This window comes from Electrona antarctica (assembly GCF_951216825.1).
Source record: "Electrona antarctica genome assembly, chromosome: 4".
In the NCBI taxonomy this organism is placed as follows: domain Eukaryota; kingdom Metazoa; phylum Chordata; class Actinopteri; order Myctophiformes; family Myctophidae; genus Electrona; species Electrona antarctica.
This window is the reverse complement of record NC_136809.1, coordinates 5,761,348-5,833,436: the sequence shown is the minus strand read 5'-3', so window position 1 is coordinate 5,833,436 and position 72,089 is coordinate 5,761,348.

The window sequence follows — 72,089 nt, the reverse complement described above, 5'->3', positions numbered from 1 at the left end:
GGTGAATAATAACGTTGGATTCCATGTTCATGTGTGTATTTTCAGACATTTAAACCACTCGATACTTAGTAAGCCTGACCTTTAGCTTTTTCTTTTATACTTTGTCTGTTCTTCTGTTCCTTTTACATAAAACCTCCTTTGCCAAAATCTGCTATTTTCTACAAATCCTCCCCCAGAATAGGGATGCCAGAGGCTAATGTAGAAATCGAAAAGAAAAAAAGTAAAAGAAAAAAAAAAAAATCAATTATGTAGATGTGCGTGTGTGCGTGCGTGCGTGCGTGCGTGCGTGCGTGCGTGTGTGCGTGCGTGTGTGCGTGCGTGCGTGCGTGCGTGCGTGCGTGCGAGCGTGCGTGCGTGCATGTTTTCGGCCTCCCTCTTCCCACAGTCCCCTTTTTTTCGTTCTAGTAAAATCACTATTACTGAATATGAGGGGCAATTTGTAGAGTGTAGATACTGGCAGATAAAGTGGCACCGACACGCAGAGAGACAAGGTTAACCCATTCTGAACGCACTGACACGCACACGCAGATAGACAAGGTTAACCCATTCTGAACGGGAACCCCTTTTGGTGTTTTAAGCATTATGTTATACTTTAGCTTTTGAAAAATAGCAGATCTACAAGCTCATAGCGCGGCACCGAGTGCCGCGCTACGAGCTTGTAGGTCTGCTATTTTTGAAAAATCGCTAAAAAGTGGCGCAAACCTATTAATATATTCTTTCTGAACGAAAATTTTTAACTCAAATCTTTGCTTCTGGAAGGTCCCGGAACAACATATTTTCAGATGGGGGTCGGCGGCATATTACATATCATTTTTGGGGTCCTTGACATGAAAATGTATAAGAACCACTGACATAGAAACATAGGTTTTTCTGAAAACGTCCTCAGGTCAAAATGGCTTAAGAGATACAAATGCACCATCCAAATGCATCTCCCACCATCCATGTCTGACTCTTTCACTGCGAACCCTCACACATCACTCTCCATGCAGCAGGCTCTACAGCCACAGTCAAACCCTGTGATATTCCTCCATTTGTGTGCAGCAAGTGGGATGAAATGCACCGCTAAAGGACCCATTTGGCTCCATTAGAACACTCTCCGACTGAAATTATTACAACTTCACTTGCCACGGTTTCAGTCACAGTAGGCACGGTATAGTATGTTTTACAAAACAATACAGTTAGTTTCAACCTTACTCGCAGAACTGTAGGTTTACACTCTATAACATACGACTCCATCATGGCCCGTAGCACTTGCCCCTAGCCCCTTAGATAGCACTTTATGTAGACTTAGATAGCATTTTATACACTTATAGCATGTTACGTAGACAGCACTAGAATTGCATTTTATGTAGTCATAGCACTTTATAGTATATATGTATAGTATAGTATAGTACAGTATTAGTTTATATGTTTATATTTTATGATATAGATATTCCACTACGTTCTTAGCTTACGCATGTTTCATGATAACTAGTTTTTATGTATGTGATGTATTGCCATGCTTTTTGTTCTTGCTTATTGTAAATCGCTCTGGATTAAATTGTAAATGTGGCTCAGGGGTAGAGTGGCTGGATGGTATACTGAAAGGTTGCCAGTTCGAACCCTGTGGGCTCCCCCAGAGTTAGTGTTGAAGTGTCCTTGAGCAAGACTCTGAACCCCTAATTGCTCCTGATGTGCTGGTTGGTTTCCGCCGCCATCGCTGTGTGAATGTGTGTGTGAATGGGTGAATGTAATACACAATCTATGTAAAGCGCCTTGGATAAAGGCCCTATATAAATGCACCATTTACCCAATTAGAATGTTGGCTATCTGCTCTAAAAAGTTAATTTAGAAAAAAAATAATAATAATAATCTCACCGAATGCCAATATCATATTTTATATTAAATTTGACTGTTAAAATGTGATCATTACCACCAGGGCATAAAAACACAATTTAAATCAAATTAAAAGCCAGTAATTATTAGTAAATAAATTGGCCTTGCGGCTACAGACAGTCACCATGCAGGCCAAGATAGCTCTACAACCAGGGTGATCATATGAGGGGTCCCAGCCCCTATATTCAGCTATAGTCAGTGGCGTGCACAGATAGACACTAGGGGGTGCTAGAGCACCCCCTGCCCTTTTGGCAATGTGCCCTTTTGAAAAGGGCGCTATGAGCTTGTAGATCTGCTATTTTTCAATAGCTAAAGCATAACATAATGCTAACACCAAAAGGGGTTCCCGCCCAAAATGGGTTAAGGCAACCGGCCGGTTCCACGCGCTGCACAAGGTGCCCTTTTTTCACTTGAGCACCTGCCCCTCTAAATGTCTGTGCACGCCACTGGCTATAGTGTAGATTTTCGTCTTACACAATCATTAAATTCCTATTGACAATGAATGGAGAATGTACGTCTTATGTATGTAGACGAGCACATCGGCATTGTTTTGTCCTACACAGAGATTCAATTCCCATTTACAATGAATGGATGATGCACCAACAGTACGATGAGAAGAGCGCCCCTCACAGCGGTGGCCTAAGGGTTAGAGGAGCGCCCTTGTTGCCGAAAGGTTGCCGGTTCGATTCCCCGGACGGGCAGGATAAATCTGGGTGGGGAAGTGATTGTCATCACTCTCCCAACACTGCTGAAGTGCCCTTGAGCAAGGCACTGAACCCCCAACTGCTCCAGTGGAGCTGCTTAGTGGCCGACAGTATCAGACTGTGGTTGTACTGGTGGTCAGCTCCCAGGTTTTAATGTTTGTGATTGATTGATTGAAATATTTATTAACTGTTTGCAGAATTACAGTACAGTACATTTCAAGCACAAACTCAATACAAAGACTGTTAACTGTGAGTGGACAACCCAATTAAGCATTACACTTGTTTACAAGAGGGTCCACCTTGTTCAATTCATCAAAGTGTGTGTGTCTGTGTGTTTCTATGTGCAGGGTGTTGCTGAAAATGAGCCCTTGTGCTCTACTAGTACCTTGGGTAAATAAAGGATAAAAAATAAAAATAAAACACGGGTGTGATTCGTATTTCTTTTTCAGCACAAACTACCTTTAAGCAGCCTGTGATACAAAACATTACGTGATTTGGAAATCAATATCACTCACGTCGCACAACAACTGTCTCTGTGTGGGTGTGTGGGTGTGTGCGTGCAGACAAGCATCATGTTTGTGCGATTGCGTGCGTGCGTATGAGTGTGTGTGCGCGCGCACGTGCACCGTTGGTGAGGGTTTATTATTGATTATATGTGGTGATACATTTTAAGACTTGGAAAATAGTTATACAGCAGCTCTTGGAAAACAGCAGCTCGCTGCGTGGCACGGACCCAACTCCACTCGTTACTGCTGGCCGCAGAGATTAATGCATTCTGGGCGGGAACCCCTTTTGGTGTTTTGAAGCATTATGTTATACTCTAGCTATTGAAAAATAGCAGATCTACAAGCTCGTAGCGCGGCACCGAGTGCCGCGCTACGAGCTTGTAGGTCTGCTATTTTTGAAAAATCGTGAAAATGTGGCGCAGATCTTATATAGAGGGTATCATTTTCATTTAATTTATTTATTTATAAACAAGAAAAGACAAAGTAAAGATTAAAAACAAAAAAAGAAGCGTCCACAAATAATAATAGTGATCTTTCATAATCCTTAACTTATATTTATGTTCGAAAAAGGAGTAGGAAGAAGTTTATTGAAAACTTATCAAGTCCTACCCCTTCGGGTATGCGCGTGACATCATCATCAAACCTGGAAGTTATGCAGGAACGCCTACTGAGTGGCAAAATCTACTTTCTGGCCTTGACAACCCATACATCCGAACAGAAAAGTCCTATTTGATTGCATTAAATGATGTTAAATGACATTAAACTCACTCTGTCACTAATTTTGCCACTCGATTTGCCATTCACTTTATGCTTGTGCATACCCTTTATTCTTTTAGAGCGAATGTTTTTAACTCAAATCTTTGCTTCTGGTAAAGTCCTTGGAACAACATATTTTCAGATGGGGGTCGGTGGCCAAATACAGATAATTCTGGGGCAGCTTGACATGAAATAGTTTGAGAACCACTGACATATAGAAACATAGGGTTTTTCAGAAGTAGAATCTGTTCTCAGGTATAAACGGGTTAAACGCAGCACGGCATTTGGAATTCACTCTCCCTCCTCCTCCTCGGAGCTCCTCGGAGCTGCGTGGAGGATGTTTTGCCCTGGATGGAGAGTGTAGTCCGTAGTGGAAAAGGTTCTACATTGATTTACTTCAAGATTCTACAAAATGTCTTCTATAAATCCTGACAGTTTTCTGAAAAAAATCCATGTTTCTATATGTCAGTCGTTCTCAAACTATTTCATGTCAAGGATCCCAGAAATTATATGAAATTGGCTGCCGACCCCCATCTGAAAATATGTTGTTCCCAGGGACACCCCGCCAGAAGCAAAGATTTGAGTTAAAAAACGTTCGCTCTGAAAGAATATATATTCAAAGATGTGTACTACATTTTCACGATGTTTTTCAAAAATAGCAGACCTACAAGAACAGCTCAGTGGCCTTGTGGTTAGAGTGTCCGCCCTGAGACTGGGAGGTCGGGGTTCAATCCCTGGCCGGGTCATACCAAAGACTCTAAAAATGGGACCCAGTGCCTCCCTGCTTGACACTCAGCATCAAGGGTTGGATTGGGGGTAAGTACCTGCGACATACTAGCGTCATGTCCAGGGGGTGTACTTGTACATCAAGCTGCCTCACGCTACAGAAACAGGAGATAGGCTCCTGCCCTGCTATGGGCCTCATGGCTCGGCAAGGCTACTTACTTACTTTACTACTACAAGTTCATAGCGCGGCACCGAGTGCTTGAAGATCGGCTATTTTTCAATAGTTAAAGTATAACATATTGCTTAAAACACCAAAAGGGGTTCCCACCCAAAATTATTTGCATGTCTGAAGTAAAATCAGACAGAAGTAGCATGTGCTTAAATTCATATTTAGAAAATGTTGTCAAATGTCAAAACATTCTGAGATGATAGAACGGTGATGGATGATGATGGTCATGGAAGGGGAACGTTCTGATAGCTTCATGGGTAAAGATAATTAACTTCAAAATCTAAAAAAGAAAACGGTCAAAATGACCTCTCAGACATGCTAGTGTTAAAGGACCACTTCACCACTTTTCAACCTATCTTCATATAATAGGTCCTCACTAATAATAATGAAAAAATGGCGCAATTTTTTTCTACTCTGTCTGTGTCTCATAGGAGGGCTGTGGGCAGTTCAGAAACCGTCTTCCAGTGGTTTCTAAACTAGAAAGTAGTAGAAAGTAGTAGAAAAGAGTAGAAAAAAATCATGCCATTTTATCATGATAGTGAGGACCTATTATATGAAGATAGGTTGAAAAGTGGTGAAGTGGTCCTTTAAGTGTAAGCATCAATACTAGCCTGGTTTCCAGCCCATAGACCCCGCCCACTCGACTGAGCGGAGGCTCAGAGTCTGACAATCAGGCTACATCAATACTGCAATGTAGAACTACTCTGTTATACTGCAATGTAGAACTACTCTGTTGTACTGCAATGTAGAACTACTCTGTTGTACTGCAATGTAGAACTACTCTGTTATACTGCAATGTAGAACTACTCTGTTGCAAGTAAAAGTCCGGCGTTCAAAACACTCTCAGAGTTAAGGGGGTCTTCTTTGCAAATAAAACATTTTAGAACCACTAGTTCTAAGTTGTTGGACTCCTAATGTACCCTAGTGTCAAAGTAAATCATTTGTCATACATATTCTGAAGAAACCCTGGAGACTTGACATTCAGTAAGTGGGTGTTGTGTATGTGCATACGGCCATGCACACACACACACACGCACACGTGCACACACACTCACACTCACACATCATGTAGTGGCTATTCATTCATCAAACTTACAGTAAGCGGGAGAGAGAGAGAGAGAGAGAGAGAGAGAGAGAGAGATGAAACAATGGTAAACAATTTCATGCAAATACAGTATATGAACAATAGCTAGGCTCATCCCCCCCCCCCCCCCCCCCCCCTCTCTCTCTCTGGAGCCAGCTAGGGCACACAGCTCCCCCCCCCCCCCCAGCTAGGGCACACAGCTCTTCGACAGGGATAAAGCAGTGGAGAAAAGGGCTTTTTTTTTAGCTGACTATTGAAAGCGCTTTGAAGCATTCCCAAAAGGTTGCTCCTATTCAGAGAAAGGTTTCCTATTTCTCTGATGCTTTTCAATAATTCATAGTCCCTTCTTTTCTCTCTCTCTCTCTCTCTCTCTCTCTCTCCACGGTTTGGTCTCTTTCAGAGGAAGGATTTTCTCAACCTGGCTGCATATGAATAATACTGTCATTGTAATATCCTCCGCACCCCAGAGCAGAGAGAGAGAGAGAGAGAGAGAGAGAGAGAGAGAGAGAGAGAGAGAAAGCCCTGGTTGCTGCGGGTATTTGAGATAAACTCTGAGGCACACGGAGAGGTTAGCCATGGCCTCTATTATCTATACATGTCTTCTTCCTCCACACACAGACGGTTAAGTTGGTTAACGGTGCGGATATATATACAAATGGAAATTCAATCGCTATCAAATGTGCAGCAGCGAAGAGTTCGTGGGTTCTTTTATTTCTTCGTGACCAGATAGTTCACCTACATGTCAAAAAGTTCAACGCGAGCACGCGGCATGTTATAAGCCCACGCACGAGAGGACACGTCTCCACGTATGAGTTCAAGTGTGTATATAATACTCACGACGCCAACATCTATTCATGTAACAGTTCGAGCAGAAAGTCTTTGACCTACGAGTTCGGCTTTTCAAATAGCACAGGTCACGGAAAAAGTTATGGTCATTGAATCAGACACCATGTTTTTTTCTATCTTTTCTTTTTTACTGTGTAACTGAATCAGGATCTTCCCCATCATCACAGGGCAAGATGAAACGCCATTGTCTGTGTCTGAGGCCGTCTGTTTTTATGTGCTTGTTTGTGTCCTTGGGAGAAAAAAATATATAGCAGTTTTATGGTATGGCATTCTGCATTAAAACCTAAGCATTGCAAGACATGAGCAAAGTTCAAGGACTAAGAGCTTATTCCCTCTGTGTTTGAAGCTGAGAACATGGACACACACACACACACACACACACACACACACACACACACACACACACACACACACACACACACACACACACACACACACACACACACACACACACACACACACACACACACACACACACACACACACACACACACACACACACACACACACACACCTCCCTCCGCTCCGACAGTCATGGAACTAAAAGGATTATAAGCCTCCTCTCTTTGAAAACTCAAGCAAAAGATCTTACCTCTGCTTTATGGAGTTGGAACAACAGATGTTCAGGAGGTTCGGAGGAACACACACCTTGACCCCTGCTCTTTCACGCCACTCCTCCCGCCCTCCACGCCAATCTATACTTGACCCTATTTATACCCGACCCTAAAGGCACTTTCCTACAGGCTTCTTGCCTCCCACCTCCACCCATTCAGCCTTCATAGTAGCTCCGTTCCCTGCTCCCCTCAAAGGAGCCTCACCTCCATAGTAGCTCCGTTCCCTGCTCCCCTCAAAGGAGCCTAGCCTCCATAGTAGCTCCGTTCCCTGCTCCCCTCAAAGGAGCCTAGCCTCCATAGTAGCTCCGTTCCCTGCTCCCCTCAAAGGAGCCTCACCTCCATAGTAGCTCCGTTCCCTGCTCCCCTCAAAGGAGCCTAGCCTCCATAGTAGCTCCGTTCCCTGCTCCCCTCAAAGGAGCCTCACCAGCCTCCATAGTAGCTCCGTTCCCTGCTCCCCTCAAAGGAGCCTCACCAGCCTCCATAGTAGCTCCGTTCCCTGCTCCCCTCAAAGGAGCCTAGCCTCCATAGTAGCTCCGTTCCCTGCTCCCCTCAAAGGAGCCTAGCCTCCATAGTAGCTCCGTTCCCTGCTCCCCTCAAAGGAGCCTAGCCTCCATAGTAGCTCCGTTCCCTGCTCCCCTCAAAGGAGCCTAGCCTCCATAGTAGCTCCGTTCCCTGCTCCCCTCAAAGGAGCCTCACCAGCCTCCATAGTAGCTCCGTTCCCTGCTCCCCTCAAAGGAGCCTCACCTCCATAGTAGCTCCGTTCCCTGCTCCCCTCAAAGGAGCCTCACCTCCATAGTAGCTCCGTTCCCTGCTCCCCTCAAAGGAGCCTCACCAGCCTCCATAGTAGCTCCGTTCCCTGCTCCCCTCAAAGGAGCCTCACCAGCCTCCATAGTAGCTCCGTTCCCTGCTCCCCTCAAAGGAGCCTCACCAGCCTCCATAGTAGCTCCGTTCCCTGCTCCCCTCAAAGGAGCCTCCATAGTAGCACCGTTCCCTGCTCCCCTCAAAGGAGCCTCACCAGCCTCCATAGTAGCTCCGTTCCCTGCTCCCCTCAAAGGAGCCTCACCAGCCTCCATAGTAGCTCCGTTCCCTGCTCCCCTCAAAGGAGCCTCACCAGCCTCCATAGTAGCTCCGTTCCCTGCTCCCCTCAAAGGAGCCTCACCAGCCTCCATAGTAGCTCCGTTCCCTGCTCCCCTCAAAGGAGCCTAGCCTCCATAGTAGCTCCGTTCCCTGCTCCCCTCAAAGGAGCCTCACCAGCCTCCATAGTAGCTCCGTTCCCTGCTCCCCTCAAAGGAGCCTCACCTCCATAGTAGCTCCGTTCCCTGCTCCCCTCAAAGGAGCCTCACCTCCATAGTAGCTCCGTTCCCTGCTCCCCTCAAAGGAGCCTCACCTCCATAGTAGCTCCGTTCCCTGCTCCCCTCAAAGGAGCCTCACCAGCCTTCATAGTAGCTCCGTTCCCTGCTCCCCTCAAAGGAGCCTAGCCTCCATAGTAGCTCCGTTCCCTGCTCCCCTCAAAGGAGCCTCACCAGCCTTCATAGTAGCTCCGTTCCCTGCTCCCCTCAAAGGAGCCTCACCTCCATAGTAGCTCCGTTCCCTGCTCCCCTCAAAGGAGCCTCACCTCCATAGTAGCTCCGTTCCCTGCTCCCCTCAAAGGAGCCTAGCCTCCATAGTAGCTCCGTTCCCTGCTCCCCTCAAAGGAGCCTCACCTCCATAGTAGCTCCGTTCCCTGCTCCCCTCAAAGGAGCCTAGCCTCCATAGTAGCTCCGTTCCCTGCTCCCCTCAAAGGAGCCTCACCAGCCTCCATAGTAGCTCCGTTCCCTGCTCCCCTCAAAGGAGCCTCACCTCCATAGTAGCTCCGTTCCCTGCTCCCCTCAAAGGAGCCTCACCAGCCTCCATAGTAGCTCCGTTCCCTGCTCCCCTCAAAGGAGCCTCACCTCCATAGTAGCTCCGTTCCCTGCTCCCCTCAAAGGAGCCTCACCAGCCTCCATAGTAGCTCCGTTCCCTGCTCCCCTCAAAGGAGCCTCACCAGCCTCCATAGTAGCTCCGTTCCCTGCTCCCCTCAAAGGAGCCTCACCAGCCTCCATAGTAGCTCCGTTCCCTGCTCCCCTCAAAGGAGCCTCCATAGTAGCACCGTTCCCTGCTCCCCTCAAAGGAGCCTCACCAGCCTCCATAGTAGCTCCGTTCCCTGCTCCCCTCAAAGGAGCCTCACCAGCCTCCATAGTAGCTCCGTTCCATGCTCCCCTCAAAGGAGCCTCACCAGCCTCCATAGTAGCTCCGTTCCATGCTCCCCTCAAAGGAGCCTCACCAGCCTCCATAGTAGCTCCGTTCCCTGCTCCCCTCAAAGGAGCCTCACCAGCCTCCATAGTAGCTCCGTTCCCTGCTCCCCTCAAAGGAGCCTCACCAGCCTCCATAGTAGCTCCGTTCCCTGCTCCCCTCAAAGGAGCCTCACCTCCATAGTAGCTCCGTTCCCTGCTCCCCTCAAAGGAGCCTAGCCTCCATAGTAGCTCCGTTCCCTGCTCCCCTCAAAGGAGCCTAGCCTCCATAGTAGCTCCGTTCCCTGCTCCCCTCAAAGGAGCCTCACCTCCATAGTAGCTCCGTTCCCTGCTCCCCTCAAAGGAGCCTAGCCTCCATAGTAGCTCCGTTCCCTGCTCCCCTCAAAGGAGCCTCACCTCCATAGTAGCTCCGTTCCCTGCTCCCCTCAAAGGAGCCTCACCAGCCTTCATAGTAGCTCCGTTCCCTGCTCCCCTCAAAGGAGCCTAGCCTCCATAGTAGCTCCGTTCCCTGCTCCCCTCAAAGGAGCCTCACCTCCATAGTAGCTCCGTTCCCTGCTCCCCTCAAAGGAGCCTCACCTCCATAGTAGCTCCGTTCCCTGCTCCCCTCAAAGGAGCCTCACCTCCATAGTAGCTCCGTTCCCTGCTCCCCTCAAAGGAGCCTCACCTCCATAGTAGCTCCGTTCCCTGCTCCCCTCAAAGGAGCCTCACCTCCATAGTAGCTCCGTTCCCTGCTCCCCTCAAAGGAGCCTCACCTCCATAGTAGCTCCGTTCCCTGCTCCCCTCAAAGGAGCCTCACCTCCATAGTAGCTCCGTTCCCTGCTCCCCTCAAAGGAGCCTCACCAGCCTCCATAGTAGCTCCGTTCCCTGCTCCCCTCAAAGGAGCCTCACCTCCATAGTAGCTCCGTTCCCTGCTCCCCTCAAAGGAGCCTCACCAGCCTCCATAGTAGCTCCGTTCCCTGCTCCCCTCAAAGGAGCCTCACCTCCATAGTAGCTCCGTTCCCTGCTCCCCTCAAAGGAGCCTAGCCTCCATAGTAGCTCCGTTCCCTGCTCCCCTCAAAGGAGCCTAGCCTCCATAGTAGCTCCGTTCCCTGCTCCCCTCAAAGGAGCCTCACCAGCCTCCATAGTAGCTCCGTTCCCTGCTCCCCTCAAAGGAGCCTAGCCTCCATAGTAGCTCCGTTCCCTGCTCCCCTCAAAGGAGCCTCACCAGCCTCCATAGTAGCTCCGTTCCCTGCTCCCCTCAAAGGAGCCTAGCCTCCATAGTAGCTCCGTTCCCTGCTCCCCTCAAAGGAGCCTCACCTCCATAGTAGCTCCGTTCCCTGCTCCCCTCAAAGGAGCCTCACCTCCATAGTAGCTCCGTTCCCTGCTCCCCTCAAAGGAGCCTCACCAGCCTCCATAGTAGCTCCGTTCCCTGCTCCCCTCAAAGGAGCCTAGCCTCCATAGTAGCTCCGTTCCCTGCTCCCCTCAAAGGAGCCTCACCAGCCTCCATAGTAGCTCCGTTCCCTGCTCCCCTCAAAGGAGCCTCACCAGCTTTCCATAGTAGCTCCGTTCCCTGCTCCCCTCAAAGGAGCCTCACCTCCATAGTAGCTCCGTTCCCTGCTCCCCTCAAAGGAGCCTCACCTCCATAGTAGCTCCGTTCCCTGCTCCCCTCAAAGGAGCCTCACCAGCCTCCATAGTAGCTCCGTTCCCTGCTCCCCTCAAAGGAGCCTCACCAGCTTTCCATAGTAGCTCCGTTCCCTGCTCCCCTCAAAGGAGCCTCACCAGCCTCCATAGTAGCTCCGTTCCCTGCTCCCCTCAAAGGAGCCTAGCCTCCATAGTAGCTCCGTTCCCTGCTCCCCTCAAAGGAGCCTCACCAGCCTCCATAGTAGCTCCGTTCCCTGCTCCCCTCAAAGGAGACTCACCTCCATAGTAGCTCCGTTCCCTGCTCCCCTCAAAGGAGCCTAGCCTCCATAGTAGCTCCGTTCCCTGCTCCCCTCAAAGGAGACTCACCTCCATAGTAGCTCCGTTCCCTGCTCCCCTCAAAGGAGCCTAGCCTCCATAGTAGCTCCGTTCCCTGCTCCCCTCAAAGGAGCCTCACCAGCTTTCCATAGTAGCTCCGTTCCCTGCTCCCCTCAAAGGAGCCTCACCTCCATAGTAGCTCCGTTCCCTGCTCCCCTCAAAGGAGCCTCACCTCCATAGTAGCTCCGTTCCCTGCTCCCCTCAAAGGAGCCTAGCCTCCATAGTAGCTCCGTTCCCTGCTCCCCTCAAAGGAGCCTCACCAGCTCTCCATAGTAGCTCCGTTCCCTGCTCCCCTCAAAGGAGCCTCACCAGCTCTAGAAAACCTACATCCACGTCGCTAAAGTGGAACAAACAATTAAAACACTCTCTCACTACTCTCATCTCCTACTCCCATCTCTCAGGTTCCTGCCGGGGGTTATCGTCCATGTGCGCCGCCATACGACCTCCTCCCCAAAGACTCCAGGGTCGACGACCCCCACCCGGAACCCCCACCATTTCATAATGTCATCCATTCATGTCAATAAAAGCCTTAAACTTTCCCAATGGTGTGTTTCATCTGACTAGTGAATTGTGCATTGAAAAGAAAAAGTTAATTCAGAAATGTTTTTGATGTGCGTTAGATATGGCATTTTCTGTTATATTGTCCCCCCCCTCCCTGTGAGCAGTGGCATTCCACAAGGAACCATACTAGGACATTAACTGTTCCTAATATATGTACACGACGTAACATGAGCTTGTGACTGTGCAATTTGTTCCTGTTCGCAGATGACTCGGCACTGCTGGTCTCATGCAGACAGGGACAGATTGCAGGTTGAAAAGGCCCTCAGCTCTGAAATCGGTAGAATCTGCACCTGGCTCTCTGATAATAAGCCATCATTACACCTGGGAAAAACTGAATCCATTCTCTATGGATCAAATAGTAATCTCAGCAAGGCCGACGGCTTTTCAGTTAAAGTGGGTGACAATATTATCACAAGAAAAGATGAAATTACCTACCTATAGGTTCCATCCTGGAGGCAAATCGTTCCTGGGATAAAATGGCCACCAACGTAATCAGAAAAGTCAACCAAAGAACAAGATTATCAAGTACTCTCTGTACACATGGAATTTGGTTCCATTTGTACACTCTAAGAGTTAAATTAGGTTTCATTTTACAATATGTATTGGGGTCCCAGAGATAGAAAAGCCATTAAATAGGGGGCCTAATTCAGCTCAAACCAGGGGCCCTAGAGCTGTAAAGATCTTCTCATATGGGGGTCCCTGGCATATCTTTTCAAATGGGGGGTCTGCGCCTCCGCAGGCTAATCAGTAGCATTCATGGGGGTCCTTGACATGAAAGAGTTTGGGAACCAGTGCACTAGAACAGGGGTTCTCAACCCGTGGGTCGCGACCCCTCGGGGGGTCGCCAAATTATTTTAGGGGGTCCCCAAATTATTTAAAAAAAAAAAAATAATAATAATAATAATAATATTTTCACGATTTTTCAAAAATAGCAGACCTACAAGCTCGTAGCGCGCTATGAGCTTGTAGATCTGCTATTTTTCAATAGCTAAATTATAACAATGCTTAAAACACCAAAAAGGGGTTCCCGCCTAAAATGGTTTAAGGTTATTGTAGCAGTCAATTTATATTGGGGGTCGGGAGGGGGCGGGGCGGGGGTCCCGAGACATTGCCAAAGCATTTCCGGGGGTCCCCGGCCAAAAACGTTGAGAACCCCTGCACTAGAAGACTTTGAAAATACTTTAAAAATAATCATCCCCTCAAACTTTATCTGCAGATAAAAAAAAAGTGTCATTCCTGTTGATTGCGCTCTCACATCTACCACTAAAACACTTTGCAAAGAACTGGAAGTTCTTTAAAAGCCTAATGTGACACAAATTACACTGTTTTAATCAGACTGTAAGCTTTAGCACAGAGCAGATTATTTTGGGGAGGAAATATAAATGGTTGCATGTTTTAAAATCAGTCATGAGGTAGTTGGTGAGGTGAGGGGGGTGAGTTTAGCACGCACGCACGCACACGCACACGCACACACACACACACACACACACACACACACACACACACACACACACACACACACACACACACACACACACACACACACAATACGACATGGGCACGGAAAGAGTTCATACAGTGAAGAGGAGGGGCCCCAGCACTGAGCCCTGGGGCGCACCCATGATAATGATAATGAACTTTATTTATAGCACCTTTCAAAACAAGGTTCCAAAGTGCTGAACAGTACAAGGTTAAAAAAACCCAACAGCAGGTCACAGTCAAAAGCAATTTTAAATCGAGAAACACAAAAGGAAAATAAGACAAATAGCAGCAGTTGGATATGTACAAATCTATAGAAGGATATGTACAAATCTATAGAAGGGGTAAAGAAAACATTCGGTGTAAAGGTGAGTTTTTAGAAGTGACTTAAACACAGGAACAGATGTTGCTGCTAACCTTACATGCACCGGTAGATAGTATAGTACCAAAAACATTGGCTAGGCAGATTACAGACGGACCATTTATTTGATTTAGTTGTATTTATTCAATTTGTGTTTAACATTCACGATTACATTAATTAACTTTTTTTTCCTGCTTCGCCCCCAATTCCACAAATGTCAAGTGGCGTGTAATTGGGAACAGAAAGTAAGTGTTTGTAAAAAATAAAAATAAAATGAACACAACAAATGCCTCTAGCTGTAGAAATGCAGTCACTGCACTTAACTGAAGTGTTGTATAAATCATGTTTTTTTGTGGGGTTGAAGTGTTTTGATTGATTATTAACTTATCCCTGAAAAGCTCTGGCAGCTTCTTGCACTCTCTGTATCTCTAAAGCATTAACCCATTTAGGCCTGACGTCGGAATTTAAAAAAAGTCCTGACAGTTTTCTGAAATTCCTCGTGTTTCTGTATCGGTGGTGCTCAATATTTCATGTCAAGGACATCATTCAAAAGTTCAGTTGGGGCTGGATCAGAAATGATTGGGTTCAGGCACACAGTCGTGTCAAAAAACATGATTGCCATTCGTTTCACTGTTGTCCGTCAAACAATTGCATAACAAGCTTTTTTCAACGGACCACAAGTTACTAAAAAAAATACATTGCATGGATCCACCTGGGACGTATCCTCAGTGATGTGTCCTGAGGTCAACAGGACATGGATGCACCTGGGACGTATCCTCAGTGAGGTATCCTGAGGTCATGGATGCACCTGGGACGTATCCTCAGTGAGGTATCCTGAGGTCATGGATGCACCTGGGACGTATCCTCAGTGATGTATCCTGAGGTCATGGATCCACCTGGGACGTATCCTCAGTGATGTATCCTGAGGTCATGGATGCACCTGGGACGTATCCTCAGTGATGTATCCTGAGGTCATGGATCCACCTGGGACGTATCCTCAGTGATGTATCCTGAGGTCATGGATGCACCTGGGACGTATCCTCAGTGATGTATCCTGAGGTCATGGATGCACCTGGGACGTATCCTCAGTGATGTGTCCTGAGGTCATGGATGCACCTGGGACGTATCCTCAGTGATGTATCCTGAGGTCATGGATGCACCTGGGACGTATCCTCAGGGACGTATCCTCAGGGACGTATCCTCAGTGATGTTTCCTGAGGTCATGGATGCACCTGGGACGTATCCTCAGGGACGTATCCTCAGTGATGTTTCCTGAGGTCATCACCTGGGACGTATCCTCAGTGATGTGTCCTGAGGTCATGGATGCACCTGGGACGTATCCTCAGTGATGTTTCCTGAGGTCATGGATCCACCTGGGACGTATCCTCAGTGATGTGTCCTGAGGTCATGGATCCACCTGGGACGTATCCTCAGTGATGTATCCTGAGGTCATCACCTGGGACGTATCCTCAGTGATGTTTCCTGAGGTCATGGATCCACCTGGGACGTATCCTCAGTGATGTGTCCTGAGGTCATGGATCCACCTGGGACGTATCCTCAGTGATGTATCCTGAGGTCATCACCTGGGACGTATCCTCAGTGATGTTTCCTGAGGTCATGGATGCACCTGGGACGTATCCTCAGTGATGTATCCTGAGGTCATGGATCCACCTGGGACGTATCCTCAGTGATGTATCCTGAGGTCATGGATGCACCTGGGACGTATCCTCAGTGATGTTTCCTGAGGTCATGGATGCACCTGTGGGACGTATCCTCAGTGATGTTTCCTGAGGTCATGGATGCACCTGGGACGTTTCCTCAGTGATGTATCCTGAGGTCATCACCTGGGACGTATCCTCAGTGATGTTTCCTGAGGTCATGGATGCACCTGGGACGTATCCTCAGTGATGTTTCCTGAGGTCATGGATGCACCTGGGACGTATCCTCAGTGATGTATCCTGAGGTCAACAGGGTTTCGGGTCTAAATTCTTTTCGCTCCTATGCCACCAAAATGTGGAACGCCCTACCAACAGTCAATAAGACATGAGAATCCCTTGACTCCTTCAAAACCACTCTCAAAGGGCACCTACGGATGGCTGCAATTCGAAACTGCCCCCCGTAAAAATCTGAATTCCCCCACCGCCAATTGAATACAAATTTAACTTTATCTATGTGTGGCATAGAATGACGAAGTGGAACATTCATTACGAAAACAAAATTAAGTTAAAATACAGAAAAAAGTGGTTTCTGCCCGACAGCATTATGGCAATGTGATGGACCTCTGGAGTGAGTGTGGAAATATATAGCAGTGGCCCTTAAATTTCTATCATCAAAGTTGCCCACCCCTGGTGTACACGAGCTTGGCTGGAGTGACCCGGCCAGCCTCCGACAGCAGGGCCTGGCTATGAGAACGCTGCCAGGAAGGATTTGCATGTTTGTCAGATGTCAGTTGGGTTCAAGGAGCCCTCCTGAGACGATCCATCGAGTTGAGCCAGTTTTCAGTGAGTGCTCATCTGAAAAAAACCATTGGTTCTAACGCATTCAGTACGGGAACCCCCTTTTGGTGTTTTAAGCATTATGTTATACACTTTAGCTATTGGAAAATAGCAGATCTACAAGCTCATAGCGCGGCACTCAGTGCCGCGCTATGAACTTGTAGGTCTGCTATTTTTGAAAAATTGTGAAAATGTAGTGCAAATCTTTGAATATATATTATTATTATTTAACGTTTTTAACTCAAATCTTTGCTTTTGGGGAAGTCCCTGGAACAACATATTTTCAGATGGGGGTCGGCCGCCAATTTCATATCATTTTTGGGGGTCCTTGACATGAAATAGTTTGAGCATCCACTGACATAGAAACATACAGGTTTTTCAGAAAACTGTCAGGATTTAGAAGACATTTTGTAGAATGGAGCTCAGGCCTAAATGGACTAATCCATGGGGTGAGTCAGTGTCAGAGAGAGAATGTCAGAATCGATAGAAAAACAACATGATGCCTCTGGCTATAAAGCCATCTGAACTGCAGTGTTCCAACATGGCAACAAGTAAAGATATGTTTACTAAAAATGCAATGAAAATAGGAAGGATTACTCATAGAACCACCATCGCTCTGCAATCATGACAAATCTGGCAACACCTGTGGTGTGTGAGGAGGAGTCATACATGGAGGTGTTTGCACTTTGCAGACAGAGGTGCTGAGTTTAACTGTATGTGACAGTTCAGTCACTCATAGAGTCCTGTTCCCAATGGGAACAGGTTCAGTTATTTTTGGTTCTCAGTCCATGATAACCTGACTCCGCCAGATGGGGCAGCAGAGAGTACACTGGGTTCCCCCCTCCTGCTCCCATCTGGGAACTCTCAGGCAGACTTGATGCCCGGCCACAAAACGGCCTGGCCAATCAGCAGCAGCTTCTAGCAGCTTCTAGCAGCAGCTTCTAGCTTCTAGCTGCTGCTGATTGGCCAGGCCGTTTTGTGGCCGGGCATCAAGTCTGCCTGAGAGTTCCCAGATGGGAGCAGGAGGGGGGAACCCAGTGTACTCTCTGCTGCCCCATCTGGCGGAGTCAGGTTAAGTCCATGAGCCAGAGCTCCAAAATTGGAACATTAATTATGAATTGAGTGGGCAAAACCATACCTATATTAAATTGTTTATAGGATCAATATAACTAAATTAATATATGAAAACCCTTCAACAGTAGTAGCTTTTTTCACATTTTCTATTTTTTGCATATTTTCCTATATAATGACTCATTTGCATATTTAAAAATGTAAAAATTGTAATACAATAAATCAATTAATCAACTGGGGAAGTTTCATGGTGATAACAATCTAATATGGTTTGGGCTCATGGACTAAGAACCAAAAATAACTAAACCGTGGCGCGGCGGTGGCTCAGGGGTAGAGTGGCCGGATGGTAACCGCAAGGTTGCCAGTTCGATCCCTGTGGGCTCCCCCAGAGTTGGTGTCAAAGTGTCCTTGTGTCCATTTTTATTTTCACGATTTTTCAAAAATAGCAGACCTACAAGCTCGTAGTGCGCCACTCGGTGGCGCGCTATGAGCTTGTAGATATGCTATTTTTCAATAGCTAAATTATAACAATGCTTAAAACACCAAAAGGGGTTCCCGCCCAAAATGGTTTAAGGTTATTGTAGCAGTCAATTTATATTGGGGGTCGGGAGGGGGCGGGGCGGGGGTCCCGAGACGTTGCCAAAGCATTTCCGGGGGTCCCCGGCCAAAAACGTTGAGAACCCCTGCAGTACAGTACAGTACAGTACAGTACAGTACAGTACAGTACAGTACAGTACAGTACAGTACAGTACAGCACAGCACAGCACAGCACAGTGCAACATGTCTCCATCGATGTAACACCAGCAGAGCAGACAACGCTGCATGCAGACATACCATACACTAGTGGTTCCCAAACTTTTTCACGTCAAGGACCCCCAAATTAACACTTATCATGCCTGCAGACCCCCATTTGAAAAGACATGCCAGGGACACCCCCATAAGAGAAGATTTTTTACGGCTCTTGCAGTGATTCTCAACCATTGTAATGGACTGAGGACGCTCCGTTTGACATGCAATATTCTACGGACCCCCATTTAATGGCATTTCTATCTCTGAGACCCCGATTTATATTGTAAAATCAATGTTAATTTAACCCTGAGAGTGAACAAATGGAACCAAATGGACCCGTTAGGGTCCATTCGGTTCCATTTGTACACTCTCAGAGTTAACCCATTTTGGGCGGGAACCCCTTTTGGTGTTAGCATTATGTTATGCTTTAGCTATTGAAAAATAGCAGATCTACAAGCTCGTAGCGCGCCACTAGCTTGTAGGTCTGCTATTTTTGAAAAATCGAAGAACGACTGACATAGAAACATAGCTTTTTCAGAAAACTGTCAGGATGTAGAAGACATTTTTAGAATCTGATCTCAGGTCAAAATTGGTTGGCCAATAAGGGCTCATTTGGTTACAAACTATCATTTAGCTGGGGACCCCCTGGAACTGCGGCAGGGACCCCTGGGGGTCCCAGGACCCCACTTTGGGAACCACTGCCGTACACTATACTGTAAATTTGGAGATTAATGCCATGAAAATAACTTTGCCACACTACTATACCACCTATATATAAGGATGCATTCCCAGAGGCACTCAAAGGCACTTGTGCTTCCAAAGCATGCCGTCTTGAGACTATAATTGTCTGAACAGAGGCAAGACGTTGGCATTCTGATGCAAAAGCAATGCAAGAGTTATTTGGAAATATCAAAGCAAGCGAAATACTACTAAAAACAAAACAATGCAACCTCAAAATGGATCCCTGTGGCTGTACGAAAAAACACTGTGATTAAGAGCATAAAACTATGAAATAAATAAATGCTTAACCCATTTTGGGCGGGAACCCCTTTTGGTGTTATAACTAAGCATTATGTTATACTTTAGCTATTGAAAAATAGCAGATCTACAAGCTCATAGCGCGCCACCGAGTGCCGCGCTATGAACTTGTAGGTCTGCTATTTTTGAAAAATCGTGAAAATGTGCCTCAAATCTTTGAATATATATTCTTACAGAGTGAACATTTTAACTAAAATCTTTGTTTCTTGGGGGGGGGGGGGGGGTCCTTGGAACAACATATTTTCAGATGGGGGTCGGCGGCCAAATACATATATTTTTGGGGGTCCTTGACATCATGAAAATGTTTGAGAACAACCGACATAGAAACTGTCAGGATTTAGAAGGCATTTGTAGAATCGTTCCCAGGTCAAAATGGATTAAGAGCATAAAACTATGAAATAAATAAATGCTTAAGTGCATCTGCCAGCACAAAAGTGCATACATGTAAGCACAATAACTACTGACACAAGGGAAGACACAATTATAACCTCCCGTCTCAGCACATGTTGGACCATCTGGTGTTGCTTTTTTTTTTTGCTCAACTGCAGTCTTCTCTCACACATGGAAACGAGGGACGGAGATGAATGAATAACATGTAAATATACGAAAGGATTCCTCGTATATTCGCGGCTCGTGCTGACGACAGTGTGTTGGTGTTGTTGCCTTCATGCTCCACAAGCAAGTAAACAAACAAGGTCCCAGATCACAGTACTCTGCGATTGATCATGAATATGCACCCAACAACATTACGGCGTGGATAGTGCGTGCATCGTCGTGTTCCATTGGAAAGTTCAAAAGGGCCAAATGCCAACGGGACGGTGGAGTCTGTAAACAGTAAACACCACCACTGGATAACAAGTTATGCAGGCTGGGTTTACACCACCATCTGGAGCCCCTCGCCACTTCGCCGAGTGCCAACGCCTAAGTACCCCAGAGAAAGGAGGGGGGGTGGTGGGGGGGGGGGGAAGAGGGGGGGGGGGGGGGGGGGGTCACAGAAAACATGTCTCATTTAACCAATTTAGACCTGAGGACGAAATTTTAATAAATGTCTTCTAAATCCTGACAGTTTTCTGAAAAACCTCATGGTTCTATGTCACTATTTCATGTCAAGGACCCCAAAATGTAATTGGTCGCCGACCACCATCTGAAAATATGTTGTTCCAGGAACTCCCCCCCCCCCCCCCCCCCCCCCCCCCCCAGAAGCAAAGATTTGAGTTAAAAACGTTGAATATATATTCAAAGACTTGTGCCGCATTTTCACGATTTTTCAAAAATAGCAGACCTACAAGCTCGTAGCGCGGCACTCAGTGCCGCGCTATGAGCTTGTAGATCTGCTATTTTTCAACCGCTAAAGCATAACATAATGCTTTAAAACACCAAAAAGGGGTTCCCGCCCAAACTGTGTAAACTCATTGGCCGTCAAGGATGCGTTTTGGACGGCTGTCAAGCCAAAGCCCATTCACACCACCAAGGACGTGCTTTTCGACTTCTTCTTCCGTGTATATCATCCTCAAAATGTCCAACTCAGTATGGAGTTTGGAGTTAAGTATATCAGTATGTGTTCGGCAGACTGACTGCTCAGGCTCGCCACACTCGGTCGGCATGGTGCTGCACACTGTCTGTCAAGCCCCACTTCCTCTTCATAGCTGATTTGAAGCAGCCGTGACTCCAGTGCTGCGCAGATGGTTCAGTATAGGGTTCATTGCCTGTTATGTGTTAAAGAAAAGACAGTGAAATGCCTTTATGTCAGCTTTCCATGTTCATCTTCATTTTTTGGCCATCATGCTATTTTCAACGGCCTCTAACTATGAAACAGATGGTCTCACTTGGCCCTTATTCTTTATAGTTTCCTTGTGGGAAGCACAGAGAAAACATCTGTTTATCAACGACCGGGGGATGCATCGCACTGGACACAACTATATTCTGTGACTATACTTTAAGGAAAAACAAAACAAAATTGATAATGGTTTTCTAAATCCTAATAATAATAGCTCAAATTGATATAGCGCTTTTCTAAATACCCAAAGCGCTTTACATAAGAACACTAGGAACAGACTTCATTAGGAAAAAAACCCAAAGCAAAAACAACAGTACAAGGTTAAAAAGATAAAAGGATAAACGAGGGAAGGGGGGGGGGGGGGGGGGGACATCCTAACCAGACCTCAGAAGCTATCCTGAAGAGGTGGGTTTTGAGTGACAGTTTTCTGAAAAAAATAAGTTTAAATTTCAGTGGTTCTCAAATTATTTCATGTCAAGGACCCCCAAAGGACCCCCAAAGGACCCCCAAACATGATCTGTGTGTTTGTTAGTTGTGTTTGTTTCCGCGGACCTCCATCGAACAACATGTCGTTCCGGGGACCCCAAGGGGCCAGTGAGGCTTTCCAACATTGAAGCACTGGGCCCTAGCGGTAAGAGGAGGGACTGCAGGCGGCCAGTGAGGCTTTCCAACATTGAAGCACTGGGCCCTAGCGGTAAGAGGAGGGACTGCAGGCGGCCAGTGAGGCTTTCCAACATTGAAGCACTGGGCCCTAGCGGTAAGAGGAGGGACTGCAGGCGGCCAGTGAGGCTTTCCAACATTGAAGCACTGGGCCCTAGCGGTAAGAGGAGGGACTGCAGGCGGACCCGTGGAAGTATGACGAGGAAACCCAGTGCAGCTGGGCTTTAACGTTGAGCGCGTTTGCACTTCCACATTTTAAAATAGGCGGAAGTAGACGGCTCTTCCAGGTGCTTCAAAACGCCACTGAGCAACTTCTGAATAGCGGAGGGGGCGGAGCTTCGCGCCAGATCAGTCTCTATCCTTTTATATACTCTATGGGGACCCCCCCAGATGGAAAGATCTACAAGCTCAGATCTGCTGTTTTTCAATAGCTAAACAAAAAAACTAGACTATAAAGGGACTAGTGGACAAGAGATCCAGTATACAGTAAGTCATTTTACACTTGGTTGCATGCTGAAAATAGCAGATCTACAAGCCCACAACATGTTGCAGCGTGACACGTTGTGAGCTTGTAGATCTGCTATTTTCAGCAAGTGTATAAAAATCTGCCATTACGACATCGTCAAGGCCTACCTAAATACATTTTAGTCGACTAAATCAACTGTAAATTTTGTCAACTAAAATCTTATGTTATTTAGTCGACTAAAACTAGACTAACATTACACCTTTCTGGTTGACTAAAATGTGACTAAAACTAAACGAAAACTATTCAAAAGACTGACTAAAAACTAAAATCTAAATGTGCTGTCAAAATCAACACTGGTAGTTGGGGCGTCATTTCTCAGCGCAGGGTGTGAATTAATTTAATATGCACACGTTTTTTTCATTGGACTCATTCATTTTCTGACAAGGTAATAATAGCAGGTACAGTATCTTCTGATCTCACACGAGATCCGATCTATTATATTCTACTCCGTCTATCCGTCCGTCTGTCCGTCCGCCCACCTCAGAATGTCTCTCTCTGCCAAAGAGGGTGGACATAAAAGTTAGCACATTGTGATTCATTAATCCTTTCTGGACGGGAACCCCTTTTGGTGTTTCAAGCATTCTGTTATACTTAGCAGATCTACTTAGCAGATCTACAAGTTCATAGCGCGGCACTCGGTGCCGCGCTATGAACTTGTAGGTCTGCTATTTTTGAAAAAATGTGAAAATGTGGCACAAATCTTTGAATATATTTTCATAGTTTCAGTTTTTAACTCAAATCTTTGCTTCTGGCGAGGCCCCTGGAACAACATATTTTCAGATGGGGGTCGGCGGCCAAATACATATAATTTTTGGGGTCCTTGACATGAAATATTGAGAACCACTGATACAGAAACATGAGGTTTTTCAGAAAAAAATACATATTTTAAATTTCGACCTCAGGTCTAAATGTGTTAAACATCCTCCATCATGGCACACTGTAATGACAGGCGGACGTAGTATTATTATTATTCACAATTTACCAATTATCCTTGTGACCCGCACACTCTGATCCACATTCACAGCGTTGCACCGGGTCCATTTGTTACGAGGTCAGACGCAATTGCTTTGGCCCGACGGGCCCGTCTGCCTTTCTAAATGGTAATGATACAAATTATTCCCCATTTCTTTCCCCCGTTTTCATTGCTCGTTCAACCTGTCTTCTTTGTTTAGCTCTGATTCCTTCTGCTTTTTTTATATTTCATCTTTTCTCTTCCTTTCTTAGCCCATTTAGGCCCGACGTCGAAATTTAAAAAAAAATCTTCTAAATCCTGACAGTTTTCTGAAATACCTATGTTTCTATATCAGTTCTGCTCAATATTTCATGTCAAGGACCCCAAACATGTATGTAATTGGCCGCCGACCCCCATCAGAAAATATGATAAACACAACACGAGATATATTCAAAAGGGATATAGCACCACCACTCCTCGCGGTCTTGTTTTCCTATGCAATCAATTCATAGACATGATGACATGAAGAACAGCTACAAAAGTCAATATCATCCAACTACAAAGTATATGTCTAACAAACTGCTTGAACGTTGAACAAACTCAATGTTGTAATTGGCCGCCGACCCCCATCAGAAAATATGTTATTTCAGGAACCTCTCAGAAGCAAAGATTTGAGTTAAAAACTTTGGCTCGAATATATATTCAAAGTTTTGCGCCACATTTTCACGATTTTTCAAAAATAGCAGACCTACAAGCTCGTAGCGCGCTAAGCGCGGCACCCGTAGCTATTTTTCAATAGCTAAAGTATAACATAATGCTTAAAACACCAAAAGGGGTTCCCGTTCAGAATGGATTAAGTCTCTCATTCTATATGTCGCTCTCTGTCCTTCATACTCGGGTCCTTGTTAGACGTTGACAATGTGCTGCTTCTCTGAAGATGCGTTTTTTAAAATAAAGCTCACGATCACAAAGCCAACCGAGCATGATCATTTCTAAATTGAACGTTTGTTGTTGGTATTTCTGACTGATGACTTCTGCAAACTGGAATTAGTTTTGCCTGTGTGTGTGTGTGTCTGTGTGTCTGTGTGTGTGTGTGTGTGTGTGTGTGTGTGTCTGTGTGTGTGTGTGTGTCTGTGTCTGTGTCTGTGTCTGTGTCTGTGTGTGTGTGTGTGTGTGTGTGTGTGTGTGTGTGTGTCTGTGTGTCTGTCTGTGTGTGTGTGTGTGTGTGTGTGTGTGTGTGTGTGTGTGTGTGTGTGCGCGCGATGGCATCTAAATGTGCATGTGTTTCTCACTGCGCAAAAAGCATGGAATACGGATGTGTATATTACAGGAAACTCCCGTTAAACTTTCCAACAAACTCCGGTAGACTCCCGAATTGTACCATCACCTGTATATTACTGTATATGCTGCTAAACTTGAGGTTTACGGGCAAATCTAGCGCCCATAATTGCCCGTTAACTCCTCTTTATGTCTGATATTCCATTGTTACATTCTTAGCTTACGTATGATTCATGATAATTGTAAATGGTATGATGCATGCAGCATCAATGGGTGCATACGTGTGTTTGCTCCGATGTGTACCAACAGTCCTACAGTCATGAGTCCGACACCCTACCCTCCGATGTGTACCAACAGTCCTACAGTCATGAGTCTGATGTGTACTAACAGTCCTACAGTCATGAGTCCGACACCCTACCCTCCGATGTGTACGAACAGTCCTACAGTCATGAGTCCGACACCCTACCCTCCGATGTGTACCAACAGTCCTACAGTCATGAGTCCGACACCCTACCCTCCGATGTGTACCAACAGTCCTACAGTCATGAGTCCGACACCCTACCCTCCGATGTGTACTAACAGTCCTACAGTCATGAGTCCGACACCCTACCCTCCGATGTGTACCAACAGTCCTACAGTCATGAGTCCGACACCCTACCCTCCGATGTGTACCAACAGTCCTACAGTCATGAGTCCGACACCCTACCCTCCGATGTGTACCAACAGTCCTACAGTCATGAGTCCGACACCCTACCCTACGATGTGTACCAACAGTCCTACAGTCATGAGTCCGACACCCTACCCTCCGATGTGTACTAACAGTCCTACAGTCATGAGTCCGACACCCTCCCCTACGATGTGTACTAACAGTCCTACAGTCATGAGTCCGACACCCTCCCCTACGATGTGTACTAACAGTCCTACAGTCATGAGTCTGATGTGTACTAACAGTCCTACAGTCATGAGTCTGATGTGTACTAACAGTCCTACAGTCATGAGTCTGATGTGTACTAACAGTCCTACAGTCATGAGTCCGACACCCTACCCTACGATGTGTACTAACAGTCCTACAGTCATGAGTCCGACACCCTACCCTCCGATGTGTACTAACAGTCCTACAGTCATGAGTCCGACACCCTACCCTCCGATGTGTACTAACAGTCCTACAGTCATGAGTCCGACACCCTCCCCTACGATGTGTACTAACAGTCCTACAGTCATGAGTCCTACAGCCATGTGTTTGCTCCGATGTGTACTAACAGTCCTACAGTCATGAGTCCGACACCCTACCCTCCGATGTGTACTAACAGTCCTACAGTCATGAGTCTGATGTGTACTAACAGTCCTACAGTCATGAGTCTGATGTGTACTAACAGTCCTACAGTCATGAGTCTGATGTGTACTAACAGTCCTACAGTCATGAGTCCGACACCCTACCCTCCGATGTGTACTAACAGTCCTACAGTCATGAGTCCGACACCCTACCCTCCGATGTGTACTAACAGTCCTACAGTCATGAGTCCTACAGTCCTACAGTCATCAGTCCTACAGTCATGAGTCCTACAGTCCTACAGTCATGAGTCCGACACCCTACCCTCCGATGTGTACTAACAGTCCTACAGTCATGAGTCCGACACCCTACCCTCCGATGTGTACTAACAGTCCTACAGTCATGAGTCCGACACCCTAACCCTACGATGTGTACTAACAGTCCTACAGTCATGAGTCCGACACCCTACCCTCCGATGTGTACGAACAGTCCTACAGTCATGAGTCCGACACCCTACCCTCCGATGTGTACGAACAGTCCTACAGTCATGAGTCCGACACCCTAACCTCCGATGTGTACGAACAGTCCTACAGTCATGAGTCCGACACCCTACCCTACGATGTGTACTAACAGTCCTACAGTCATGAGTCTGATGTGTACTAACAGTCCTACAGTCATGAGTCTGATGTGTACTAACAGTCCTACAGTCATGAGTCTGATGTGTACTAACAGTCCTACAGTCATGAGTCCGACACCCTACCCTCCGATGTGCACGAACAGTCCTACAGTCATGAGTCCGACACCCTACCCTCCGATGTGTACGAACAGTCCTACAGTCATGAGTCCGACACCCTACCCTCCGATGTGTACCAACAGTCCTACAGTCATGAGTCCGACACCCTAACCCTACGATGTGTACCAACAGTCCTACAGTCATGAGTCCGACACCCTACCCTCCGATGTGTACTAACAGTCCTACAGTCATGAGTCCGACACCCTAACCCTACGATGTGTACCAACAGTCCTACAGTCATGAGTCCGACACCCTACCCTCCGATGTGTACTAACAGTCCTACAGTCATGAGTCCGACACCCTAACCCTACGATGTGTACCAACAGTCCTACAGTCATGAGTCCGACACCCTACCCTCCGATGTGTACCAACAGTCCTACAGTCATGAGTCCGACACCCTACCCTCCGATGTGTACCAACAGTCCTACAGTCATGAGTCCGACACCCTACCCTCCGATGTGTACGAACAGTCCTACAGTCATGAGTCCGACACCCTACCCTACGATGTGTACGAACAGTCCTACAGTCATGAGTCCGACACCCTACCCTCCGATGTGTACTAACAGTCCTACAGTCATGAGTCATGATGTGTACTAACAGTCCTACAGTCATGAGTCCGACACCCTACCCTCCGATGTGTACGAACAGTCCTACAGTCATGAGTCATGATGTGTACTAACAGTCCTACAGTCATGAGTCCGACACCCTAACCTCCGATGTGTACTAACAGTCCTACAGTCATGAGTCCGACACCCTAACCCAAAACTAGGGATGTCCCCATACACTTTTTTCGTTCCCGATCCGATCCCGATACCACCGTTTCTGTGTTAGACGATACCGACACCGAATACCGATACCAGTGTTGTGATCTGGTGTTGTGTTTATAGCTATCTAGCTATATATCTCGTGTTGTGTTTATAGCAGACTCCTCACTCATATGTGCACTTGCAGTTTGTGCAACTCCAAAGCAAACTCCACATGCCCCAACATTATATTTACTTGCCATAGTGTCGACCCCTTATTACCCCTGTGTCGGATCTGTGGTTAGACTGGCCGATACTGGCCCGATACCGGTATGAACCAATATGACCAAAAAGGGCCGATGCCGATACTTTTCCGATACCGATACAGTATCTGGACATCTCTACCCAACCCTTAAACCTAACATCACAGGAAGCCACGGGTTAGTTGTATCCACACTCAGTTCAAAAGGGATATAGCACCACCACTCCTCGCGGTCTTGTTTTCCTATGCAATCAATTCATAGACATGATGACATGAAGAACAGCAACAAAAGTCAATATCATCCAACTACAAAGTATATGTCTAACAAACTGCTTGAACGTTGAACAAACTCACACAGTGCCGAAGACTAAATAATGCATGTCAGGTATCAGCCTTTAATCCTCTGAAGTCAGCTGATTCATGCATTATTTGCACTGTAATAGAATCTCCCCTAAGGTGAGCATCAATCACAAGCCCTGATGGTTCACTTTTTATGATCTAAGGCCAGAGGCCCTCAGGAGATGGCAGGCTGTTTATGCACCACAAACGCCAAAACAACAACACAGAGCAGATCGATTAGATTCGTTTGACCGCTGGTTATATGTGTTCTTATAAGCAGCTTTCACTTAAGTCTGTGTCAATCAACAAATCCCTCACTTGTTAACTTCACACGTCCAAACAGACAGACACGTCGTGCGTGCGATAAATCATGTTAAACTCTGCCATCTTTGATGTATATGGCGGGTAAAAAAGGTCACATACTCTCACCCGAGACAGGTTGAGAGACAGACACACACACACACACACACACACACACAGAGAGTGCTTGAATCCAAACAAGCCCTAAATGTACAGAATATAGACAACACATGGATATGAACTTATTCACAGCTAACATTGGTGCACACACACACACACACACACACACACACACACACACACACACACACACACACACACACACACACACACACACACACACACACACACACACACACACACACACACACACACACACACACAAAAAGGAAACAATGCTTGAGAGTTTGACACGGGCCACACGGGTCACTTCCTTTTTTACCCAGAAGCCCTAGGAAAGGTTGCCCCCCAGTCAGATACTAATATCTTTAGTGGAGTCTCAAGAGGAAGGAGTTGCTCCCATTTTGAGAAGTGGTGAAGTCAGAGTCTCCGAAGGTCAAACTCTCTAGATGGGGGGGGGGACGGGGGGGACGGGAGGGACGGGATGGGGGACGGGGGGGGGACGGGAGGGACGGGGGGGGGGATGGGGGGGGGGGGGGGGCAGGCAGCGGAGCATAGGGCCGGAACAACACAATGTGCCGACTAGAGTGTTTCCCAAGGTTGCATATTCACTCTGCAGGCTCTGTCTGAGCCTCCCCCCACACCCCCCCACCCCCCCCCCCCCCCTTTTCAAAGCAGATGACTCTCAACACTGTCTGTTCAACTTGATCTCTTGCATACAGCAGGGGTTCTCAACGTTTTTGGCCGGGGACCCCCGGAAATGCTTTGGCAACGTCTCGGGACCCCTGCCCCGCCCCCCTCCCGACCCCCAATATAAATTGACTGCTACAATAACCTTAAACCATTTTGGGCGGGAACCCCTTTGTGTTTTAAGCATTGTTATAATTTAGCTATTTAAAAATAGCAGATCTACAAGCTCATAGCGCGCCACCGAGTGGCGCGCTACGAGCTTGTAGGTCTGCTATTTTTGAAAAATCGTGAAAATAAAAATTTAAAAAAGAATCTTTTTTTTTTTTTTTTTTTTTAATAATTTGGGGACCCCCTAAAATAATTTGGCGACCCCCCGAGGGGTCGCGACCCACGGGTTGAGAACCCCTGGCATACTGTATGCTGCTCACAGATCCTTCGTTTCCTAAATGCAAAGAGGACGATTCATTTGGTCTCTGTGTGTCTGACTGAAGCACTGCTGCAGTCTCTCTCGATGTGGCTGTGTTCTATCTCTCTGTGCCTCATGCTCAAAATACAATGTATGGATGGATGAGATGAATTTAACCCATTCTGAACGGGAACCCCCTTTTGGTGTTTCAAGCATTACGTTATACTTTTGCTATTGAAAAGAAAAACAGATTTACAAGCTCGTATCGCGGCACCGAGTGCCGCGATACGAGCTTGTAGATCTGCTATTTTTGAGTGGTGCAACCACTCCAAGGAACAGCTTTGTCCCTATGTCCCAACCTATGTGACTATGTGACTATGTCCCTATGTCCCGATGTTTAGAGTACCAATAGGGGGTGCTGTTGCACCACTCGCTTCAGACTGGTCGGATTTTTTTTTAAATCGTGAAAATGTGGTGCAAATCTTTTAATATATATTCTTTCAGATCGAACGTTTTTAACTCAAATCTTTGCTTCTGGGGTGGGTATCCCTGGAACAACATATTTTCAGATGGGGGTCGGCGGCCAATTACAGGTACAAATAGTTTTTGGGGTCCTTGTCTTGACATGAAAAACTTTTTTTCTTTTTTCAGAAAACCGTCATGATTTATAGAAGACCTTTGTATAAATGTCAGGTCTAAACGGGTTAATCAAGACAACATAAGGAGGACAACCTCCTCCGGTTGTGTTTTGATAAAATGACAGACGGAGAACTGAGAGAAAGCATGAATTCATTATAAATATTTCCTTTTTTTCCTTCTTTTTAAATACAAAACAATTGAGAGATTAAACCTCAAGGTTGTTCAATCTAATTTTTTGACTCACATTCTTTCTTCAGAGAGAAACAGCATTTGGGGCCGATTTGGGCTTGGATTTACCATGAATTACCACGGCTCAGATCCTGTTAGCGCCGATAAAGCCCCATAACCCATTCTGGACCGGAACCTGCTTTTGGTGTTGTAGAGCATTATGTTATACTTGAAAAATAGCAGATCTACAAGCTCGTAGCGCGGCACCGAGTGCCGCGCTACGAGCTTGTAGATCTGCTTTTTTTATTTTTTATCGTGAAAATGTGGCGGTAATCTTTTGAATATATATTCTTTCTGAGCGAACGTTTTTTTAACTCATATCTTTTCTTCTGGGAGAGGGTCCCTGGAACTACATCGTTTCAGATGGGCGGTCGGCGGCCAATTACATATATTTTTTGGGATCATTGACATGAAAAATGTTTGAGAACGGCTGACATATATAGAAACATAGGGTTTTTCAGAAAACAGGATGTAGCAGACATTTTGTAGAATCGTCCTCAGGTATAGATGGGATAAACATCCCAGTTGCATCCTTATCCTCCTCTATGAATATTCAAACAACTTGCTCTCAGTCTCTCTCTCTCTCAGTCTCTCTCTCTCTCTCTCTCTCTCTCTCCTCATTGTTTTCTCATTTATACTGCTGTATCTGTCAGTGCTGCTGCCACGGGATAATGCGTAGCAGGAGGATCTGGCGATGGGAAGTGGCATTGATATATGATCTGAGATATAGGGGCCCTCCATCTGAGATATAGGGGCCCCCATCTGAGATATAGGGGCCCTCCATCTGCGACAAGCCTGACGGTCTCAGAGAAGCCTCATCGCTGAGCACAATCAGAAACATGTTTGAACTTCATTAAAGTTAAACGGTGCTGATCTTGGAAGCGTTTGTGTCGGGAGAGAGAGTTGTTGTGTGAAGTAATATCAGCTTAGAAACATGAAGGTTGAGGGTTTAAAAGGCTTAAACAGTTGTCACACTGTCGTATCTGAAGACGTCTGCATTCTGTCTGCATTCCAAATGTGCAGACTTTGTGTTTTATTATATGCACAATGTAATTAACTCTTTGAGCGTTTCAAGGATTTCTATATAGTAGGTAGACTTCTCTATGGCCAGAATGGCGTTTTTGAATGATTTATTGAAAATTCTCTGTTGTGAATGTGTGACAACGAAAGTCCTTCAGAGAAAGCTTGACTTGTCTGCTTCCAGGAAAAAAATGAACTGAGTTGATAAAATGTTTAGTTCTTGTGTTGGAAGCCATTTAAAAGAGCCTGCATTTACACTGTTTCTGTTTCTAGGACAACCAAAAAAAGTTATGCCCGGTTGAAGTTTTATTTTCTAAATAACTTTTTTTCTGCTGGGCATACATAGCCATGCAATATCTCATTTTAAAGGGTGAGTTGTCTAGTTCAATTAAAATAAAATAAAAAGTTTCTCACATGTACCACTGTAGATATTTTGCCATCTATAAATAGCATGGTCAGTCATGATCAATCTGACCTATCCAGCTAAAAGTCCCCATAGCTCTGAAATTGGAACATCATATAAACTCAATTCTTTTTTGGGGTAAAATTAGACATTCTAACGCACATTTTGATATATACCATGTTTACATAGTCTTACCAGTACCTTGTCTATTCATGCATGTATCTCAAAAACCTGTTATGAAGAAACACAGTTTTGATAAAAAACACATCCAAGGACATTGTTTTGATATGACTTGGTGCCCATGATATGTATCAAAATATAGACTTGAATGTATACTGTATTATAAAAAAGAAATTGAGTTATTACCATCTACCGTTACAGAGTAAATCACAGTTGAAACTTGCTTAGTCATATACAATAAACCTCACAATAGTGAACAAAATAGTCATGACAGGTCTAACTCATTGTAAAAGCGTCTTTTATTTTTTACGACTACTAACATAATAAAATGATAAATATTACAGAAAATAAATAGGCCTACATACAAAACAGTTACTCCTCCCCTAGCTCTGATCCATAGCTCTAAATGCGCATTTAGAGCTATGGATCAGAGCTACTCCTCCCAAATGTCCCCAAACCCAGTCCTTGACGGTGTGTGTGTGTGTGAGTTAACCTGACTCCGCAGGTTATGTGTGAGTAGGCTAAATAAAAAAAACACCCAAAAACTGCCCCCCCCTGAAATGAATGAATGAATGAATCCGGTTCAGTGTCGGAGAACGCCATCGCAGTCTTGACTCTTCATCCTCCTCCTCCTCCTCCTCATCTGATGCCAGTTCTAAATATATAAAAAGAAATAAACATTTTAGCTGTAGTCAGTGCACGCTACTATTACATGGCGTTTTACCCGGCTGCTGGCGATCAATGATTTTATTGTGCAGTGTCTTTGTGGGCCGAGTCGTGGCATGACAAATACAAATAGATGCTTGTATAAGTAGTATCACGATAAAATAATATGGCAACGTTAGAATGAAACACCAATGAGTGATCGGTGGTAATGTAGCTAGCTGCCCAGGGTATATCCAGCACCATTGCGTCGCAATCATCCAGCAACATTGGTACTGGCTATTGCCCGGGCTTGTGGCCCGGCCAATAGCCAGTACCATTTGTGCAGTGTTTGTTAGCAACTACTACTAGCCAACAGCCAGTGGAATGTGGTGACGTGATGGTGCTGGATATACGCTGGGCAGCTACATTACACGCGATCACTCATTGGTGGTGTCATTCTAACGTCGCCATATTATTTTATCGTGATACTAATTATACAAACATCTATTTGTATGCCACGATGCCACCAGGCCTGGAATTTCATCCTTTTAGGGGCAAGGCCACTTGGCCTTTAGTGTGGTCAACTTTTTGAGGGCACAAGGCCAAGTGCCAGGGCATGAAGGCCATCAATTAAAACAATGATTTTAAGTCCCCGGTCATCATTATTTTAGCTTAAAGGTTAAGGATGATTACATTTTTTTTAATTTAAAGGCGAACATTGGTTCAGAATAGTTCTTCTTAAATAGCCTACATTCATTGTTATAGCCCTATGTTTCTGTTCTGCCTTGTTTGTTTTTCTTCTGCTATAGTCACAACTGTGTGATATGTTCCTTGTTTTTAATTTTCTTCTATTGTTTATACTGTGCAAATTGTTCAGCACCTTCTAACTTTGTTTCAAAAGGTGCTTTATAAATAACATTTACTTAATTACTTACATAACTTTTGAATGAGGGCTTGGTTTAGAAAAGCCTATATTTTGTGCTAAAGTAATATATTGAATAACATATAAATGTAGATTTTAAGGCTAGACTGGCATATGGCATTGTGGGGCTGCAGGACTGAGGACTCTGGAGATAAGTCAAGTGTAAAAAGCATTTTGTACAATTGTGTGCTTATGAACATTTACCACGTTATGTCCGCATTGATACAGAAATGAATGATTATTAAGCGAGCGACGCGTGGTGTACAGTGAGCGCGCTCTGGTGCTTGGCTACTAGCGTTTGGCTAGCGATATTAGCCGTGTAGTGGCCAGCGTTGGCTGTTTAAACAATTTACTCTGTCAACTAACGTAGCAGACGATAGCGTGGTAAATGATGGAGGAGTCCTGCAGTCTATGCTGTTGCGTGGTGTTGTTTTGTGAGTTTATATGTCCATGAAGACGAGTCACGTTGGTCTTAACACACGGGCTCTGTGTGATAATAATCCTGAAGCGCTGAGTGTCAGTGTGAGTGAGAGCTGTCAGTGCGTGTATGCGTGCATGGAGCGGAGGAGGAGGAGGGAGGAGGCAAAGTAACGCGAAAGAATCAAACCACTTGGCAAATGGCAACACAACTACAATAGCCTACAGACAATACAAGTCTGCGCGAGACGTTTGGGGAAGGTTACCGTAATGACTGGAAAATTGCGCAGAGGACAAACGGTAAAATGAACTGCTGTGGGCGCCGGTCGGGGCACATGGGCACCGCGGCCACTGTGGCCGTCTGGGCATATACTTTTTCGAGGGGCACAAGGCCAAAGAGAGGGGCAACGACGGCCATGGCCGCCGTGGCCGCCGTGAAATTCCTGCCCTGGATGCCACGATTCGGCCCACAAAGACACAGTACAATACATTCATTTGATCAGATGTTTTTGTTAGCTACGTCGATCACCTATAGTACCGACCCTTGTTATATATTCTCCGACTATGCATGTCACGATGACTAAACCAGTTAGATCTATCCATATATGGTTCTACCACATCTATCTGATATCAGCACTAGGTCGGCTCGGGCCAAATATAGGGATCGTCTTACTAGACATGTCATATTAGGGCATTTTCGAATACAATAAAATTACCTTTTAGCGAAGGCATCAGCCTTGGTGGTAACTCCGGTGGGGAGAAGAAAAAACATTGCACACGTGTAATCCGCGAGGGTGGATGTTGCAGCCCGGCCAACGGTCTGGGACTGGAGAATGCCACTGGACACGGATGGATCATTTTTCAGATTGTTTTTTTTGCGGCGACTGCAAACCTGGCTGAAAAACTCTTCCTCCAGTGCCCACCTCGGAGGAGTCAACCAACCCCCCTGTTCACTGGGGGCTGGGCGTCAGTTTCCAATAGGAAAGCATACACGTGTGTCACGTGACACGGGAATTCTGGGAAATGTAGTTGATATTTATGCTCAATACTATATACAGAGGTGCGGACCGAATTAATATATTGGTATTAATAAAAAAAGAGAACTACGGAAAATCACATACAGGGCAGAAAAGACTAATGCAAAACTCCACGTGTTTTCCAGTAGTAATCTGTCTAAGGGTTAAAGATGGAGTGCCGTGATTTTGCACTTTTTTCCAGTTTTTCTTTTTTTATTATTTTTATCCCACGATTTTGTAACCCATTTTTCACCCCTATGTCAATTATCTAATGTGATCCTGGGCTCTACACACCCTGGGGAGAGCAACAGACTTGAACTCATGCTTTCTTCATGCCTGAGTGTCCAAGTTGCTCCTTTACACCTGATAGGGGGGAGTTTCCCTGGTTGGACGTAGCGTGTGGAAGGAACACGTTATTCCAACCAGTTCCTTTCCCCTCCATCAGGCACCCCGGCTGGCCAGGGGGAGGCAGTTTAGAGACTTTTTCCAGTTTTCCATGTGTTTATGAGGTGACATTAGACCCCTTGGTGTGCAGTGATGTCTTCCCTTTGCATTTAGGGTTTCTTTCGGAGTCACGTGCCAATGAAAAATCACACCCATGTGAACTGAGTGGTGCAAATCCCCCCCCCCCCCCTCTCTCTCTGTTAGGGGACAGGACTGTAGTGACACAAGTGATCACAATATCATCCCCAACACTAACTCCGACCACCTTTACCATATACAACCACAGCTGTGGGTAAGGCTTACATTTCTTCCTCCTTATTTAATAAAAAATATTATTACCTGATGATCATGTTTTAGGTTGGGGAAAAAAATCTTGCAATTTAATGTTGTTGCTTGACTTGATATCACATTTTCTGTGTAAATCTGTGTATATGTTTTGTGCGCGTGTGTGTGTGTGTATGCGTGTGTGTGTATGCGTGTGTGTACTGAAGCAGGACAGTACCATATTAGTGTGCGAGAGCAGAAAGGATACATCTGTCACTCCACATTTTCTCACACACGCTTTGACAAGAAGGCCCACGAGCGACACGCACACGCACACACACACACACACACACACACACACACACGCACACGCACACACACACACACACACACCTCACGCCTCATATAGCAATGATAGAGTGAGCGAGGGTTCATGAACTGTTCAAGGGTGTGTCTGTGTGGTACAAATATAGAAACAAAAATATGAAACAAAGGCAAGAAATAGAGAAAATGAGCTGTGTGTGTGTGCGTGTGTGTGTGTGTGCGTGTGTGTGTGTGTGTGTGTGTGTGCGTGCGTGTGTGTGTGTGTGTGTGTGTGTGTGTGTGTGTGTGTGTGTGTGTGTGCACATGCTTACGGATGCTCCTTGCTCAGCGCTCAGCCTGGCATATAAAATGACAGTGAAGCATTTCTCCTGCCAACTTTGGCACAATTCCTCTTTTTTTTCACCCCTCATCCATTTCCCCCCCCACTGCCAGCCAGCCACCCACCCTCGCCAACCCCCCCCCCCCCCCCCACCCTAACCCCCCCCCCCCCCCCCCCCCCCACTGCCACTGGCCATATGCTACGCCCTAAAGCCAGACCCCCCTAGACCAGAGGAAGTGAGACCATGCATGAGTGTGGTGGTGGTGGTCGTGTGTATAAAAAGATAGTCCGGCGGATGGGGGGGGGGGGGGGGGGGGGCTGGGTGGGGGGGGCACGGTTCGCAGAGGATAAACTGGGGTATGAAATGAAAAAGAAAATTCTCAGTTAATCGTATCCCTAAAGAACACTAAACAGGGGTGATTTGATTTTCACCCGGACAATTATATAATTATTTTGTAATTTTCATAATGTTGCTGATGTCTGAGGTGGGGGGGGGTCTTTCAGTACCTTTTGTGATGCTCAATCGAATCAAATCAAATCACATTTATTTATAAAGCACATTTATAAACAATGTCCATTGTACCAAAGTGCTGTACAGACATGTCATCAACACGACAGATAGTGAGAAAACAGCAAGAAGAAAATTACAGACAATAAAAGCACAATATTATAAGCAAACTAAGGTTAGCATTAAAAAAAATCAAACGATATACTGGTTTAAAAACAAGGTCACGGGCAATCAAATGCTTGGGAGTAAAACAATGACATCATAGAAGGTTTGTTTCCCTGACAACATCCCTGGTTTCTCTACAGGCTGCAGGTGTCCGGGTGGATTTCACCCGTGTTTAGTAATAAAAGAATAAAAGAATGGACTTTTCTTTTCTTTTTTTTCCATCACTGGATCATTCTCACGTGTTCCATGCAAGAATCGGTACATACAGTATATTATATACATTTGAATTACTGATATATGCACACAAATACAGAGTGACACAGTATGCAGACACACAACACCGTGTGTGTATATGGTTTGTCTATGGCAGTGGTTCCCAGAGTAGGGTCCGGGGACCCCCAGGGGTCCTTGAGGGAGTTCCAGGGGGTCCCATGCTAAATGATAGTTTGGAACCAAATGGACCCTTATGGGTCTGTGACTCTGAGAGTGTACAAAAGGAACCATTTCCATTTGTACACTCTGAGTTATAAATCAACATTGATTTTACAATATAAAGTGGGGGTCCCAGTGATAGAAATGCCATTAAATGGGGTCCGTAGAATGATGCTTGTCAAACTGGGGGTCCTTGAAATTAAACGGGTTGAGAATCACTGCTAGAGCCGTAAAAATCTTCTCTCATGGGGGTCCCTGGCATATCTTTTCAAATGGGGGTCTGCGGGGCTAATTAGTGTCAATTTGGGGGTCCTTGACATGAAAAGGTTTGAGAACCACTGCTCTATGGAAGTGCTGCTGCTCCCCAGTTGTTCCATACTGGTTCACTCATCCTTATTAGGACTTATATCGTTCTCTCCCCCTACGGAAGAGGATGGCCTAGTTGTAAGAAAGATTCCATAACCTTGTTCATCGGTCGATCCCCACGAGAGCCATTATATCTATCAACAGTACTGTGTCCTGTTCCTGCTGAAGCATTCCTTAGTGTTCCTGTTGAAGCATTACTTAGTGTTCCTGTTGAAGCATGCCTTAGTGTTGCTGTTGAAGCATTCCTTAGTGTTCCTGTTGAAGCATGCCTTAGTGTTGCTGTTGAAGCATTCCTTAGTGTTCCTGTTGAAGCATGCCTTAGTGTTGCTGTTGAAGCATTCCTTAGTGTTCCTGTTGAAGCATGCCTTAGTGTTCCTGTTGAAGCATTCCTTAGTGTTCCTGTTGAAGCATTCCTTAGTGTTCCTGTTGAAGCATGCCTTAGTGTTCCTGTTGAAGCATGCCTTAGTGTTCCTGTTGAAGCATGCCTTAGTGTTCCTGTTGAAGCATTCCTTAGTGTTCCTGTTGAAGCATTCCTTAGTGTTGCTGTTGAAGCATTCCTTAGTGTTCCTGTTGAAGCATTCCTTAGTGTTCCTGTTGAAGCATGCCTTAGTGTTCCTGTTGAAGCATTCCTTAGTGTTGCTGTTGAAGCATGCCTTAGTGTTGCTGTTGAAGCATTCCTTAGTGTTCCTGTTGAAGCATTCCTTAGTGTTCCTGCTGAAGCATTCCTTAGTGTTCCTGTTGAAGCATGCCTTAGTGTTGCTGTTGAAGCATTCCTTAGTGTTCCTGTTGAAGCATGCCTTAGTGTTCCTGTTGAAGCATTCCTTAGTGTTCCTGTTGAAGCATGCCTTAGTGTTCCTGTTGAAGCATTCCTTAGTGTTTCTGTTGAAGCATTCCTTAGTGTTGCTGTTGAAGCATGCCTTAGTGTTCCTGTTGAAGCATTCCTTAGTGTTCCTGTTGAAGCATGCCTTAGTGTTCCTGTTGAAGCATTCCTTAGTGTTCCTGTTGAAGCATTCCTTAGTGTTCCTGTTGAAGCATTCCTTAGTGTTCCTGTTGAAGCATGCCTTAGTGTTCCTGTTGAAGCATGCCTTAGTGTTCCTGCTGAAGCATGCCTTAGTGTTCCTGTTGAAGCATTCCTTAGTGTTCCTGTTGAAGCATGCCTTAGTGTTGCTGTTGAAGCATTCCTTAGTGTTCCTGTTGAAGCATGCCTTAGTGTTCCTGTTGAAGCATGCCTTAGTGTTCCTGCTGAAGCATGCCTTAGTGTTCCTGCTGAAGCATGCCTTAGTGTTCCTGTTGAAGCATGCCTTAGTGTTCCTGTTGAAGCATTCCTTAGTGTTGCTGTTGAAGCATTCCTTAGTGTTCCTGTTGAAGCATGCCTTAGTGTTCCTGTTGAAGCATTCCTTAGTGTTCCTGTTGAAGCATTCCTTAGTGTTCCTGTTGAAGCATTCCTTAGTGTTCCTGTTGAAGCATTCCTTAGTGTTCCTGTTGAAGCATTCCTTAGTGTTCCTGTTGAAGCATTCCTTAGTGTTCCTGTTGAAGCATTCCTTAGTGTTCCTGTTGAAGCATGCCTTAGTGTTCCTGTTGAAGCATTCCTTAGTGTTCCTGTTGAAGCATTCCTTAGTGTTCCTGTTGAAGCATGCCTTAGTGTTGCTGTTGAAGCATGCCTTAGTGTTCCTGTTGAAGCATTCCTTAGTGTTCCTGTTGAAGCATTCCTTAGTGTTCCTGTTGAAGCATGCCTTAGTGTTCCTGTTGAAGCATTCCTTAGTGTTCCTGTTGAAGCATTCCTTAGTGTTCCTGTTGAAGCATGCCTTAGTGTTCCTGTTGAAGCATTCCTTAGTGTTCCTGTTGAAGCATTCCTTAGTGTTCCTGTTGAAGCGTTCCTTAGTGTTCCTGTTGAAGCATTCCTTAGTGTTCCTGTTGAAGCGTTCCTTAGTGTTCCTGTTGAAGCATGCCTTAGTGTTCCTGTTGAAGCATTCCTTAGTGTTCCTGTTGAAGCATGCCTTAGTGTTCCTGTTGAAGCATTCCTTAGTGTTCCTGTTGAAGCATTCCTTAGTGTTCCTGTTGAAGCGTTCCTTAGTGTTCCTGTTGAAGCATTCCTTAGTGTTCCTGTTGAAGCGTTCCTTAGTGTTCCTGTTGAAGCATGCCTTAGTGGGACACGAAACACCCATAACAATCGGCACCAAGGACAAGTTGCTCTCGATAAGAATGGATGCAATAAACGGCGAAACAACAGAGTCGCTTAACGCATTCTGGACGGGAACACCCTTTTGTTGTTTTAAAGATTATGTTATACTTTAGCTATTGTAAAATAGCAGATCTACAAGCTCATAGCGCGGCACCAAGTGCCATAAAGAATGTAAATCACGAAAAATTGTGGCAAATGTGGCACACATCTTTGAATATATATTCTTTCATAGCGAACGCTTTTAACTAAAATCTTTGTTTCTGGGGGGGGGGTGTCAGAAAAATATTTTCAGACGGGTGTCGGCGGGCCAATTACATGTAATTTTGGGGGTCCTTGACATGAAAATGTTTGAGAACCACTCCCACAGAATCATAGGGTTTTTTAAGAGAACTGTCAGGATTTAGAAGGCGTTTGTATAAAACCGTCCTCAGGTTCAAAATGGGTTAACCCATTTTGGGCGGCAACCCCTTTTGGTGTTAGCATTATGTTATGCTTTAGCTATTGAAAAATAGCAGATCTACAAGCTCATAGCGCACCACCGAGTGGCGCGCTACGAGCTTGTAGTTCTGCTATTTTTGAAAAATCGAAGAACCACTGACATAGAAACATAGCTTTTTCAGAAAACTGTCAGGATGTAGAAGACATTTTTAGAATCTAATCTCAGGTCAAAATGGGTTAAATGGGTGATGGCGTGGCGTCCATTCTGTGTGACACACATCATGTGCCATGGACACACACACGGTGAAGCAGTGAACAGATCAGTCAGCCCATCACTCTAATTAACTGTCAACTCTTTCAAAGAAATGTTTTCCAGTGATGTGGGCTACATATGGGAAGGCGTACGTCGTCCCGAGCGCCCACGCACATCACCACAAGTCAACATGTTTAATGTGTGCAAATTGGTCCGGGTGAGAAGTCTATGTGAATGGGCATCGGGAAGCAGTGGAGGATGTCACAGTGGTGGTGTGCGTGTGTGCATGTGTGTGCGTGTGAGTGCGTGCGCGTGTGCGTGTGTGTGTGTGTGTGTGTGTGCGTGCGTGCGCACATGTGTGCGTGCACACATGTGTGCGTGCGTGCAAGATGTGAGCGTGCCTGGGTGTGTGTGATGCATGAATAACGTTTACTCATGCGATTGATGGAAGGTTGAGTTTGGTTGTCAAGGTATTAATTCTTTTGAACAAGTTCCAGGAACGCGTGCGTGCCGTGCCTTGTATGCAATAATTAATGCGCCACAGAACTAATACAAACCAGAGTCTGTTTGAACAGAGATATTACATGTGTAGTGTGTACAGTTCACATACAGTACAGCAGCCCTACAGTACTGAATGCGTCGATAGATGTTCCCATCAAGACTATAGTGTGTTTCTGTACACAAGGGGCTCTATTGTATTGTAGTAAAAAGAAGTTTAGGGATAAAGGGTTTAGCATGGATGAAAATAGAGCCCATAGGGCTCCATCTTGCGCCACTCTTATCCCTAAACGTATTTACAATTTTCTACTATTGTGAAAAACATTTTAAAATAGTTCAACTAGCTGATCTACATCGAGACATTGTGAGCTTGTAGATCGGCTATTTGAACTATTTTATAAGGTTTTTTTAAAATAGTAAAAAATGGCAAATTAGTTTAGGGATAAGGGTTACGGGGTGGTGCAAGATATAGCCCATATAGGGCTCCATTAATGGGCTCCATTTGTCACCGCTAAACCCCTTATCCCTAAACTTCTTTGCCTTTTTTTTTACCATTTTGCAAAACATTTTTGAATAGTTAAAATGGCCAGTCTACAAGCTCACAACGTGTCAATGTAGATTGGCTAGTTGAACTATTCAAAAATGTTTTTCAAAATAGTAAAAAAGGAAAAGAAGTTTAGGGATAAGGGGTTTAGCGGTGACGGAAATGGAGCCCATAGACTCCAAGCCCTAAATGTGTGTATGAACAAACACCATTTACCAACGGTAAACAGAAATGCACTATTATGTGTTGTTGTCTCCACCAGTAAATCGGTATATCATCGGTACAGCATCATCATCTCTATAGTCATGCGGTCAAGACGGAATGGTCCGAATTTTCATATTCAATTCTGATTGGCTGGTATTGCCTTCCAAAGTATGCAAGAGTAAACCTGTTTTAAAACGAAAACAGGCCACAAAAACGCACCGTCAGATTACCGTGAAACATTCCAACCATTTCCTACAAGGCCAAGGCAGAAATGCCACCGACATTTTTTCTTATCATTATCATGGTACGGCCATGACAGCAATAGTAGGAAAAAATATATATAATATTAATCATATTCGGTATTCGGTTTTCGGCCAACTGTTTCCAATATTCGGCATTCGGTTTCGGCCAAGAATTTCCCTTTCGGTGCATCCCTAGTAGTGCTGTGTAACTCATATGGATCCTGGTGGATCTCTACGGTGACACGGGGGTGGGTTTGGTTTAGGGTATCTGACTTTTGTTTTGTGAATCTGTTAATGTTAATGTAATGAGTATTATATGAATCATGTTCTGTTGTAAGTAGGATAGGCATTTATAAGCTTTTAGCTTCTGCCTATTCCTTTGATCATCTTCATGTTTTGTTTGGTTTTTGTAACAGCTTCCGTTCATTGTCTGTAAATATTGTATTTGAAACTGAAGGACGATCAAATAAACTAAACTAAACAATATTCAGATGGCGTGATAATGCCTGTAGAACACAATGGAAATGCTCACTTAACATACTTGCTATAGATATTAATGAACACCCTCATTGTCTCACTATATCATTACATTAGTGTGAGTAATGTACAGTAAACACAGTAGTCATTATCTTATTATAGTCTGCTGAGCCGTGCATAATATTGGCTTACACATACAACCTGATAAAGCAACAGGGCCAGACGGAATGCATGCTTTCCTGTTGAAAACATGTGCTGAGGAATTAGCCCCAGCCTGGCACAGGCTGTTCCAGCTGTCACTAGACTCACATACAGTGCCGGAGATTTGGAGAAAATCAGTGATAGTCCCAATCCCGAAGAAAGCATGTCCACTAGAGAATAACGATTATAGGCCTGTGGCTATAATAACGTCTAATGTAGTAAAATCACTGGAGAGGATCCTGACAGAGGAACTCCGAAAGGAGGTAGGACCTCGACTAGACCAGTATCAATTTGCATATTCTAAGAAACGCAGTACATGCGATGCAATATCTACAGTAACTCATCTCACTTTGAAACACCTGGAGAGTAAGGTAGCATACGCCAGATTACTTTATATCGACTTCAGCTCAGCCTTTAATACTATACATCCAGACATTCTGTTAAGCAAATTAGCTCAGTTAAATGTGAACCCCTTTATAATAAAATGGTATTTTTCTTTTCTCTCTAGACCTCAGAGGGTGAGATTTAACTTGGTGAGACACTGTGTAGTACAGCGGTGCCCCAAGGAACAGTCAGTTCCTCTTTTCTGTTCACCTTGTATACGGACGACTGTGTCAGCTCACATCCAAATCAGTCTGTTATCAAGTTTTCCGATGACACCGTGATACTTAGTCTGCTCAAGAGCGATAATAACATCCTCAGCCACACAGAGGGAGTAGCGATAATAACATCCTCAGCCACACAGAGGGAGTAGACGAGTGGTGTGATCTGCGACATCTGAAAATAAATGTAAACAAACAAGCACCCCCCCCCCCGAGGCCATCTTTGAACAAGCAGTGTTGAGACAAGCTCGGAATATTGTATCTGACCCCTGTGTTGTACCGAGAGTACGAGCTAATGCCATCCGGTAGGAGGTATATATAGAACTCCACGGTATGTGTATAATAGATTTAAACACTCCTTTGTTCCCCTGCCAATCAAAATGCTCAATCATAGATTGCCGAATGCACTTCACTGACTCAGAGATTAAGGGATTGCCAAAATCACTTTATTGACTAGTTGCACTTTATCAAGGGAATGTGTGCAATATCTCTGTTTTGTGTATGTTGGGTGTTTCATGGTGTTTTTCTTTTTCGTATGTGAACGTGTCTGTTATTTGTGACTCTGTCTCCAAGACAAATCTCTCCCAAGGGAGACAAATAAAGACAACCTTGAACCTTGAACCTATAGCTACACCCTGCCTACACATAGTTAGGCCTCACTCATATATTACTAGTCCATAATACTTACTAGTCCCCATCTGATATTTTAACCCATTTAGATCTGAGGACGATTCTACAATTGCCTTCTAAATCCTGACAGTTTTCTGAAAAAAAAATTCTATGTCAGTGGTTCTCAAACATTTTCATGTCAAGGACCCCCGAATATAATGTAATTGGCCGCCTGAAAATATGTTGTTCCAGGGACCCCCCCAGAAGCAAAGAGTTAAAAACGTTCGCTCTGAAAGAATATATATTCAATGATTTGCGCCACATTTTCACGATTTTTCGAAAATAGCAGACCTACAAGCTAGATCTGCTATTTTTCAACAGCTAAAGCATAACATAATGCTTAAAACACCCAAAGGGGTTCTTCCCGCCCCAAAATGGGTTAAATATCTGCCATGGTGGTAGACTATATGCACCAATACACTCTCTAACGAGGCTCCTGGAAAAAGATATTGTTATCGGGACAGAAAAAAGTGCTACACGGGCACTTTTCCCCCCTAAATTCCCTGCCTGTATCAGCTGGATATAGAACAGAAGGCATGTGATGTTCCATGATGTCTTCACAGCTCCAACCGGGGGACCATGCATCTGTGGCATTTTAGATTTTGAGCTCAAAAAAGCATTATTTTATACTTTGGCGGCTATATTAAAAAAATAGCAGATATGCAAGCTCATAGCGCCGTCCCTTCGTGCCGGGTTATGAGCTTGTAGATCATCTAAAAAAAATCACACCTGTGTGAAGTGAGGGGCGCTCTTATCATCATACATCATAATACATTATCTCAATCCGGCCAATTAGAATTTGCGTCCTCTCCTTCGCCTTCAATGTTTGTGTTTGTTTACACAAACACTTAAAGCTGGCCATTCATTGTCAATGGAATTTAATGTTTATGTTAGGACAATGTTTCTGTTTACACACACCCTCAAGGCTGGACATAGGAGGGGCTGACGCCTCTCTCTCTCTCAAAAAAAAAGAAAATCTTCCAATATGTTTTTAAAGCAATTTTTTTTACTCAAATATTTGCTTCTGCGGGCCCTGGAACAAAATATTGTGAAATGGGGTCTATGTATGGCCACATACATATAATTTTGGGAGTCCTTGACATCAATGAAAGGAATAGAATGCACCCACACACTGTATATTTGCTCAGTACAGGAGTACATTTATGTCCCTCCGGACCTCCTTCAGGAGTCCTTGACATGACAAAGTTAGAGAACCACTGATGAAGCAACATGTAGTATTTATTGTATCTTTTGTATTTGTTGTAGAATTGTCCTCATGCAGGTCTGGACGGGCTAACCCATTCTGGGCGAGAGCCCCTTGTGGTGTTTTAACTAAGCATTATGTTATACTTTAGCTATTGAAAAATAGTCTTCTGAAGTCTTCTGAAAGATTATATTCAAAGATTTGTGCCGCATTTTCACGATTTAAAAAAAATAGCAGACCTACAAGCTCGTAGCGCGCCACTCGGTGGCGCGCTATGAGCTTGTAGATCTGCTATTTTTGAAATAGCAGATCTTTGAATATATATTCTTTCAGAAGACGTTTTATTTTTATTTTTTACGCCAGGCCTAAACGGGCTAATCCATGGAGCTGAGACACGACTCAGACACCGTGACAACACGGGGGCTCCTCGCTGCGCCGAGTGAGGCTGCACGGTGGTGCAGCGCGTGCCGTGGTGCAGCGCGTGCCGTTCGTGCAGCGTCCCCCCGGTGGAACCGCACGTTCCCCCTGCTCTGCTCCGTCGCAGAGGAATCTGTGGTGGCGGCAAATTACCTCCATCAAGGCATGACGACATCTTTGCAGGAAGAGGGGAGATATACCGCACGAGTCGTCCCCCAGAGACGGGCAGGATAGAAGACGAGTTGCAGGTACGGCTTAAGCCATTCTGGGCGGGAACCCCTTTTGGCGTTTTATAGGCATTATGTTATGCTTTAGCTATTGAAAAATAGCAGATCTACAAGCTCATAGCGCGGCACTCGGTGCCGCGCTATGAGCTTGTAGGTCTGCTATTTTTCGCATAGCTAAAGCATCTAATAGCATCGCAAATAAGATATTTTTTTATTGAAAAATCGTGAAAATGTGGTGCAAATCTTTGAAAATATATTATTTTTTAGAGCGAACGTTTTTAACTCAAATCTTTGCTTCTGGGGGGGGGGGGGGGGGTTCCTGGAACTAGATATTTTGAGATGGGGTCGGCGGCCAAATACATATAATTCTAGGGGTCATGAAATAGTTTGAGAACCACTGACATAGAAACATAGGGTTTTTCAGAAAGCTGTCAGGATTTAGAAGACATTTGTAGAATCGGGTCTAAATGGGTTAACCGCGTCTATAAAACCTGGAAAACCTGCACGTAAATGGTGTAAAAAGGTGAATGACAATGATGATGATGCCCATGATAGAGATTATGATGAAGGCATAAGGATTATACATTATTATCATTATGCCTTCATCATAATCTCTATCATTTCTCATATAATAGTGGTGAAATCACGTTTCTGCAACAAACAGTGACATCTGTACAGTGGTGTAAAGTAACTATAAGTACATTTACTCAAGTACCGTACTTAAGTACAATTTTGAGGTATTTGTACTTTTCTTGAGTATTTCCAATGTCCAATACTTTTACTTATTCTCCGTGACATCCCAGAGGCAAAATCTGTACTTTTACTCCACTACAATTATTTGAAAACTTTATTTACTGTAGTTACTTTTGATTAGAAAACATACATTGACCACTTAAACGCTGTACATTGCGGCCATTTGAAAATAGCTCTACAAGCTCACAATGTGACGCGAATCGCGATTCAAAAGATTTCCAACCTATCTTTTCTAGGTTTCCTATAGGTTGGACGTATAGCGTGTGGAAGGAACATGTAATTCCAACCAGTTCCTTTCCCCTCCATCAGGCGCCCCGGCTGGCCAGGGGGAGGCAGTTTAGAGACCAGGATTACTGCATGTTTTTTGTGAGCGTACCTACCCTAGGGGACACGGGGAGAACATGCAAACTCCACAGAAACTCCCCAGCGGGAATCAAAATCAGGACAATCTAGCTGTGAGGCGACAGCACAGCACTATACCGACTGTGCCAGTGTGCTCCCCTAAGTTGACGATGAAGGATTTCAAAATTGATTTTAAACATGAAACATGACTTGCTATATAGCCTTGTAGTGTACCGTATTATCCTCAGGCAAAGCAGGCATTCTTATAGCCGCATATATATGCTGAAAAAGCCTGATCACCCCATGATGATGATGACGACGAGGATGATAATGATGACGACGAGGATACTAATGATGACGAAGATGCTGCTATTTACCAGCATCACATGGTGATGATTATTATAACCTTCTGGGTCAATGAATATGTATAGGGGATGACACGAGTGTCATGGATGACTTGATATGAGAGAGAGAGAGAGAGAGAGAGAGAGAGAGAGAGAGAGAGAGAGAGAGAGACATACTGTATGAGCATGGAAAATGTAAGGATATTCACTTCAGAGAGATATAGAGGGTGGGAGTGTGTGTACGTGTGCGTATGTGCCTTTGCGTGTGTGTGTGTGTGTGTGTGTGTGTGTGTGTGTGTGTGTGTGTGTGTGTGTGTGTGCACGCGCGTGCGCCTGTGCGTGCGTGTGTGTGTGTGTGTGTGTGTGTGTGTGTGCACGTGCGTGCGCCTGTGCGCGCGCGTGTGTGTGTGTGTGCGTGCTTTATATATTTTCTTCACCCAGCACACGTGCACGCCTCCATGGATTTTTCCCACCTTTTAAGTGACTTCCATCTCAAACCCACTTCCTCCTGTCATGGGCAATATGGCACTCCTTTCAAGCAGCCTCCAACGCCAGTGAAGTTAGCATGAGCAGCTACAATATGTTTGATAGACTTCTTCTCCCCCCACCACCACTATCGCTCTCTTCTGTAGCCTCTCCTGTCATCAAGCACACAGTCCCAGTGACACATGGCTCATTAAGCCATTCTGGACGGGAAAACACCCTTTTTGGTGTTTTAACTAAGCATTATGTTATACTTTAGCTGTTGAAAAATAGCAAATCTACAAGCTCGTAGCGCGGCACTCAGTGCCGCGCTACGAGCTTGTAGATCTGCTATTTTTCAACAGCTAGAGCTTGTAGATCTGCTATTTTAGAAAAATCGTGAAAATGTGGTGCGAATCTTTGAATATATATATATTCTTTCAGAACGAACGTTTTTTAAACTCAAATCTTTGCTTCTGGGGGGGAGGGGGGTGGGTCCTTGGAACAACATATTTTGAGATGGGGGTCAGCGGCCAAATGTATATAATTCAGGGGGTCCTTGGACATTAAATAGTGTGAGAACCACTGATATAGAAACATAGGGTTTTTCAGAAAACTGTCGTGATTTAGAAGATATTTGTAGAGTCGACTTCGGGTCTGAATTGGTTAAAGGAGAGAGGGTGGCAGATGACTGGTGGAGTGGTATGGGACTGTGAGAAGGAAAAGTGTGTGTGTGTGGGGGGGGGGGGGGGGGGGGGGGGAATAGCAAATTAAAAGCTTCACTTCATAACCCGCTAAACCCACATTTTATTCCACTGTCTTCTCTGCCAAACCCACTATTTGTTTAATATGTTTAATTCGCCCTTGTTTAATAACTTTTATGAAAAACCCGGCTTTGTCGCGGACATCGGGAGCGAGGAACGCACACGTTGTTGCCTGGATCAACACAGGTCTCCTCCAGGTCTGTTGAAGAGAGTCTGGATCAGCACAGGTCTCCTCCAGGTCTGGATCAACACAGGTCTCCTCCAGGTCTGTTGAAGAGGGTCTGGATCAACACAGGTCTCCTCCAGGTATGTTGAAGAGGGTCTGGATCAACACAGGTCTCCTCAAGGTCTGTTGAAGAGGGTCTGGATCAACACAGGTCTCCTCCAGGTCTGTTGAAGAGGGTCTGGATCAATACAGGTCTCCTCAAGGTCTGTTGAAGAGAGTCTGGATCAACACAGGTCTCCTCCAGGTCTGTTGAAGAGGGTCTGGATCAACACAGGTCTCCTCCAGGTCTGTTGAAGAGGGTCTGGATCAACACAGGTCTCCTCCAGGTCTGTTGAAGAGGGTCTGGATCAACACAGGTCTGCTACAGGTCTGTTGAAGAGGGTCTGGATCAGCACAGGTCTCCTCCAGGTCTGTTGAAGAGGGTCTGGATCAACACAGGTCTCCTCCAGGTCTGTTGAAGAGGTTCTGGATCAACACAGGTCTGTTCCAGGTCTGTTGAAGAGGGTCTGGATCAACACAGGTCTCCTCCAGGTCTGTTGAAGAGGGTCTGGATCAACACAGGTCTGCTCCAGGTCTGTTGAAGAGGGTCTGGATCAACACAGGTCTCCTCCAGGTCTGTTGAAGAGGGTCTGGATCAACACAGGTCTCCTCCAGGTCTGTTGATGAGGGTCTGGATCAACACAGGTCTCCTCCAGGTCTGTTGAAGAGGGTCTGGATCAACACAGGTCTCCTCCAGGTCTGTTGAAGAGGGTCTGGATCAACACAGGTCTCCTCCAGGTCTGTTGAAGAGGGCCTGGATCAACACAGGTCTCCTCCAGGTCTGTTGAAGAGGGTCTGTATCAACACAGGTCTCCTCCAGGTCTGTTGAAGAGGGTCTGGATCAACACAGGTCTCCTCCAGGTCTGTTGAAGAGGGTCTGGATCAACACAGGTCTCCTCCAGGTCTGTTGAAGAGGGTCTGGATCAACACAGGTCTCCTCCAGGTCTGTTGAAGAGGGTCTGGATCAATACAGGTCTCCTCCAGGTCTGTTGAAGAGGGCCTGGATCAACACAGGTCTCCTCCAGGTCTGTTGAAGAGGGTCTGGATCAACACAGGTCTCCTCCAGGTCTGTTGAAGAGGGTCTGGATCAACACAGGTCTCCTCCAGGTCTGTTGAAGAGAGTCTGGATCAACACAGGTCTCCTCCAGGTCTGTTGAAGAGGGTCTGGATCAATACAGGTCTCCTCCAGGTCTGTTGAAGAGGGTCTGGATCAATACAGGTCTCCTCCAGGTCTGTTGAAGAGGTTGTTGATCAACACAGGTCTCCTCCAGGTCTGTTGAAGAGGGTCTGGATCAATACAGGTCTCCTCCAGGTCTGTTGAAGAGGGTCTGGATCAATACAGGTCTCCTCCAGGTCTGTTGAAGAGGGTCTGGATCAACACAGGTCTCCTCCAGGTCTGTTGAAGAGAGTCTGGATCAACACAGGTCTCCTCCAGGTCTGTTGAAGAGGGTCTGGATCAATACAGGTCTCCTCCAGGTCTGTTGAAGAGGGTCTGGATCAATACAGGTCTCCTCCAGGTCTGTTGAAGAGGGTCTGGATCAACACAGGTCTCCTCCAGGTATGTTGAAGAGGGTCTGGATCAACACAGGTCTCCTCAAGGTCTGTTGAAGAGGGTCTGGATCAACACAGGTCTCCTCCAGGTCTGTTGAAGAGGGTCTGGATCAATACAGGTCTCCTCCAGGTATGTTGAAGAGGGTCTGGATCAACACAGGTCTCCTCCAGGTCTGTTGAAGAGGGTCTGGATCAACACAGGTCTCCTCCAGGTCTGTTGAAGAGGGTCTGGATCAACACAGGTCTCCTCCAGGTCTGTTGAAGAGAGTCTGGATCAACACAGGTCTCCTCCAGGTCTGTTGAAGAGGGTCTGGATCAATACAGGTCTCCTCCAGGTCTGTTGAAGAGGGTCTGGATCAACACAGGTCTCCTCCAGGTCTGTTGAAGAGGGTCTGGATCAACACAGGTCTCCTCCAGGTCTGTTGAAGAGGGTCTGGATCAACACAGGTCTCCTCCAGGTCTGTTGAAGAGGGTCTGGATCAACACAGGTCTCCTCCAGGTCTGTTGAAGAGGGTCTGGATCAACACAGGTATCCTCCAGGTCAGTTGAAGAGGGTCTGGATCAACACAGGTCTCCTCCAGGTCTGTTGAAGAGGGTCTGGATCAACACAGGTCTCCTCCAGGTCTGTTGAAGAGGGCCTGGATCAACACAGGTCTCCTCCAGGTCTGTTGAAGAGGGTCTGGATCAACACAGGTCTCCTCCAGGTCAGTTGAAGAGGGTCTGGATCAACACAGGTCTCCTCCAGGTCTGTTGAAGAGGGTCTCGGGGGGCGTGTGAACGTAACAAGCACGCGCGCAACAAATTCACGGGACCGCGCTCACGTAAATACGCTTGCGTTGTCGCACCGCGACTTCTCCGAGCAAAAACGCAGCTCTCATTGAAAATGAACTATAGGCGCGTTTTATCGCTCCCCATTTGCAAGGCCCTTTATGACGTACCCGGAAATCAACCTATGAACTGGCTTGCAAGGGCTTCTGGGAAACTGAGTCCAATGCAAAGTGAATGAGGGCACAGAGGACAACCTTGGCTTGCTAGTGTCTTTGTTGTTGATCACGTCGAGGAAGTGGGTTGAATGTGTCGACTGGCGAATAAACGACGGGACAAAAGATCATAAGGAGGTAGAATTATGACGCTTTGATGCCTCAAAAGGTAACTTTAAACACCAGCAGTCAACGTAACATCTTATGACTAGTTTGGTATTAAAGCTGTTAAGCCTGCGGCTTAGGCCGCAGGAACGCCGCGACATCAATTGATTTAACAGGAAAATGTATTTCGGCCTACTGTAAAATGTGCAATATAAGTTCAAGAATTAGATTTTTTTTTAGAATATATATATGCGTATATCAATGATTAAGCCCTATTGTATACTTTGTCATACAACAATGTTGCACAAGAATGTTGCGAAAATCAGCCGTGTATACAAGTGTCACAACGTGGTGCGTTGTGCGTATAGATCTGCTATTTCACAACGTGGTGCGTTGTGCGTATAGATCTGCTATTTCAAAGAAACCCTGCCTATTGCACCCAAATGGTACCGCATTCCTCCACTTCCTGTGGGAAAAAAAATCATTTCATATTTGGGGATTATGATTATGAAGTTTCAACCTATCTATTGTCCAACAGCAGCAGTGAGTTTCAACCTATCTATTGTCCAACAGCAGCAGTGAGTTTCAACCTATCTATTGTCCAACAGCAGCAGTGAGTTTCAACCTATCTATTGTCCAACAGCAGCAGTGAGTTTCAACCTATCTATTGTCCAACAGCAGCAGTGAGTTTCAACCTATCTATTGTCCAACAGCAGCAGTGAGTTTCAACCTATCTATTGTCCAACAGCAGCAGTGAGTGACATATGTTCCTTTGGCAAAGACACCGAGTCCTGAACTTGTTATATTCTGCAAGCTGCTAGCACGCTGTAATTACACTGGAATATTAGAGCACAGAAACACATTTAACCCATTCTGGGCGGGAACCCCTTTTGGTGTTGCATTATGTTATACTTTAGCTATTGAAAAATAGCAGATCTATAAGCTCATAGCGCGGCACTCGCTTGTAGGTCTGCTATTTTTGAAAAATCGTGAAAATGTGACACAAATCTTTGAATATATATTCTTTCAGAGCAAACGTTTTTAAATCAAATCTTTGCTTCTGTGGGGTCCCTGGAACAACATATATTCAGATGGGGGTCGGCGGCCAAATACAGATAATTCTGGGGGTCCTTGACATGAAATTGTTTGAGAACCACTGATATAGAAACATAGGGTTGTCATGATTTAGAAGACATTTGTAGAATCTGGTCTCCGTTCGAAATGGGTTAAGCAGTTTGCATTGCATTATATTTTGAAGGGTAAAAAAAAAAAAAAACATACACAATATAATATTTTTCCATGATTTGGTCAGGGACGTTACGGTTCACATAGAATCCTGTTAGTTGTGTACATACAGTAATAATTTGCAACCAATTTCCTTTAGACATAATTGTCCAAAAAACATGTTGAAATGCAACATTTAACGCTGAAGGTTGTCCCTTAATTTGAAGCATAATATATCATCACTCATTGACTGAACTCACAGTGCAAATAAGCTACTGTGCTTACAGTGAATTTCATACCATGGGAGATATGGCATTATGGTGTATCCAAGGCAATGTTAGCCCATTTAGATCTGAGGACGATTCTCCAAAATGTCTTCTAAATCCTGACAGTTTTCTGAAAGAAAATGTTTCTATGTCAGTCGTTCTCAAACATTTTCATGTCAAGGAGCCCCACAATTATATGTAATTGGCCGCCGACCCCCATCTGAAAATATGTTGTTCCATTAACCCCCAAGAAGCAAAGATTTGAGTTAAAAACGCTCGCTCTCCCAGGCGGTTAGCTCAACCGTCTAGGCACCCAGCCTGACGGCGTGCCGCGGGTTCGACTCCCGATCCCGATGGCCTTTGCCGCATGTCTTCCCCCCCCCCCCCCCCCCATCTCTCTCCCCATTTCCTGTCAGTCTACTATCAATCTATCAATAAAGGCAGAAAACGCCTAAAATATCTTCGCTCTGAAAGAATAAATATTCAAAGATTTGCACCACATTTTCACGATTTCTACAAGACCTACAAGTTCACGACAAGTTCACGACCTACAAGTTCATAGCGCGGCACTCAGTGCTTGTAGATCTGCTATTTTTCAAACGCATAATGTAATGCTGGTTCCCGTCCAGAATGGATTAAGGCTAATTGAAAGGAATACATTCAGAGCTGTGATGGCGATGATGGTCACATGGAAGAAGAAAATGGATCCGTGCACGACAGGTAGCAGCACTTCAGCACAAATGAAGCCGCCACTTCTGTGGCCCCTCCACGCAGATATAGTGGGGGGGGGGGGGGGGGGGGGGAGGGAGCAGGCAAGAACCGGTTCCTGAAGGCCTTGAATTGATACTTAACTCTCAGGAATCTTTAGAGACACAGCCAGATGAATATTTCATCCACCACGCCACCCACTGCCTAAATCCATTTCCCCTCTGCAAGAACTCTCCTCCACTATACTATGATGAGAGCCGCACAATGACAAGGCACACGCACGCACACGCACGCACGCACGCACGCACGCACACACACGGGCGCGTGCGCACACACACATCCGCACACACTCACATTAACATGTAATCTCTCTTGCAATAGACCGATTCCACTTCTCTCTCCTTCTCCATCGGCCCGTAGTACCAACCTTGCGCGCACGTGCACAGACACACGCACACACATGCACACACGCACACTCACACGCAGAAACACACGCGGGCATGTGCGCATCCACACACACTTACATTAACATGTCATCTCTCTTGCAATAGACCGATTCCACTTCTCTCTCCTTCTCCATCGCCCCGTAGTACCCACCTTGCGCGCGCGTGCACAGACACACGCACACACATGCGCACACACGCACACTCACACGCAGAAACACACGCGGGCATGTGCGCATCCAGTCCACACACACTTACATTAACATGTCATCTCTCTTGCAATAGACCGATTCCACTTCTCTCTCCTTCTCCATCGCCCGTAGTACCCACCTTGCGTGCGCGTACACAGACGCACGCACACACACACACACACACACACACACGCACATGCACACTACCGTAGGTGTAGCCGTTTGCAATGCCAGCCGCCAGACACTCAGTCCAAGTTGTGTATAATTGGCTCTCTGGCATCTGTCTATGTGGGGGTGCATGTGAAGGAAAAAGACAGCCTAATTGGCCGTTGTTATGATAGGTGATGTTAAGACAGAATTACAAGAGCGAACGTGAGGTAATGTACACTCTATTGCAGTTACGGTTTGTCATTAGAAGCTCCATGAATTTAGAAGAAAAAAAATACACCTTGCAGCTGTCACTACTCACTGGCCTACGTCTCTCAGCTGTTACTGCGTCTGTACTACGGGTGGAGAGGACAATGGAGCAGGGGGTTCTCAGAGTGGGGTCCGGGGACCCCCAGGGGTCCTTGAGGGAGTTCCAGGGGGTCCCCCAGCTAAATGATAGCTTGGAACCAAATGGACCCTTATGGGTCTGTAACTCTGAGAGTGTACAAATGGAACCAAATGGACAATTTGTACACTCAGAGTTAAATTAACATTGATTTTACAATATAAATTGGGGTCCCAGAGATAGAAATGCCATTACATGGGGGGTCCGTAGACTAATGCATGTCAAACTGGGCGTCCTTGAAATTAAACGCGTTGAGAATCACTGCTAGAGCCGTAAAGATCTTCTCTTATGGAGGTGCCTGGCATATCTTTTCAAATGGGGGTCTGTGGGATAATTAATGTCAATTTGGGGGTCCTTGACATGAAAAAGTTTGGGAACCAGTGCGATGGAGAATCATCATTAGTGCGTGTCGTTGCTGTCGGGCAGTGGTGGAAAGTAATTCAGTACATTTACTGAGAAGTACTGCACTTGAGTCATTCCGATTTACAATCATTTTACCTCTATATACTCCACTAAATCTCAGATCCAGATATTGTTTTCGGGCCGGGGTAAAATGTGTGCTAATTTGCAAGGCCAGGCCAGTCCAGTTAGGGCCCTAATAACTTTGGGGCAGGCCCGTCTAGAGTGTCAATGGACAGGCATCAGTCTAAAGGCCCGTCTAGAGTGTCAATGGACAGGTATCAGTCTAAAGGCCCGTCTAGAGTGTCAATGGACAGGCATCAGTCTAAAGGCCCGTCTAGAGTGTCAATGGACAGGTATCAGTCTAAAGGCCCGTCTAGAGTTCCAATGGACAGGTATCAGTCTAAAGGCCCGTCTAGAGTTCCAATGGACAGGTATCAGTCTAAAGGCCCGTCTAGAGTGTCAATGGACAGGTATCAGTCTAAAGGCCCGTCTAGAGTTCCAATGGACAGGTATCAGTCTAAAGGCCCGTCTAGAGTGTCAATGGACAGGTATCAGTCTAAAGGCCCGTCTAGAGTGTCAATGGACAGGTATCAGTCTAAAGGCCCGTCTAGAGTGTCAATGGACAGGTATCAGTCTAAAGGCCCGTCTAGAGTTCCAATGGACAGGTATCAGTCTAAAGGCCCGTCTAGAGTGTCAATGGACAGGTATCAGTCTAAAGGCCCGTCTAGAGTTCCAATGGACAGGTATCAGTCTAAAGGCCCGTCTAGAGTTCCAATGGACAGGTATCAGTCTAAAGGCCCGTCTAGAGTTCCAATGGACAGGTATCAGTCTATAGGCCCGTCTAGAGTTCCAATGGACAGGTATCAGTCTAAAGGCCCGTCTAGAGTTCCAATGGACAGGTATCAGTCTAAAGGCCCGTCTAGAGTTCCAATGGACAGGTATCAGTCTAAAGGCCCGTCTAGAGTTCCAATGGACAGGTATCAGTCTAAAGGCCCGTCTAGAGTTCCAATGGACAGGTATCAGTCTAAAGGCCCGTCTAGAGTTCCAATGGACAGGTATCAGTCTAAAGGCCCGTCTAGAGTGTCAATGGACAGGTATCAGTCTAAAGGCCCGTCTAGAGTTCCAATGGACAGGTATCAGTCTAAAGGCCCGTCTAGAGTGTCAATGGACAGGTATCAGTCTAAAGGCCCGTCTAGAGTGTCAATGGACAGGTATCAGTCTAAAGGCCCGTCTAGAGTGTCAATGGACAGGTATCAGTCTAAAGGCCCGTCTAGAGTTCCAATGGACAGGTATCAGTCTAAAGGCCCGTCTAGAGTGTCAATGGACAGGTATCAGTCTAAAGGCCCGTCTAGAGTGTCAATGGACAGGTATCAGTCTAAAGGCCCGTCTAGAGTGTCAATGGACAGGTATCAGTCTAAAGGCCCGTCTAGAGTTCCAATGGACAGGTATCAGTCTAAAGGCCCGTCTAGAGTTCCAATGGACAGGTATCAGTCTAAAGGCCCGTCTAGAGTTCCAATGGACAGGTATCAGTCTAAAGGCCCGTCTAGAGTGTCAATGGACAGGTATCAGTCTAAAGGCCCGTCTAGAGTGTCAATGGACAGGTATCAGTCTAAAGGCCCGTCTAGAGTGTCAATGGACAGGTATCAGTCTAAAGGCCCGTCTAGAGTGTCAATGGACAGGTATCAGTCTAAAGGCCCGTCTAGAGTTCCAATGGACAGGTATCAGTCTAAAGGCCCGTCTAGAGTGTCAATGGACAGGTATCAGTCTAAAGGCCCGTCTAGAGTTCCAATGGACAGGTATCAGTCTAAAGGCCCGTCTAGAGTGTCAATGGACAGGTATCAGTCTAAAGGCCCGTCTAGAGTGTCAATGGACAGGTATCAGTCTAAAGGCCCGTCTAGAGTGTCAATGGACAGGTATCAGTCTAAAGGCCCGTCTAGAGTGTCAATGGACAGGTATCAGTCTAAAGGCCCGTCTAGAGTGTCAATGGACAGGTATCAGTCTAAAGGCCCGTCTAGAGTGTCAATGGACAGGCATCAGTCTAAAGGCCCGTCTAGAGTTCCAATGGACAGGTATCAGTCTAAAGGCCCGTCTAGAGTTCCAATGGACAGGTATCAGTCTAAAGGCCCGTCTAGAGTGTCAATGGACAGGTATCAGTCTAAAGGCCCGTCTAGAGTGTCAATGGACAGGTATCAGTCTAAAGGCCCGTCTAGAGTTCCAATGGACAGGTATCAGTCTAAAGGCCCGTCTAGAGTGTCAATGGACAGGTATCAGTCTAAAGGCCCGTCTAGAGTTCCAATGGACAGGTATCAGTCTAAAGGCCCGTCTAGAGTTCCAATGGACAGGTATCAGTCTAAAGGCCCGTCTAGAGTTCCAATGGACAGGTATCAGTCTAAAGGCCCGTCTAGAGTTCCAATGGACAGGTATCAGTCTAAAGGCCCGTCTAGAGTGTCAATGGACAGGTATCAGTCTAAAGGCCCGTCTAGAGTTCCAATGGACAGGTATCAGTCTAAAGGCCCGTCTAGAGTTCCAATGGACAGGTATCAGTCTAAAGGCCCGTCTAGAGTGTCAATGGACAGGTATCAGTCTAAAGGCCCGTCTAGAGTGTCAATGGACAGGTATCAGTCTAAAGGCCCGTCTAGAGTGTCAATGGACAGGTATCAGTCTAAAGGCCCGTCTAGAGTTCCAATGGACAGGTATCAGTCTAAAGGCCCGTCTAGAGTTCCAATGGACAGGTGAAAAGGGAGACATCAAGAGGAAGGATGCATGGGGAAGGATCAACATGACAACGTGACAGACACAATATGTAAACAAATATGTATATTCCACGGGTTGACACTGAGGTCTCAGAGGCACTTGCCCCCCAAAATACATGTTAGTCGACTAAATCAACTGTAGATTTAGTCGACTAAAACTAGACTATAGCACTAAAACATTCGTGACTAAAATGTGACTAAGACTATAATGGAAACTATTCAAGAGACTATGACTAAAACTAAAAATCTAAATGTGCTGCCAACATCAACACTGGCTCAGGCTTAGCGGGGCTTCAGTTCCAGCCTCTGTGAGGCTGGCAAGCTGCGCGTTTCTCTTGTGCCGAGCACACCTGTGCAATATTTACTCTTTCAGAGCATTCATCATGTTCTCTAGAAAAACAAATCTGAAACCACTGCACTGAGAGAGAGAGAGAGAGAGAGAGAGAGAGAGAGAGAGAGAGAGAGAGAGAGAGAGAGAGAGAGAGAGAGAGAGAGAGAGAGATTGAGAGAGAGAGAGAGAGAGAGAGAGAGAGAGAGAGAGAGAGAGAGAGAGAGAGAGAGAGAGAGAGCCTACGGTATGTGGTATAGGCACATTAACCGCTCAGCCATGTGTGTGCCTGCATTAATCTATTTCCTATGTATTGTATTATTATGTATTCTGTGTAAAAAACAAACAAGCATAGCATTCAGTTTACACACTCAAATGACCACAATGGAAATAAGCTCTCAAGCTTTACTGGTGTTTTATTCTTTCACAGATATCCATGTGTGCTGCTATAATATTATGCACTTTTGCCAACAAGAATTGTGGGAATTTGTATAACATACATTTCTTCCCAGACTGGGGGAGAATTTAAGGCTCCATTCATCGTTCATTGCCATCCTATCACTGAGGAGAACACTGGGGTAAGATGTGCAGACTAACCATCTGGCCACCAGGATTAATTCATTAATTCACCAGGATAATGCCAGTATTTCCCCCTGTTTTAGCCGTATTTTGACAGAGCCAAAACCCACGACCTGATGTTGCTTATTGCGACCGAAGGTCGCCGTTAACTATAGAATCTTGTGTTTTTTGTGTCACTCAAAATCCCCATACTAGGGGAAAGCTCCCATATATTGTGTCCAGGTCTTGTGACATCACTATGACATCATCAGGGATGATAGTAAATCAGGGATCATAGTAGATGCGACCTGCTGTGGCAATTAAGCCCATATATGGAGATCCCTGATGTCATCAATATTAGTATATGGATGGATCATGTCAGAGCCTGTTCAATATGTTGATCATTCCCCATCCATCCTTCCTCTTCAATGTCTCCCTTTTGACTGATAACCTGTCCATTTAAATTCTAGACGGGTCCGCCCCAAGGTTATTAGTGCAGCCGCGCCCGGCAGCCGGCGAAAACTAGAGTTCTCAACAGGCCCGACACTTAAGTCCTGGCCCTACCTGGGCCCTCATCAAACCGCTGCTACCCTTAGATCTCGGAGCTGACTTGTTCTGGCATTCCATATGTTGATCTGACCTCATCAAACCCTGTACACTCAAGACACAATCCATATATGGCCCTTTAGGGTCTCTCCAAGGTCGCCTTCAGGCGTCTTACTGGTGTTACTTAGGAGTGTGTGTTGTGACGGCCCAGATCCAGTCTTTCGCCCAGTCACGACAAAGGATCACCGCGACCATTACAGCGTTGGCTACGGACCGTCAAATAAACCTTGTTTTGACCAGAAATGCCATCTGGGACAAGATATTGGAGATACAGGCGATCGAAAGAAACCTATAAAGTGGGCGCGGGTGTGCGCGCACGTCAAGATGGCGCGCACACGCAAGATTGCTGTTGACATATGCAACATCTAGCGACCCAATGCAAATGTAAGCGACTAGACTGATCATAAATACTATAAAAGAACAAAAGGACAAAACGAATCTGCGGTCGGCATGCGATGGCGGTGTGGGCGTAATACTAATTTAAATTGCCGTATAGATCTATTCTACGGCAGTGGGTGTTAAAAGGGTTAATAGCTGGCAACTGGCAGGTAATTAGGGCAGCTGGAAGATATTCCCACACCCATTAATCATGTGCGCACATACTGCCTAGGTAAGTACTGCCTCTGCCTGCACCACATACTGCCTAGGTAAGGACTGCCTCTGCCTGCACCACATACTGCCTAGGTAAGTACTGCCTCTGCCTGCACCACATACTGCCTAGGTAAGTACTGCCTCTGCCTGCACCACATACTGCCTAGGTAAGTACTGCCTCTGCCTGCACCACATACTGCCTAGGTAAGTACTGCCTCTGCCTGCACCACATACTGCCTAGGTAAGGACTGCCTCTGCCTGCACCACATACTGCCTAGGTAAGTACTGCCTCTGCCTGCACCACATACTGCCTAGGTAAGTACTGCCTCTGCCTGCACCACATACTGCCTAGGTAAGTACTGCCTCTGCCTGCACCACATACTGCCTAGGTAAGTACTGCCTCTGCCTGCACCACATACTGCCTAGGTAAGTACTGCCTCTGCCTGCACCACATACTGCCTAGGTAAGTACTGCCTCTGCCTGCACCACATACTGCCTAGGTAAGTACTGCCTCTGCCTGCACCACATACTGCCTAGGTAAGGACTGCCTCTGCCTGCACCACATACTGCCTAGGTAAGGACTGCCTCTGCCTGCACCACCTTGCTAAGCTGCCGCTGTCCTTGGTGCTGAAGTCTCTATGCGTGTACCCAGCTGGCTTCTGTCTGTCTGTCTGTCTGTCTGTCTGTCTGTCTGTCTGTCTGTCTGTCTGTCTTGTCTGTCTTGTCTGTCGTGTCTGTCTGTCTGTCTGTCTGTCTGTCTGTCTGTCTGTCTGTGTGTCTGTCTGTGTGTCTGTCTGTGTGTCTGTCTGTGTGTCTGTCGTGTCTGTCTGTCTTGTCTGTCTTGTCTGTCTTGTCTGTCTTGTCTTGTCTGTCTGTCTGGCAGTGTATGAGGAGGCAGTTTGATAGCAGCTGATGTACAGAATATACCCAGTGGAACTGGGTTGTTGGGTTGGTTCCAGTCAACAGTCCTGTCGTAGGGCATGACAGGTAACAAGGCTTAGGAATAAGGCGTAGTTGGCTGCTGCTTCGAGGCAGAGAAGGCAGAGCTGGCTGGCTGGGGAAGCAGAGAAGAGAGAGATGGCTGGCTGGGGAAGCAGAGAAGAGAGAGATGGCTGGCTGGGGAAGCAGAGAAGAGAGAGATGGCTGGCTGGGGAAGCAGAGAAGAGAGAGATGGCTGGCTGGGGAAGCAGAGAAGAGAGAGATGGCTGGCTGCTACACGGGGAAGCAGAGAAGGGGAGTCTTGGTGCATGGCACGCCAGTGTTGATTCCGTCGACTAACAATATAACAAAACACACAAAACAGCTGCAGAGCAGAGGGTGGCAGGTATAGATCAGGAGATGTTCTGAGCCAGCTTATAATATAGTTTTGGATTTTAGTTTGTTTGTTTTGACTTTGACCTTTTAGTTTTAGTGTATAGTTTTTAGAGCGGGTTTGCTATATATTTATTTTGTTACCCATCTAATCCTATAGCCCTGACTATAATGCTTTTTAGATGGAAATGGACCTTTTCTAAATGTTATTGCACAAAACATGCATAGCGTCTTAGGCCGGCGCAAGAGATGGTTAAAAGCTTTTACATTAGCTGAATGTTGCAATATGCATACAGGATGAGCTCATAATGAAGAAGAAGCTCTACAGCCTATTCATAATCATACATTAATTATGATGTGGTGTTTTAATCCATTTAGACCCGAGGACGCATCTGTGTGGTGCACCTTATAGGCTTGTAACCACTTAGTTTAAACTGTTTAGCTGTTGAAACATAGCAGATCTACAAGCTCGTAGCACGGCACCGAGTGCAAACATTTGAATATACATTAATTCACAACAAACGTTTTTAACTCAATTCTTTGCTTCTGGGAGCGTCCCTGGAAATACATATTTTCAGATAGGGGGGGGGGGGGGGGGTATCGGTGACCATTTCTTTTTTTAAGATTAGTTTTTGGCATTTCTGCCTTTTATTGATAGTATCAAGTGAAGATAGACAGGAAAGAGGGAGAGAGAGAGAGAGGAGGAGAGACACACAGCAAAGGTCGTCATGATGAACGGGACTCGAACACGCGACGCGCTGTCAGGCCAGAGCCTATATGTGGCATGATGTGCCTGGACCACTAGGCCAGCGGGCGCCTGCAGGACGGCGGCCAATTACATATCATTTTGGAGCTCCTCGACATGAAATAGTTTGAGAACCACTGACATAGAAACATAGGATTTTATTTTATCATAGAATGTGGTGGTCTCAGGTCTTAGTGGGTTAAGTCTATGAACTCTGTCAATATGTTGCCTGCTCCATGTAAATGGAGAGACACCAGACCACTGGCCCATCCATCGCTGGTCTGACTGACTGGCTGAATCCGGCTTATTAATAATAGAGAAGTCTTAAGGGAAATCTGAAGGCAGAAGGCCAACCATACTAATTTCATTTCTTCTCCCCCGCACAGCCTGATATGACCTCAACTAGCTCAACTTCAGCACAATGCGGCATGAATATGATAATAATAATAATAATAATAATAATAATAGTTTTGATACTGTTGTGTGAGCCTGTAGTATGATACATGGTAAATAGGTCTTATATAGATCAGCTGTGGTCTGACGTAATGTCTGACGTAATGAAATCACACCCGTGTGAACTGGGTGACCATAGCAACCATGCTCATTTTTTGGTACGAACAGACAGACAGACACGTAAACTAACAAAGCCAGTTGTAGGAGTGGTTTACACCACTCAAAAAAAACAAGTTCAAATAATTATGGAGTCGGCCTGGCCATGGCTCAGTGGTCCAGGCACCTTGGCTGGTAATCCAGTCTAGCAGTGTGCCGCGGGTTCGACTCCAGATCCTGACGGCCTTTACTGCATGTCACCCCCCCCATCTCTCTCCCCATTCCTGTCAGCGTACTGTCTATCCCTCCATAAAAAAAATATATAAAATAAAAAAGCCAGAAAGCCACAAAAAAACCCATTAAAAAAAAAATATATATATATATACTGTATATGGAGATACGAGGTTTCTGCACAGCAGCAAAGAGACTAGATATGCTGTGAAACAATATCTCAACAATTATTATGACCAGAACCACTGACAGACTGTTACACACACACACACACAGACAAACAAGTACTATGCTTCTAATGATTAGTGCACGCACGCACGCACGCACGCACGCAGGCAGGCAGGCAGGCAGGCACGCACGCAGGCACGCACGCACCCAGTTACCCAGTTGAATGTGTGCAGGTATACTTTCAGACGGGCATCGAGTAACCCGCAGACATGGTCGCCTAACAACAGGTCTGCTCCAGGTCTGCTCAAGAGGAGTGCCACAACACAAGGTCTGCTCAAGAGGAGTGCCACGACACAAGGTCTGCTCAAGAGGAGTGCCACAACGCAAGGTCTGCTCAAGAGGAGTGCCACAACACAAGGTCTGCTCAAGAGGAGTGCCACAACACAAGGTCTGCTCAAGAGGAGTGCCACAACACAAGGTCTGCTCAAGAGGAGTGCCACAACGCAAGGTCTGCTCAAGAGGAGTGCCACAACGCAAGGTCTGCTCAAGAGGAGTGCCACAACGCAAGGTCTGCTCAAGAGGAGTGCCACAACACAAGGTCTGCTCAAGAGGAGTGCCACAACACAAGGTCTGCTCAAGAGGAGTGCCACAACACAAGGTCTGCTCAAGAGGAGTGCCACAACGCAAGGTCTGCTCAAGAGGAGTGCCACAACACAAGGTCTGCTCAAGAGGAGTGCCACAACACAAGGTCTGCTCAAGAGGAGTGCCACAACACAAGGTCTGCTCAAGAGGAGTGCCACAACACAAGGTCTGCTCAAGAGGAGTGCCACAACACAAGGTCTGCTCAAGAGGAGTGCCACAACACAAGGTCTGCTCAAGAGGAGTGCCACAACACAAGGTCTGCTCAAGAGGAGTGCCACAACACAAGGTCTGCTCAAGAGGAGTGCCACAACACAAGGTCTGCTCAAGAGGAGTGCCACAACACAAGGTCTGCTCAAGAGGAGTGCCACAACACAAGGTCTGCTCAAGAGGAGTGCCACAACACAAGCGTAAAAAAAAAGAAGCTCAATCTGGTCAATCGCGGGCGTGTTCACGAAACGAGCACACGCATCGCGCGATTCGCAACGATTTCACGGGACCGCGCCCACGTAAATGTGCTTGCGTTGTCGGCCCTCAACTTCTCTGTACAGAACAAAGAAAAACTGTTTTTGAATTACCAGGCGCATTAATCGCTGCCCGTTTGAAAGGACCTTAACACAGCTCTGAGGTATTAGTCACTGTCAAGTTATGACAGACCAATGACAGCGCGGCACGTTATGACGGACCAATGGCAGCGCGGCACATGCATGACTCACACTTTGCCGTGCAGAGTGAGTGACAACTGGGCCTGTGGCAAGGTTAAAGATGTGGTGCCGTGTTTTTTTCATTTTTCCAGTTTTTCATGTGTTTATGAGGTGACAGTACTTCATTAGACCCCTTGGTGTGGTTGTTATGTCATGTGTTTATGAGGTGACAGTACTTCATTAGACCCCTTGGTGTGGTTGTTGTGTCATGTGCTTATGAGGTGACAGTACTTCATTAGAGCCCTTGGTGTGGTTGTTATGTCATGTGTTTATGAGGTGACAGTACTTCATCAGAGCCCTTGGTGTGGTTGTTATGTCATGTGTTTATGAGGTGACAGTACTTCATTAGACCCCTTGGTGTGGTTGTTATGTCATGTGTTTATGAGGTGACAGTACTTCATTAGACCCCTTGGTGTGGTTGTTATGTCATGTGTTTATGAGGTGACAGTACTTCATTAGACACCTTGGTGTGGTTGTTATGTCATGTGTTTATGAGGTGACAGTACTTCATTAGACCCCTTGGTGTGGTTGTTATGTCATGTGTTTATGAGGTGACAGTACTTCATTAGACCCCTTGGTGTGGTTGTTATGTCATGTGTTTATGAGGTGACAGTACTTCATTAGACACCTTGGTGTGGTTGTTGTGTCATGTGTTTATGAGGTGACAGTACTTCATTAGACACCTTGGTGTGGTTGTTGTGTCATGTGTTTATGAGGTGACAGTACTTCATTAGACCCCTTGGTGTGGTTGTTATGTCATGTGTTCATGAGGTGACAGTACTTCATTAGACACCTTGGTGTGGTTGTTGTGTCATGTGTTCATGAGGTGACAGTACTTCATTAGAGCCCTTGGTGTGGTTGTTATGTCATGTGTTCATGAGGTGACAGTACTTCATTAGAGCCCTTGGTGTGGTTGTTATGTCATGTGTTCATGAGGTGACAGTACTTAATTAGAGCCCTTGGTGTGGTTGTTATGTCATGTGTTCATGAGGTGACAGTACTTCATTAGAGCCCTTGGTGTGGTTGTTATGTCATGTGTTTATGAGGTGACAGTACTTCATTAGAGCCCTTGGTGTGGTTGTTATGCCATGTGTTTATGAGGTGACAGTACTTCATTAGAGCCCTTGGTGTGGTTGTTATGCCATGTGTTTATGAGGTGACAGTACTTCATTAGAGCCCTTGGTGTGGTTGTTATGTCATGTGTTTATGAGGTGACAGTACTTCATTAGAGCCCTTGGTGTGGTTGTTATGTCATGTGTTTATGAGGTGACAGTACTTCATTAGAGCCCTTGGTGTGGTTGTTATGTCATGTGTTTATGAGGTGACAGTACTTCATTAGAGCCCTTGGTGTGGTTGTTATGTCATGTGTTTATGAGGTGACAGTACTTCATTAGAGCCCTTGGTGTGGTTGTTATGTCATGTGTTTATGAGGTGACAGTACTTCATTAGAGCCCTTGGTGTGGTTGTTATGTCATGTGTTTATGAGGTGACAGTACTTCATTAGAGCCCTTGGTGTGGTTGTTATGTCATGTGTTTATGAGGTGGCAGTACTTCATTAGAGCCCTTGGTGTGGTTGTTATGTCATGTGTTTATGAGGTGGCAGTACTTCATTAGAGCCCTTGGTGTGGTTGTTATGTCATGTGTTTATGAGGTGACAGTACTTCATTAGAGCCCTTGGTGTGGTTGTTATGTCATGTGTTTATGAGGTGACAGTACTTCATTAGAGCCCTTGGTGTGGTTGTTATGTCATGTGCTTATGAGGTGACAGTACTTCATTAGAGCCCTTGGTGTGGTTGTTATGTCATGTGTTTATGGGGTGACAGTACTTCATTAGAGCCCTTGGTGTGGTTGTTATGTCATGTGTTCATGAGGTGACAGTACTTCATTAGAGCCCTTGGTGTGGTTGTTATGTCATGTGTTTATGAGGTGACAGTACTTCATTATACACCTTGGTGTGGTTGTTGTGTGCAATGATGTCTTCCTTTTGTATTTAGGGTTTCTTCCTGGAGGCTGAAACCTTGACAGTCAAATGTGCCAATGGAAAAACAAATGGTAGAGTGACATCACAATATCATCCCCTCCAACAACAGCTGTGGGTGTGGCTTCAGTTCAGGTGGATCACCACCCACCAGCCAGGCATACTTAATTAACTGGTGGGCTTATCCACATAAAAACGACATTTTAACAAATACTGTACACTTTTTTTGAAAAAAGATCTTTTAGGATGGGTAAAAATAAAATCATGGTAACCCATCTTTAAGGGTGGAACATTCTCATGTTCTGTTTCTGTGTGTTTTTGTCTCCCCCAAAACATCCTGAAGCCAGACAGACGTCTTGTGGGTAACACTGAACGCATGCAGGGAAATTAAGAATCGTTTTCACAATTACAGAAGACTCTTAGAGTTACAATTAGGGAGAAAGATTCAGACCGGTTTTGTTTAGAATTAAGCACATTATGGGTTTCGATTGAGGGTTAAGGGGGGTTTGGGGGTTTAGGGAGAGGAATTCTATGGTTGAGGTTATGGGTTATGGTTGGGCCAGCAAGCAAAGAAGCTTTTGACATCCCTCCCTACAAAGAAGTGTGCCTGTGCGCGTGGCAGGCAGGCAGGCAGACAGGCAGGCAGGCAGACAGGCAGACAGGCAGAGACAGACAGACAGGCAGAGGGGGTGGGGTGGTTTCCAGAACACATTCTTAAGGGCAAAGTATAAGTCAGTATAAGTATAATTATTGTGGCTGAATCTTCAGGCTTCTTTCCACAAACTCCACAGGAACTTTAAAGGCTTGGTTCTGTGGGTTATATTACTGTAGGTTTGGCTGCAGAAAGGTTCTATTGAAGCCAGAAAGGTTCTGTTGAAGCCAGAAAGGTTCTGTTGAAGCCAGAAAGGTTCTGTTGAAGCCAGAAAGGTTCTGTTGAAGCCGCCAGCCCCAACAACACATAAAGAAGGCAGCATAAATCATGTGAAACATTGCCATAGATTGACCAACGCACCGTAAGGCCTTTCCATCCACGCGCCAGCTCTGACCAACGCACCGTAAGGCCTTTCCATCCACGCGCCAGCTCTGACCAACGCACCGTAAGGCCTTTCCATCCACGCGCCAGCTCTGACCAACGCACCGTAAGGCCTTTCCATCCACACGCCAGCTCTGACCAACGCACCGTAAGGCCTTTCCATCCACGCGCCAGCTCTGACCAACGCACTGTAAGGCCTTTCCATCCACACGCCAGCTCTGACCAACGCACCGTAAGGCCTTTCCATCCACGCGCCAGCTCTGACCAACGCACCGTAAGGCCTTTCCATCCACGCGCCAGCTCTGACCAACGCACCGTAAGGCCTTTCCATCCACGCGCCAGCTCTGACCAACGCACTGTAAGGCCTTTCCATCCACGCGCCAGCTCTGACCAACGCACCGTAAGGCCTTTCCATCCACGCGCCAGCTCTGACCAACGCACTGTAAGGCCTTTCCATCCACGCGCCAGCTCTGACCAACGCACCGTAAGGCCTTTCCATCCACGCGCCAGCTCTGACCAACGCACTGTAAGGCCTTTCCATCCACGCGCCAGCTCTGACCAACGCACCGTAAGGCCTTTCCATCCACGCGCCAGCTCTGCACATTAGCTTGTTTTACTCCTTGTTTAATCCATTTAGACCTGCACGTCAAAATATAAAAAAAGTCTTGGCACAAAAAAGATTTGTGCCACATTTTCACGATTTTTCAAAAATAGCAGACCTACAAGCTCATAGCGCGCCACTCGGTGGCACGTTATGAGCTTGTAGATCTGCTATTTTTCAAAAGCTAAAGTATAACATAATGCTAACACCAAAAGGGGTTCCTGCCCAAAATGGGGACCTGAGGACGATTCTACAAATGTCTTCTAAAGACATTTTTCTGACAGTTTTTGGGTTTTCTGGAAAACCCAATGTTTCTATGTCGTTGTTCTCGACCCCCATCTGAAAATATGTTGTTCCAGGGACCCCCCCCCCCCCCCCACCAGAAGCAAAGATTTGAGTTGAAAACGTTCGCTCTGAAAGAATATATATATTCAAAGATTTGCACCACATTTTCACGATTAAAAAAAATAAATAGCAGACCTACAAGCTTGTAGCGCGGCACTCGGTGCCGCGCTACAAGCTTGTAGATCTGCTATTTTTCAACAGCTAAAGTATAACGTAATGCTTGAAACACCAAAAGGGGTTCCCGCCCAAAATGGGTTAAACTGTTAACTTCAGCAGAGGAGGAAAAACAGAAAAACTAATCTGGACTCCCCAGTCACTGCAGACTAAATGACAAGCAACACACTGTGTTGCAAGATAATTATTGTTGTGGAAGAAATGCCTACTTATTATAATGGCCGTATTGGCATCCTGCCTCAATAATGAAGACGGAGACAGATACATAAATTCATCATCTCCGGGTTTTTGTTTCCCTTCCGTGCCAGAAATGAATTTGTAGTTAAAATGATGTACTGTGTCTGTACATACCGGTCACAGACTCACAGTGGGCTTCACATGGTCACAGTGGGCTTCACATGGTAAGCTATACTTTCAACGTGTCTGTCTGTGTGTCTGTGTGTGTGTATGTCCTATTGTAAGTCGCTCTGGATTAAGAGCGTCTGCTAAATGCCTAAATTGTAAATTGTAAATTGTATGTCTGTGTCACTCTTTTGCTGTGTGAGAGAGAGTAAAAGACAAGTCTCTCTCTCTCTCTCTCTCTCTCTCTCGGCCATTGGAGGGTTATGAATTAGTGATGAGTTAATACTTAGGATGAATTATTGTGATGTTTTATTCATTAAGGGTGTATACTACTGCATGCCAGTCAGGGTGTGTGTGTGTGTGTGTGTGTGTGTGTGTTTACGGCCTTCAACTTGTCATGAAGGCCGGGTGAGTTCCACTTAAACAGACAATTCTTATGCCGTACACATGTACACGCACTCTCTCGCACTCGCGCACACACACGCACATACGCTAAAAAGGGCAGTATTCATGAATAGTTTGAGGTTAAATTATGTTCCTGGTACTTACTTCATGGTTGCTTCCTTTTCAAGCCTTCAGGCTATACAACAATAAAAGCATCAGCTGCACTGATGCGCCTAGTATCCATAACTCATAACAACCTTTTCTGGTACACCTTCCTTCCTTCCTTCCTTCCTTCCTCCCTCCCTTCCTCCCTTCCTTCCTTCCTTCCTTCCTTCGTGCCGCACTAGTGTTGCCTGTCCAATAAGTTGCTCTTGTGTTGTTCTGTTTTTGACGGCCATATATGGTGGCGTGACGTGTCACGAGGCGTGACGGACTGACGGCCGTACGGTATATGGAGTCGTGACAGACCGACAGGTTTTGCAGGTTCTCATAGTAATATTCTGCGGCCTACGGTCGCAACTAGTAATATTTCACATCGCCAAAATCATTAACTTGTAAATCCAAAGAAAAAAAGTAGACAATCGTTCAGGTAAGCAGTCATAAACTCTGCATGTGAACACGCGTTGATTTGATTCCAACCACATAGTTTGAGGAGCATCTCTGTAGAGCATTACATTAACGTATGCATGTAGAGGATGCTACAACGGATACATTAACTGATTCCATATGACTTATGTATGTCTACACTGAGTGGATGCTATACAGCGGGCATGAGAAATGATTTCACGTGACATACAGTATGTACACCGAGAGGACAGTACTATTTTCAGTGCATGTATCCCCCAAGAATAGAGGGTATATAATATATATGGGTGTGACATCACCATCATCATCATGTATACCTGGAAGTGGAAGTTATGCGGGAACTAGGGATGCCAAACGACTCATATTTGGCCAATCGACGTGTCGAGGCTGAAAATCGACGTGTCGATCGATTTTTTTCCTATTTTTTTTTCATTCTTTTTTTGTTGTTGCTGCGCAGCAGTTGAGGAGAACGCAACTATGCATTCCTTTAAGCAACACAACTTCTGCAGCTGCATCCATATGTTAAGAATTTGCATCAATGATCAAAGCCCAATAATAAAAAATAAACGTTATTTTGTAAACAACGACACTGAAGGAGCAGCGGCGCTATCGGCTGCTATGCTATCAGCTAGTCCCAACTCTCAAGTGTCTGCAGCAGCCTGTCACAAGGGTCACAAGTCCCGTAATGAACTGACACGGGACGCACGTTGTTCCGTATTTTAATGTCGGGTCGGGGAATAAATACAGTATGAATGACGGCGGGATTTATTTGACAACGCTGTCCTGCTTTCTTCACGAGAAGAGAAGAGCGCTCACAGCTCAGAACAGAGCGGACCTGTGGAACACTGTCTTTGAGCATGAGCAATGAGATGCGAACCTGGGGTCTGGGAGGCTCAGAGCTGCAGCCATTGGCTCATGATACGAGCACACGACCAATGGGACAGAGCATTCAGTGTTGCTAAGATACCCTTCCCCTTCACCCCACACCCTTGGACGATGGCGCTCTAACTGCAGCCAGGGCATGCATGTGAGGAGCGGCGCTGACAGGCGCAGCACAGCAGTGTCACACAGACAAACACGTACCTCTCCCATTTGGAAAACATTTGAAACAGTAAAGTTTATAACGTTTTATAATAAAAAATAAAATAAAAACGATTTTTCGACTCATACGTTTTTGAGTCGCGGAAGGCATGAGTCGAAAATCGAGTCGATTTTCAACTTTTTTCAACATCCCTAGCGGGAACGCCTACTGAGTGTAAAAAAAAAACTACTTTCTGGCCTTGACGGTCCAATACATCCAAACCAAACACAGTCCTATATCTGATTGCATTAAACGACGTTAAACTCACTTTGCCACTCACTGTGCCACTCACTTTACCACTTACTTCATGCACGATGCATATACCCTCTATAGCAGTGATTCCCACACGTTTTAGGCCAGAGATTAAAATAGGGTGCATTTTGCATCCCAAAATGCAGTTTATAGTTAAGGGATGCAATAAAACAACGACCTCTGCATCCACGGGATGCACTACTGTACTGTTTTTTTATTCTAGTTTATTTTGCTAGCTTTAGTTATAATAATCATTTCTTCTTCTGTTTTCTACATGAATATAACCACATTATAACCATATAAAATGACAACACAGCCATCAAACAAAAATGTTTGGTCAAACCATGTGACTTCCATTGGAAATGCATTGGGGCGGCCATTAAACACGGACAAGACACAAGGCGGGTGTTCTTTAGGTGTGAGTGAGGCCTCAGCTCGCAAAGCAAAAGAGAAACGTGATATATCCACGGAACCCAAACTAGTGAAAATAGCAGATCTACAAGAAGAAGAAGTAGATCGGCTATTTCCACTACTTCTTAAATATTCATTGTCAAATGTATGTAATTGCTTTGCTTTTTGCAGCCCTGGATACTGGCACACAGCATCTTGTGATCCATATATACACAATGCCATATAATATGATGCCATACAATACCAGGACATGACTCACACAGTCATGACTCATGTTTCGACTCCGTTGTCGGAGAATATTAACTGAACTGCCTTTGAGATTTTCACTCAAACAAACCATGGTGATTTGTAGTTAACTGGCCCAGAATGCATTAATATGCACAGAGCGATTAGGTGTCTTCT